Raw genomic sequence first — 71,788 nt, forward strand, 5'->3', positions numbered from 1 at the left:
GGGTAAATGTCATTATTGTGGCTGGTGGATTCCTCCAGGGAATCAGCAGCTACCCGTTTAATTTCTCTAACAGCCCAGGAAATATTTGTTGCATCACCAAGCCGCTTCGTGGCAAACATCTATCGCCGCTATGCAATTAACGACATAGATCATTTACATAGTCACAGAGCTAATTTTCATAATGTTCCTTTTATTATCAGAGGAAGAAATTAACCCAGGAATTTATTTACACACCCACTGCAAATGGTAACAGTGTGCTAATTGGCTGTTAGATGATTAATAAGCTTATAGCACATGCTAATGAATGGTGCACTCACTGTTTCAGAGGTGCTCCAGCACTGTGCTTGTGTTTTGGCAGCTTAATTAGACAGATAATTATGTACTTGTTGCTTTCGCTTTCACGCAAACACCATCGCACATTAAAAAAGATTAAACTGGCTTACAGTGTTTGGAGTTTGCTTTGGCTGTGTGAGTTGTGTGTTGTTGTCAGTAGGCTGGTTGTATCAAGGCTCTGGTTTGTTAACACTGTCTGTCATCATCTTCTTCTTCTTAGAGGCGTTGCTTTGTCTAAATGTCTGTGTGGGAATTGGAAGCGGCAAAAAACTGAAGCAGATGGCGATCAATACAATCAAGCAAATAATACAGAGCTGCAGCAGTAAAGTCAATGAGCTGAACAGATTGTTGTTGCAGGATTCGGTGCTTGTTCATGTTAAAGCACAGAGTCTAAGTCTCTAGTTTACAGAAAGGATCAGAAGTTTTCCTTCTTTGTAGTCGTACAGTGATGATATATTATTAATCGCTGTGGCTCTTTAAAAGGCCGTGTCCACTCTTAAGTAAAGCTTCCGTTCTGAGGAGGGAAGCATAAAGCAAAGGCCAAACACTTTCTGATGACAAGGCAGCGGCTCCGTCTGCTCCCGGGAGATTTCTCTCATTGACTGTTGGAACATTGCAGTGTGTTGTGTAACCATGTTTAACATGTTGTTGGCAGGCAGTCTTAACACTGGTGGCACTGCTTTCCAAAACAGCAGGCAGAAATGTTCAGCAGTTTGCGACCGGCCTTACATAAGATCCAGCATGGCTCAGCTGTGTCTTTAAAGAGAATTCGCTCGGTTTTGTTTTCACGCTCCTCTGTACAGGCGGCGGCGGCGGCGGCGCCTGTATATGGCTGCAGATCCTCCTGAGAGAGAGCCGGCTATGAATATTTGATGCAAATCCTGCTTTTTATCACTGACACGGCTCAGAGCAGGGATTGCCATTGATCTGGTGTTATAATCACAGATTAAAAGAACTCTCCCCAAACAATTCCCTGATTAAAGCTCTGTTTATACGCTTGTTCGTGACCGACTCAGACCCACGCGGGGCCTTGAAGAGAGAGAGAGAGCCCCCGTAGGGCGAGCAGGGCTGCAAATGCACACTCTTTAATGTGACTCCCACCGGCTATTGTGAGCACCGACTCTGAATCTATTTCAACTCAGTCGTTCCCAAACATGGCCTGAATCTAACACGGCATGCTTATGAATTTAATCCTCCGAGAGCAGAGGAGCAATGAACATTTCCAGGATACGGAACTGATTTATTTCCTGTGGATGCTTGTGCCTTAAATTTCCAATTTTGTTTTCACACTGTTCAACAAAACAATCCAAGATATATCCTGTATTAGCTTCTTTAAGAGACAATACTTTATTTAAAACAGAAGATGGAGTATTGGGTACAGCTGCATACATAATTCAGATCTGCTCGTGTGTCTGCAGTCAAATGAAGTTCCAGCCTACATGTTGAGTTTTTTCTGATATATTAGCGTTTGATCTGCACCTTAGAGGTTTACACCACTCCTAATCCTGAATGCTGATTAAGGAAACGTAGATATTGGCGCCTCAGGTCAGCCCAGGCAGATAAATACCTAAACTGCAAGCCGATGTTATTTCAATGGGCTTTTGGCCTTTTGTCAAACCTCCATTTGTGAGTTTAAATGATTGGCGAATTTCATCTTAATTACACCAAAGGCGAGCCAAGCTTGAGAGTTCATTCTCCTCTTGTTCCGTCTGCCAATTATGGATGTGGCTGGCAGCGCCGTGGCTTCCACCTCTCATTTCTCAAACCCATATAGTCCCTGAAGCAGAGAAGATTGGTACGTGCCCGCCGTCCCACCGCTGTGCTCAAAATGAAGCAGATGAGATCGCTGTGTGCATGAGAATGATTCCACCTTAATATCAGCTGTGAGCTTATGCATACTAATAGCGGGGATATGTTCTCTCGTTCAAACTAGCTCTCACCTTCATTAGTCTCCAAAATGAAACCTACTTCTTATACAATTGATATTCCAGAGAAGTTTACCAAGTGACTGTGCCCATCCTGATCCTGGTGATAACGCCGGTCTGCTGGTAGATTCAGTCTCTCCCCTCACAGCCTCACCATGGCATACATATACATATTCAACCTGCTATTCCTGCTGGCATTCAACGCCCTTAAAGAGTGTGAATCCACGTTTTTCCCATATCAGATTAAATTTGCTTTCTTCATGCGTGTCCTAAAGATAATTTGTTCTCTTGCTCGCTGTTATGATTATCCTGGTGGCAAGGACAGAGAGATAGAGAGGCTATCGCAGCCCCAAGTAATTAAATTAGCCCTGAATGGCTAATTGGATCAATTTAGAAGGCAGACATTGTCAAGGATAAGAGTAATCATCTATGCAGTAGCAATCTTTTATTGCTCAGACATGTCTTGTAAGAAGACAAGGTGTGATCTGAAAGGTTAATGTAATTACTGTCCAATTCTCTCACTCACTGTGCACAATGATGCTAATTAATCTAAGATCTCTGGACTATAATGAAGTGCGACAAGCCAGGTAATTCTGATTATGGTATTTGGGACATTGTTGAATATGGCCTATGTTATTTCCTCATCCTCCGAATAGCGCCGCCGCTGTAATTAACCCACTCCTTCCTCGCCGTTTTTAAGAGCGTTACTTTCGCAGCAGATGGCTTTTTTGATCTACGCTGCACACTGAGTGTATTTTGCTCTCACCTGCACAGCATTTTAGTATGATAGTCAGGCGTTTTACCCCAATAAAGCCGTGATTTACATTTTTATCCAAGGCGAGCTCCCCGGGCTCAGCGAGGTGTAAAGTAATGTAATGAGAGAGAGACTTGGCTTATGAACAGAGCATTCATATTCATTAGCAGCAGGCATTAACATATGATGCCTGTGACAGATCTGTGATGCATGTTTTATGAATGCAGTTAATGGCACGCTGACAGCACGGCGGGCCGTAAAGGACCAGAGCAATCCCCCAAATGAAAGCCACAGAGTAGTGGGACGATTATTGATTCTCCCCTGTGTCCTATTGATCTCTGACGTTTTCATCTGGCACAGAGCTGCTAATCTGCTGTGTATCAGAGAGACACCCACAGTGCAGCCCATTGACTCTGCTATCAATAGCCACAAAGCTGGATATCATTAAATCCTCATCACTTTGTTTCCCCGGGCCAGCCACCACACACGGCCGAGCGCTCAGCATGACCTCTGAATAACCACTGTCCACCGGCTTGTTTATGGCCGCGCTTTTTAGTGTCAGACATTTACTGGCTCCTTTTTAATAGGCTAGTGTTACAGCTACGCCGCACACAGAGCTGATATTGAACAGCGCCTGAGAGTGTGTGTCTGGACAAGGTTTTATCCCATCAAGTTGATCCACCGAGCACATATAGGAGGTTAGCCACCATAAATGGAAAATCCACTCAAGCTTTGTCAGCAAACAGAGGCAGTATCTCTCTCTAAGTCATCGGGGCGAAGCCTGGAAATAGAAGCCTGTTTGAGAATTAGTACACAACGTGTTGTCATGAGTAGAATTAAACAGATGAGTGACCTTTAAGATATGACAATGATGACTCAATGATTAGGAATATGGCATAGGTCAGAGAATGTTATTGTGTTCCTCATTGTTTCCAAAGGGCAGATCCCCGTCTGAGAGGACGACATGTTTCACTCCACAGCCACCCTCCCCCCCAGAGAGAGCGGGACGCCAGAGGGACAAGGACGGGTGATGCGGGGATCGATGATGCTTAAGGTGTGGGGGGTGACAAGGACAGGTGTGGGGGTGTGCTGTACTGTGCTCCATTAGAGACTGAGGCTCCCTGGTGAGAGCAGACAGCATGATAAAGAGCTTCAGCACTGATAATAGTCTGTCTGATCAATAGCCTGTCCGCCCACTGTCCCTAAGGGACAAGCAGGAGCAGCAGCCACGGCAGCTGACCCTCGGGTCGCGTGTCTGTGTGTGTCAGCTGGGGGAGGGGCGGCGGGGGGGGGGGGCGGCCGGCTGCAGTGAATGGACAAAACTATCAGTGAATCAGATGCAGCATCAGTTTGCCCTCTTGACCTTTCCTCCTAACCTTATTTTCTCAGTGTAATAGAATCAACCAAGCATATCCAATTAGTATCTGCATGTCCTTCACTTAAACTCTGATGGTTTATTCATTCTGGTGCATAGGAGACATTTTCCCATCCTCCCCTGTAATTGTAATTGTGCCTCTGCGTTCTTCCAGCTGCAGTCCGGCTCTCCTCCTCCTCCTCCTCCTCCTCCTCCTCCTCGCTGTGGCCTACGTGTCCATCTGATGACTGATTGTTCCTCCTGCTAATTACGGTGTGAGAGACACAATAGCACTCTGGGTAATATTAATGTGATCTCTGGCTATCAGGGCTGAATGCAAATGACTATATAACCTCTTTGTTTGGTAGCTTATGTGAATGTGATGGTTGTTACTCTCTGAGTGTTTGAGTCCTCAGTGTGACTGTGAAGGGATCTGACCCCCATGTGTCCTAATGTGGCCTGGTGGACCTGAGAGTGTTAAATGATAAGCTCCTCCTCTGATAGACAGGCTTATTTAACGATCATTACATGAATCAATGTGTCTTTCATTACAAAGGAATGGATTGTGTCATGTTTGTCAGCACAACATGATCAGCAACAGGGAATATTTTGCTGCCTAAGAATCTGGCAAGTGTGTCAGCTGGTGCATATCATGAGGGCTTAGATGAAAGAAATCTGCTGTTTGAAAGTGGAAAGAGAAGGAAGCAATATTGCTTCAGCAAGTGGTTGCAGCAGCGCATCAGTAGGCAAATGTGGAAAAAACAACACTCACTCACACTCACTCACACACACACACACACTCACACTCACACTCACACTCACTCACACACGCACACACTGTAGTGTTGTCACCGGCTGAGTCAAGACCACTGTCTGCTCTGAAGTTCTTTCTTCTCGACATGCCAGCGTTATCTCACCGCTACAGTTGTGGCTTCAATGGCGGAGAGACATCCTGACTTGGAAAGTGAGACTCCATATCTTGAGCAACCCCACAAGCTATAAACCACAGGCAGCAGCTTCTGCAGCCCAGCTTGCTGTGACTTCAAACACTAACAAGCTGGAATAACATTTTGCTTGGGGTGGCTTCCCTTGACAGCTCCCAGCTGCTGGCAAGCTGATTGAAGGAAGACAAGATTTATTACAGGCCTTGTTGCATTTGGATAAAACCTAACCACAGCGTATAGAAACAGAGGGATAAGAGAATGTGTGATTACAGCCTCTCTCTCTGTACATCCACAAAGCCACGCTGCAATCAATCTATTGGAAAATCAATTTGCGTGTCTCAGCTTGCACACTGCTGTCAGTGAAGAGCTGTGTGTGTGGAATCAAACTGACATTTGAGGTTGATTGTGAATTGTTTTGAAACCGACTTGATACTCTAACCGACTGGATACTCTAAAACCAGACTCAAATACTTTGGCAACTGTTTAAAGCATCGAAAGAATCACAAGAGACGGATTTGAGACCTTGAGAAGAAGATCGCACCCTGCTGAGTTTCCGTTCTCATCATTTGAGATCTGTGTTACACTGTGTGGTGTGTGTGTGTGTCTCGGGTGTGTGTGTGTGTGTGTGTGTGTGTGTGTGTGTGTGTGTGTGTGTGTGTGTGTGTGTGTGTGTGTGTGTGTGTGTGTGTGTCGGGTGTTGTGCTATTTCATAACAGGAAATGTGAGGTGATGATGAACCAACGACTTGACCCAAAAACACACTCCACAGGACTGTAGTACAGAGGGGATGACAAAGTGCAGTTATCTTTACAAAGAACCAAACACACAACACTCACTGTATGTCAATGGCTGCCTGCCCGTGGGAGTGCACGCCTGTGTGTGTGTGTGTGTGTGTGTGTGTGTGTGTGTGTGTGTGTGTGTGTGTGTGTGTGTGTGTGTGTGTGTGTGTGTGTGTGTGTGTGTGTGTGTGTGTGTGTGTGTGTTGGCCTGAGGACAGTGGTGAAATCTTGCCGCTGAATCACCCTCTTGAGAGTAAACGCAAAGTACACAAAAGGGCACTTACCTTTACTCAACAAGTCTGAACAGTTGTGCTTGTCACAGATTAGACGGCAGCTCAGAGTGTTGCTTCATACCTGCGAGACCAGGAAGTGAAAAAGCAGCGTGCAATGTAGTTACACCACAACACATAACAGGAAGCGGGCGGAAAGTATGAGGAGATTTTCAGTTACAAGTGGGGTTTGTAAGCTGTCACCGCTGCTGTTGAAAGGTCAAGTGTGTACATGGGTGTGTGTGTGTGTGTGGAGTGTGTATGTGCACCTCTGTGTATGTGCTATGTCTGCATATGGCAACACATCCGTTATCCTTGGCTGCAAGCGCTCGAGCAGAGCAGCAGAATCTCTGGCAGCAACACCTACAGGCAACCTGCTCACGGCTGGGAAATGAGATGACACTGTAACCGCATCCCCATCAGGCCATATTGTTTTTCCAGACCGTAATCCGTTTTACCTTCTCTCACCTTGAGTTCAGTGTGTAATCCAACACTGCGGCGGATCGAATTAGAGGCTGTAACTTCACATGTCTGGTTTAAATAGCAAAGAGGCTTGTTGGTTTGTATTAATTTATAATCGGGCAATTTATTGAAAACAGAACAACAAAAGCTTGATTGTTTCCGGCCCCGTGCGGTTTACCCTCGGCAGGAACCAGCCCAGACCACCCACTTTGATTAGAATGCGAGGCAGGCAGACTGTGGCCGCAGAGCAACAATCCCTCTCTAACCAGATAAATGTCTGCTTTCATGAACCACATGAGAGACGGCTACATCTGCAGAACATTTCAGACTGCGTTTGGACTCGGCGCAACTCACAATTTAAACATCAGAGAGCTGTGAAGAGGTGAAAATTAGGGATTTGGGGTTGGCGTGATGGAAAGTTGTGTGGTTAAGATAACAGGATGAGTGTGTGGAGGGAGCAGTTTCTCATCAGGCAGGGCTGGGTGGAGAAGACGTGAGGAGCACCTGTCTGCGTCAGCTCCCGCTACATCCTCTGTCTGTCTGTCTGTCTGTCTGTCTGTCTACACGTTCCCGTAGCTCCTGGCTCGCCTTTGTCATCAGTAATGATGGTAAAGCTTGCTCAACTGCCATGCACATTAAGCAGTTGCGCAGCGGCGGCGCGCGCACGCGTGTGTGTGTGGGTGTGTGTGTGTGTGTGTGTGTGTGTGTGTGTGTGTGTGTGTGTGTGTGTGCGTGTTTGGGTTGGACCCGCTGCACGTCCTTGTCCCAGACAGGCTAAATGAAGTTAAGAAATGGGAGTTAGTGTTGGAGTGTTTTTTTCCTCTCCACATTGGTTTGATTTATAACTGCAGGTCAGGCGGCTTTACACTAAAAATAACAAAGGAGCAGAAGCAGCACTCATAGTTCTGTGATTGCATTGATTTTGATAGCCGGCTCTGGTGTTTGTGAGGCTCGGGGCGTATTTTATCGAGAGCTGTAAAATAACAAAGGAGATGGGCTGGAAGTTCTCTATGTATACCAATCAGAATTTATAAATTGCTCCATTACCTTTATTTCCCTTGGTTACTCTGGGAACATTAGCAATTATTCTCTCATGGGCTCGGCTCATAAAACTAATAATCTGGTGATTTAGTGCCTTGTGGCACCGTGCACCCAGTCTAGCCTACTCTAATCCATTCATCTTGCCACCTATTAGTTTTATTTTGGAGGGACAAATTGCTTTCCAAGGAAAAAAATGGGTCAATAGGTGTCCTCTATTAGAAATTGCTAACAATGTAATGTTTTTTTCCTGTGCATATGTGTTTGCTGGAGTGGTACAGGCTGATTATCATTCTATTTGCATACCGGGAGGTTGCCTCAATTATCTTTCTTGGGCTGCATGACAAATTGCAAATAGCCAAGGTTATATATGCAATGCTTAATTTATTCTGTATTTGCTTCTGTAGGAGTGTGTGTGTGTGTGTGTGTGTGTGTGCCTGTGCATGTTTGCATAATGAATGTCGACATGCTTGTGTATGTGTGTATCTTAGTGTGAAGAATGCAGTGCCATTGTTTTGCTGTGTGATCATGGAGATGGATGTCAGGGTCTGTGATCCAAGTGGACTTCTGTGGAGGCTCCATTCCGCTGTCTTATTAGTCGCTCTCCTGGGAGAGAATCTGGGGAGACAGACCCACATTACTTCATAAATCTCTTCCCCGGGGAGCGATGCACAACGGTGACATCATCACTCTGTCCTCTGAATATGCAATCCAGCGATACTCACTTTCAGCTGATATGAGTTGGCAGCAGATTGTGAGACAAAACATTCCATTCTCCCTCCAGACGACTGCAGTCATTAACATGTTATCACCTTCGCCTCTCACTGACTTAATCTGTTTGTTTTTCATTAGAGAGCAAAGTTTATATTTTCCCATTGTGACATTTGACCCACTACACAATGACACACACACTGAAAACATTACTTGATACCATTTATTTTGATTCATATTAACAAACTTGTCGTTTACATTCTCATGCTGTTCCACTTCTTTTACTCGTTACTAATCTGGCCGTGTTAAACTGCTGCTACTCAGCGGCTGCTCTTTGCTGTGAAGTAGCTGTTTGTGAGGCCCAGTGTGTACTTGGGTCTGTAATAAGGCCTGTGGATCCCTCCTTCCCTCCCACATACACACACACTCAGAGGTCTGTGGTCACACAGCTGGCCCCGTCTGGCCAACCACTCCAACCTCACCACTTCCCCTCTCTGGGTGGGATGACAGACAGAGGGAGCAGGGATAAAGAGAGAGAGAGAGGGGGGAGGGGGGAGGGGAGGGGGGGCGGTGGCCTTCCACTGGTCACTCCCTTGCTGTGTGTTTGTCTGGATCTGAATGTCCTGTACAGTAGAGAAATACAGACAAACACAGAGAGGGTGTGTGTTTGTCCTAAAATGAACCTTTCATAGTGATTAGCCGTCTTTATGGCCCCGCACCACAGAGGATTTGTCCCATGTTGGCTGTTCACGTCACCTCACACAGCTGTAATAAAGAAGCTTGACCAAAACGAGGCATGCTGTTCACAACTACGGTTATACGGTGAAAACAAATGCTCCTGGGTCAAGGATCTGGACCACATGGAAGTTGACAGTTTGAATTCCAGTTTCTTTAGGGCCTCACTTAAAATGGCTCATCTCCTTGCGGACCCAGATTGTGGAATGCTAGTCTATAAAGGGAGGAGGACAAGTATTTGTCACTGGAGGGGAGTCATCACGGACCCCCTGGCGGCTGGCCTCTGTCCCCAGCAGGCTCGGCTGATGCAATCTGCCAGACTAAACCTTACATTTTACACAGGATCCGCAGATGAGATAAGAGGCCCCAAGGCTGGCTTATCTGCTGCTCAGAGGAGAGGAGTGGAGCCAACTTTCCTTCCCCCCCTCTCCCCATGTGTGTCCTACAGCTCTGTTGCTCTCTCAGGCTGGAGCAGCTTTGTGTAATGACATCAGAGGGAGACTGAGGCCTGGCGACAGTGGCCCGAAAGGCGCCCAAATAGTAAACCTAATTGGTGGCTGTCATAACTTAACTACATAGCACATTTCCACATTCTCCCTTTGCCGATTGACTATTTGAATGGCTGTGAGTCGGGAATACCGATCATCTGAATGCTACTATACCTTTGTTTTTGTCGGCGGTGCACTTGGTAGTCTGTGCTCAGCTTGTTGCATGGCTAATTCGGCCTTGTAGTGAGGTTTGGGAACATGACGATAGGTAACTAGGACATAATGAGGGGAATGATGTGCACGTTTATAAAGGGTCTTTGGCTTCTTTGCCTGTGGAGCCATTATAATGATCTGTAGGCTGCTTCGGTTACACAGCCACAGTCGTTGCACGCAACCTCAGTGCCTCTGCCGGAGGCACCCTTTCCTCCACCACACTTAAAAATACTGCATTCGGCCTAACCAATCAGCTGGCTCCAAAGCCCAGGGTTAAGCGGCTCGCCGACCTCAAAGCGAGGGGTCAGTGTGGAGGGAAAACATCACACAAGAGCCACAATTGCAGCCCTCAAACATGAAAAGTCTCTTTTTATTTTTGACAGCCTCCCCACTTTTAATGGCCGGGTCTGCATGCTGCATAAACAAACAGTGAGGCTTGGGTCTGTGCAGCCAGCCAGCAGCGGTGGCTGTGGTGGTGAGCTGGATTACAGGCTACGATGGAGCTGTGGTTAAGATGGCACACACTGAGCCCCACTCAGACTTTGTGACAGTCAATTGAGCTCTCTCCCACTTTCTAACAGCTCGCTGGTGACTGCAACATTTCCAGATGTCAGAGCTGTGGTTTCCAGAGGAGCCCATCCACACTGGAGGCTCAGTTAGGTGTTAAATATTTCTTACATTTACTGTGCGATAGAAAATCTGCTGACTGTATTTATTCTTACCGTTGATTTTATTTCGATATGTTTTCACCTTAGATCTCATATCGGGGTAGTAGCAGCGTATTAAACACAATGTTTTTAAAGCTGCCTCTGTTTGTGAGTCACTCAGCCTCTGGAAGATTTCAGTCTTGTGAAACTTTAATGCAAACTCAGGAATTTATATCCGATCCCCATCCTCACATATACAGTATATGTATTCAGCACCTTGAGCGGTGTGTGTGTGTGTGTGTGTGTATGTGTGTGTTCCTTCTGGATGTATCAGCATGTGTATTTGCTCCTCCCACTCCTGCTGCGGCCCCTCCTTTTCCCCAACACTGCTAATGACAGTAAGTTTAATTAGTGCCAGCAGATCCCCCCACTAACTGTAACTTCATTAACTGCTGTCAACAGGCCAAGCAACGCTGCACTAAAAACACAGCTCATTATCATTCTGCCCTATCTTTGTCTCCTCGGCTGCTCCAGACTCCACAACCATCTATCTTTATCCCTCTCTCTCTACATAATCGTATAGAAATCTCACTCCGTAACGAGGGTTCACCATTCGGAATCAATCCGAAGCCTTAAGGTCATTTTTCACTCCCGTCCACACGCGCACGCACACACACACACACACACACACACACACACACACACACACACACGAAAACAACAAAGGCCTGCAAAACACAGGCTTTTGTTTCAGTTTGAACGAAGGGAAAATTGAAATTGTGTACATTTACTGCAGAAAAGCCTGTATTTGATGGTTATGATCCAGTTACTGTTTATGTTATGGTTCTCACCAAAGGAGTCTCAATCATAAGACTTAATTGGAGTCAATCAGATGATTGCATAGACGCTGCAACCCAGGTGAAATCCATCTCCTATTGATTTATTCTCTGACCCATAAATCTAAAGCATATCGCAATTAACTTTAAAGCTCACATCACAATGTATCGATTGACCCGAGCATAATCTTTAGCAACAAGATCAATTCTCCCTAATAAGGATCTGCAATGTGTGGGTCTCCTTTTATGCACCTCCCTTAGCCAGGAAAGACAATCTGCAGTGTTCAGTGTTTTATGAGATTGCAGAAGGTAACGTTTGGTGATGATACCTGTGTGTGTGTGTGTGTGTGTGTGTGTGTGTGTGTGTGTGTGTGTGTGTGTGTGTGTGTGTGTGTGGTGAACATGTGATCATTTGCATGGTCAGTTCTCTTGCGGTCCTGCATGTATTTCGCTGACACTGTGCAGCTTCAGCACTGTTTGCTTGTTGATGCAGAGATAACTCCGGGCCTGGTGAGATTCCTGACAGGTACAGCTTGTCAGTCTGCGGCGGTGGAACCTCCCCAATCAAAATCTCTTGAGCCGGTGGTATCTGTAGGGGTGAAGCGGCGCCCCAAGCCCTTTCATGTTCCCTGAGTAACGGGCGAGGGGAAGGGGGGGGGGGGGAGCATTAGCAGGTACACTGTGCTCTTTGTTTACCCTTTCCTTTACCAATCTGCCGCACAGATGGCCAACAATTATTTCTCTGTGTGCACATTGCCGCTGGCGAGCCACCAGCTTTTCAGAGATTGCTGTAATCCTTCATTATTTATGATTGTCTGGGATTTTTTGGGGGATCAGGATTGAACACAATCTGTTGAATAACGGCGACGGAGCGCAATGCGGTGGAAGAGAATGAAATGCAAACAAGAGGGTGGAAATGGAGAAGTCAGGGCATCCGTAATGAAGACGTGATGCTGAGGAGAGCCACTCCTGAATCCAGCACACTTTAATCCCATTAACACTGACTAAATATACCATTTGTTTTAAGCTTGCCAGTGGTGATGTTTATGCTAATGGCTCGGTCGCTCCCGGCACTTTCAGAAGACTTTTGGAGGGCAACTGGCTAATAATTAGATTTAATAAGGAAGTCAATTTCTATCCTCATTTGAAATAAAAATAAGCGGCTTAGCCTCTCACAGGACGGGCATTAATTGTTGATTTGGTCTCGCCGTCTCTCTCAGGGCCTCTGTCTCTGTAATTCTTTAACCCTCTGTGTGCTAAAGTGGGAAACATGCATACTTATGAAAATAGATGGTTAGAGTATCGTCAGTGGAATTCTGCGCCTCTGTGTCCGATAACCACCTGCTGATGCTACATTATCCTGCTAATTACACGGCTACTTACCAAAGTGAGGAATAATTTATCAATACATTAATTTTAAATGAATTGTTACCATTTGTCTGTGCTATTACTAGTTTCAAGCTTTCACCGAGAAAAATAGTCCCATTGGCCAGGAAGTGGGCCAGATCTGTGTGTGTGTGTGTCTGTGTGAGACTAAACTCAGAGAGAACAGGAGTTCACTAGCTTAGCTTCAAACTTAGCACATAGAGATGGAAACTCGCTCGCGACGCCTACAATCTTGTTTGTTACCTGCAGGCAGTGGAGAAGCGGAGGTGTAGAAGTGTAGAAGTGTGATGTGGCTTCATTTTGCATCAGCGCCAAGCGTAAAGGAAGCCAAGCGCTATTTAGCAAAGGTTGCTACCGGCAACACATCAAATCTCGCTGTGCATAGCAGAAACAGCAGATGAAACAGATGTGATGCTGGTGTCATTTAGTGTTTATCGCCCTTCATGGTGTTTGTATCTCTGCTGGTTGGCTTGATGGCTGTAACAGCCGTGTTAGTTTGTCACTATGAATGCTGGGAACTCTTGGCAAAGTGATACAGAACGGCTTGATGATATGAGAGGGCGGCAGGCAGAGTTGTTACCCTCCTTTAGTGATTAACCTCAGCGGTCATTATTAATAAGAGTGCTGCAGTGGATCAGAGCTGAGCGCTGCAGTGTGTGTCAGTGTGTGTCAGTGTGTGTCAGTGGGGTGGACGTGCTGTGGACTGATGTGTGTAGGTGCTACCTGTCCTGTCCAGCAGACCTGATCATCCCGGCGGACAGCGCGGGGTTCCAGCTGGACGAGCTCTCTGATCTGCTGTCAGACTGCAGGCTCTCTCTCTCTCTCTCTCTCTCTCTCTCTCTCTCTCTCTCTCTCTCTCCCCGACCCTGATAACTTCCTCGCCTCTCTATTATTCTTTTCTACCCGGCCTCTCTTCTTCTCTTTTTTTTCTTCTTCTCCCCCCGCCGCCTCACGTCGCCTCGCTCTGTCTCTCTTTTTCAACTTAATAATGGAATCAAGAGCCCCTCCAGAGCAAGCAGGCAATGCTGGCCGCCGGTGAGGGAATCGTTTTCAGCAGGCATGTGTCAGTCAGCAGGTATAGGGGGCACTTGTGGAGTCAATTTGGCATGGAGGAGTAGAGGTATATTACTGTGTGCCAGGGAATATGAAATGCTCCTCAGTGAGGCAGAAGAGGTGAAACGCAGCATATGAGGACAGCTCACGTCGTCAGTTTATAACCAGTGAAAGCAGCGGGTTTACCATCTATAGCAGCCATAGCTACCCTGTGATGATGTCAGAGCATTGCAGAGTTATTCCATGTAGCTGTATCACATTTCTCACAGTGAGGTGTTGCCCTGTGGCTCTGTGTTTGATGTAAGTGGATGTAACGTGCTTTCTTAAGAGGCTCTTGGCCAAAGCGATGGAGGTGCACTCTTTGTATACGCTGGCTGCTACCTTGGCAACGCCTTTTTCCTCAAGACAAGTCATGTGAAGTCATTCCCATGCCATGTGAAATTAATCACAGACTATAACTACATTTAGTCCCAAAGAACTTTAATCACATTAGCCATTTAGCAAACTGGATTAGAGTAATATAATCTTTGTTGAGTAGCTCGAGGTCTTCTTAATCGACCGGTACCGCTTGATCCGCCCATCACTTCAATGTTAAATCTTTCCGACTATTTGTTTCCTGTATTTGAGAACACGTCGGTGAGGAGACTGTTGGCAAGCAATTTTCCCTAAACAGCTGGGAGCACTTTAGCCAGTGACTTTCTGTAATCTGCAGAGTTTGTTGTTATGACATAGTTGAAATGATGCAGCTACGCAATTGCTGAAGCGAGGGACTTTGGAACATGCTATTACTATGGCGATAGGGATTGTTGCTTATGTAGTGCGAGAGGGTTTGAGTAACACAACAAAGTCCTGTGGGTGTGCTGCCGTATTGTCTCTGGATAGACAGGACTGTGGCCACGGAGCAATCACACAGCCAGATAGCACGTTTGTACACCGGGATGAGGCTGTGCAGGATGAAGCCGGATGGATCAACTGCTTACAGAATGGCCACTCTCTCTCTCTCTCTCTCTCTCTCTCTCTCTCTCTCTCTCTCTCTCTCTCTCTCACTGTTTGATCACAGAGAAGAAAACCGTGAGCGTTTTTATGCTTTGTTTATCATCACATTTCTCCGTGCGTGGACTCAACATGCAGACACACACAGTGGAGCGTATCACGACCTTTGTGTTGAATTAAAACAAAGTGATGATAAATGATTCACTGAAGGATGAGTAGCTATTAGTTAATGTCAACACACAGCGCCAATAAATGCTCAAGACAGTTGTTCTGTTGCCCCGAGCCTTTTTTAATTACCGTTTGGATATGCCTGATGTTCAACCATGTACTGCTGATTTAATCAACCAGTTATTTGACAGGAGGCTAACGTGAAAACACAATTTCCCTGAAAATATTGAAACTAATGTAACACACAAAGCTCTTGGCAAATGCACTTCGATCACATTCAACCCATATTTAACAACTATAGATGATGCATCTCATTGGCACAGTGCCATGAACCCATCAGCGTATCAATGCCTGCCCAATGGAGGAGGATATATGTTCATGATAGGAGAAAAGGTTCAAATGTCTCATGGCACATCTGTTGTGAGATATGTTCCCATGCAAATGAATTAATTTGAAGTATTAAAATGGTTTAATAATACAAACCGTGGTAGTCTGATTACCTCACTTAGCCTTACTTACTGGTACAACACATTCCCTTTGGAGAGGATGTGGTGTACCAGCTAAGCAAACCCTAGCACAGTTTCTGCACTGTTATGAACGACTGTACCAATATTTATCAGAGAGAGAGTCTGTTGATAGCGGGGAATATTAATTTCAGAGCAGCGATTGGCCCTGTGTCCTCCTCCTCAGCAGAGGGATAAGTACAGCTCAGGATTCCTGCCAACGGCCTCATCTTTTTGTTTAGGGACAGTGTTCGTGTCTGCATTTTTCTCTTTTGAAAAAGGGACTTTCATCCTGTTTGTATTGATTACTGTCTGATGAGTCACCCTGATAATACAGCACAGGCAATTCATCTCACCACCACACTGGGGCCTTTGTTGCATGGAATGTGTGCGCATCCTGCCTGTGAATGACAAGCCTGCTGTAAGTGGATGTGCCGCTATGTGTGTGTGTGTGTGTGTGTGCGTGTGTGTGTGTGAGTAAGAGTGTGTGTGTGTGGCGCCACATAAACAGCATACCAATATCCTGAAGAGTAAATTATTGCATTACAAACCCAGGCTTTGCAGTAACGGGGGCCCCAATTTTCTGCTTCATGAACAGGAAACTAAGCCTGAATGTGAGCGAAAAGCAGCCAAGTCATTTATTAACTGCGAGCTACATTAATGAGCCAATACTCTGTAATCCTCAAATACATCCAATATAAGTTCATGATAAATAGTTCCGCCATATCATCGATCTTTGCCTCGTTCTCCAGTTGTTTCCCTGCATTTTAAACAGCGTGCCTCTTAGATCCATACAGTATAACAGCAGCCTGTGTGTGGACTCTGGCAGCTTCAGCTAGCTTTGGAGAGATGTTCACACAGGAGAACACAACAGGTTCTCAGGAATAAACATAATATTTGCTCACTAGCTGAACGATGTTAAAAAGAGGACAATACCTGCTCTGTCAAGAATTACAGGCACCTCTGCAAATAGGCCTGTGTGTGTGTGTGTGTGTGTGTGTGATGCCTTGGGGTGGGAGTTCCACTGAGGCTGGGGTTTCCGAGTAAATAAACAGTGTGGGGGTCTCAGTGGGCGGAGGGCCCCGCTCCTTGGGGTTTGGCCCGGCCTTTTGTTGCCTTTAATCCAAGCACTCTCTATTGAAAAGCATGAGGGGGTGTCTGGCTGAGATTAGGCCGCCAGCTCTTGTGTGTGCTTGAGTTTCTCACAGACGGCCTCCATACTTTTGGAAATAACACAGTTATCCCACATCCTCAAGGTGGCTGACAAGAATGACAAGTGAGACGACCGCTGGGCAGTCTCACATCTTAAAGGGACACGCTGGTGATTTTACAAAATTTCTCGATTTTCAGGTCGACCCTGACAAGGTCGCTGACATTGTGTTTTTGTATTTAGCCTTCACCTAGCAGGTCTGTAGGCCTGAGTGGACCCTGATGGGTGCCTGTGCTCGTACTCTTAGGTAGACGTTACACACACACACCACAGTGAATGCTAAACATCTACACAATCTTTTTTGATTCCCAAATAGAACTGATTTGTGATAATGATGTTAACATCTTGTCAAATCACATTTCATTTGTTCCTATTTCTCCTTCAAACACCCCGTGTGTGTGTCTCTGCTTCATTCTGTCTGCGTTATGTAAAAAGGCACAGATGTTTCAGTATACAAAGGCATAATGAAAACTGAAGCAACTATGAATAGATTTGGATCCAACTAAACTTTTAAATACGTGTAGAATCACGTCTAAAGGAGTTTCAATGTGTTTAATTCAGGGTTCTCTAAAGGTCCCTTCAAAGTAAATGCATTATATCTCAAGAATGCTCCAACTTCAGCATGGCAAAATGAACGTATGGGTCCTATAAAGCAACACTCTCCAGTCAAACAGGGCTGCTTGTTCTTGTGCTGTGCCTGGGAGAGAATCAGCAGACTATTGGCACCATGTGATATAGATCCACAAATCCATATTTCCTTTGCCAATTCAGAGGCTGTAAACGTGTATAACTGAACATAACAAGCCTGTTCTTCTATGCCGTTTGCTATCAGACACTTAATCACAGCAAGTAGCTTCACTTTTATACCCATCACATCACAACAAACACATGTGGACAGGCATCTTGTCTTCTTTGTTCTTTCCTGTTTAACACCACCGCCAGTACCCCAGCAGCACAGCGTCCATGTTTGTTTTTCAACCGTGTTTACAGTCAGAATATGTGGATGGACGTTTGTAATAAACAAGCTTCCTTTGTCTGCATCGTACGCAGGTCCCTCATGTAAAGGAAAACTACAGGTTGTAATGTAACAACTGTTTGCATGCTTCCTTTCTTCCTTTGTTTAATGTAGGCTCTCATTACCACGTGGTGGTAACAGATTGTTTGAACTGGAGAGAAAAGCCATTCGAAGCTAATTAAGCAGCCATTCCAGGCTCTATTCACAGGCAGAGGACCGAGGAGCGCAGGCATTTGTCAGCGCTTGACCCCTCGTGGTATTGACTGACAACAGAGCTCCGTGAATGACAGGCTCGGCGCGCAGCAGCCAATGGGAAGCGGGCGAGTAAGTGCGCCGCGCTCCTATTGGTCGAGAGGCCTTAAAGCCGCAGCAGGAGCCCACGTGGGGTGGAGTTGAGCCTTCAAAACAAGGCGGAGAGGCAGAGCTCAGACATGGCTGATGTTCATATCAGACAAAAGCAATCATCTCTCTCTCCCCGCAGTGCCACTGGCGCACAAATGCTGATAGGTAGACGAGAGGAATCACGACAAACCTACGCCGAGCTACTTTACGTCCAGCACGGCTCGTACAAGCTGCTGGATGGCGTCGATCGATTCGGGGGGGGGGATCATTGTTGCCCTTCACGGTGTGTTGGGGGAGTTTAACACAGGAATATTCCTCCTGTCGCGCGTTATTTAGGATAATCAACCGTAACTTTGCTTTCGCGTTTCATAGACGCGCCACACAAACTAGCTCTCCCCCCGTCTCCATGTATGGTGATGGGCATTCAAGAACGCCACTCTCTCTCTCCCTCTCTCTCTCTCTCTTCTCGCCCTGATGGTGGTCTCACCCAAAACATGATCAACTTTATTCAAGGGGTAACGGGAGCAAACACCCGAATGAATGGGCGGATGTGTAGATTTGTGCTCCCGTTTGTCAAAATGCGGGATACATCACGGGCGGCACATCAATGTCTGTTGTTGTTGTTGTACACGGTGGGACGGACGATGATTCCTTGTGGATCCGGGGATGATGTCATGTATCGCTGCACCCCACGTGGGGCCGTCGCTCTCCGATAGGCAGATGTGGCCCGATCCCTTCCCCGTAATCCGATTGGACAGATAGGCGCTTTCACGGCAGTTCAGCCCTGCTGCCTGTGTGTGGCAACCGGGGTAAAGCTGGACAACGGGGGGAAATGCGAGATTGTGGAGAGGACCATGTTACGCTTTTAAAGAATCTTCACCCTCTTCGAGTCGGAAGGAAGACTTGGGGGAAACGTATATGGTTTTTTTTTCTTTGAGGATTAAGCAGCCACAAAAGACGCGCATTCCTCGGAGGTTCGCGGCGGAGAATAAAGTAGTTTAATCGAGCCCGACCGCACCAAATTTTCTCCCAACTGCTCTCCGGTCTGAGGCTGGCTGGGTTGAGCTCCGGAGCGGGAGAGAGGATGCGTGTTGAGATCCGCGTCCGCCGCACCGTAACGTTACATTAGGGAGGATTATCAACTCTACTACTGCACGCTACTGATTTTTCTTTTATTTTTGACATTTTTTTTGCTCCAGGGGAAACTAAAAGTCGAGTCGACGCTCCGGACGCACTGGTACGTATTTAGCAGCGCTGTTTGGTTTCTTGTCGGGGCGTAAGAGCGGCAGCAGCAGCGGCGCCGCTTCCATCGCGGTGTGTGTGAGTCCAACAGTAGGTGAGGAAGAGCAGCTGCTTGTCTGTTCTGCTCTGGCCGGCCCTGCAGACGTCCTACAGCGGCTTTGGGCCATTTAGCGAACATCAGTCAAGATTAGACTCCTCAACAAAAAAACCCAATGTACCGCATGTGATCGTCCATGAATGAGCCGGGAGAGGAGCGGATCGCGTGTTTTCCCCCGTATTGTACATTAGCATCAGTTTAACTGTTGTTTTGTATCGACTTTCGCTCTGACCACTGACCGAATAAGGTCATTAAAGACGGAACCTCTGAACCGGCGGCGCTTTGGGACATTTTCTCTGACAGACTACAACATTACGCGCAGTTTCATTGCCTTAAACGTATTATTACCAAACCATGACAAACTGTATTTTATTCCCTGTATGTTTTGCTTCTCTCTAGGTTAAACCGCGTCGTTTTTCATCAGTGGATTATCGCGAGCCCCCCTCCCCTCGCCCGGCGAGCCTGGCGTGCTTGTGAAACACATTCATCCCGTTTCGCTAAAGGACCTGAACACTGGAGATATAAACAAAGGATACGTGTCAAGATGTATCCACAAGGCCGACATCCGGTAAGACGCGCCTGATCTGTACTATATCTGGCGTGTTTTCTGACACTCATCCTGACATTGTTACTCTCCCCCTCTGAACCTGCTCTGCTCTGCTCTGCATCGCGCCTCTCTGCTCCCTTTAATGCAACTCGTCAGATTTGTACGCTGTAATATCCACGATGCGTTTATGGTACACCAGAATATGCACTTAGTGGTAAATGGATGCAGATGGTTTAGTGCCTGGAGATGTTTACTCAGCCATACAACAACATATGACTGTGCTGAAGAGAACACAGACATGTGGGGCTTTCATTTATTTTTAGAATTGGATTTCATTTTTCAGTATGAAAGTATGAATTCCTGGTGTGGTGTTAGCTCATGTAGAGCCGCCTCTTTCCCTCGCTGTTCTCCCCCACTACAGAGGAGACAAGTAGACTGATATGTGACCCGCTGGGCTCCCCCTCCACAGCAGGAAACACAATGCAGAAAGTGAAAATTAAACCTTGTCACTGTAGCTGGACTGATGTGCCTGTCTAACCTTCTTCCAGGCTCCCCATCAGCCCGGCCAGCCTGGCTTCAAATTCACTGTAGCAGAGTCTTGTGACAGGATTAAAGACGAATTTCAGTTCCTGCAAGCCCAGTATCACAGGTAAGGATTCCGCCCTGTGTCTCTCTGTGAAGGCGGGACAGAGTCCTCGTTTGCACCTGAATGGCATAAGTTAAGGCTTGTATTTGGCTGTTTGACCTTTGCAGAAGTGAAACAAAGCCTGCTGTTTTTATCCCCGCCACACTGTTGTCAAGGGGTTAAGAGTGAGTGAGTTATTGAAGCGATCGAGATGCCTGACACCTTGTTTTCTATTTTAGTCTTAAGGTGGAGTACGACAAGCTGGCCAATGAGAAGACGGAGATGCAGCGCCACTATGTCATGGTAAGATTATGTTACAATAGGGAGCAATTATGGTTCCAAATTGCAAGGCTTGTGGAAGATCCAGTTGGGGTGGAGCGAGACGGGCTATTGTGATTACCTGCGTGCTGGTTAGGACAGGTTGAGTGTCAGGTACAGGCCTGTGAAAGCCCCCGGGGGGGTTGGCGTTGCTGGTTGTTACGGAGGAACCCTTCCTGACAGGCAAGCAGGCAAGCAGGCAAGCAGGCAGGCAGGCAGGCAGGCAGGCAGCAGTGGGCTGAGGCTCCATTATAGTGCTACCCTGATCTCCAAGGGTCAATGACTGCAGTGTTGCCCTCTGTGTGTGCTGATCTGATTATTCTCCTAGGAGACTCCACGCTCAGACATATGCATGGCCATAAATTAGGTGTGAGCCCATGTTGGAGGGCCGGAGCAGTGTGTGGGAAAATGCACCGCCGGCAAACAAAATGGAGGACGAGAAACACACACTGCAGTTCAGCTTGTTTTAAAACTGACCTTAGTGTTTGTGTAAACCTAAATTATTAGCTTGTATTTTGGCAGCTACTTAGAAAAACATAGGTGTGCCTATGACACAGGAATTCAGCTCAGACATGATGCAATCAGTAGGTTCCTCTGTAGTCAGTGTGCTCGTGTTGTCCCAGGTAAACACACCGGGGATGACTTAAACCAATAGATGAGGCTTAAGTTAAACATTCTTTTCTCCGGAAAACAACATGTCGGCCTGGCAGGGAGGAGGTTAGGTAAACATGTAGGGAAGTATCCCACAGCCAGCACCGGGTGTCAGGTTGCTCTACGGCTCTGGGGCTCTGATCTCAGACAGAATGGCTCTCTTGTTTGAGAGTAATTTTCGAAGAAGCTAATGGACTGAATAATGCATTGGCCTCATCAAATAGACGCTGACTGGAAAGCCATTTCTGCCCTGGCTGCCACTTGTGGGCTCCACGGATTACATTTCAGCCAGACAGAATGACCTGACTCCAAATATCAAGAGTGTTGAGCAATCACGTTACGCTAAGTAAATAGACATCCTGGAGATCTCAGGGTTTAAGATATTGATCAATAAATCTAACCCTTTCCTCTCTGAGCCTACACCAGACAACAAGCTATTGACTTAGAGTGTATATTCTCTGTCAGCTGCTCTCTCCTCTCCTCCTCGTGTCTGATCTTCATCCTATCACCGCTGCCTTACAGAGGCTCCGCCGCTTTTACCCGTCAGTCATGTTGCACCAAACCATGTGATGTACTGTCAGCTCAGTTATGAATGTGTAACCATCACCAGCATCATAATTCATTTATAATGATCATAGAAATGTGTTTTCTTGTGATTACATGGATGCATATTAAAGATAACCACTTTGCTTTGGTTGCAGTATTACGAGATGTCCTACGGGCTGAACATCGAAATGCACAAACAGGTAGGCACCGTCATTATCTTCATTTATTCACTTCAGTGCTTTTCCACCGTGTCAGGGGTGATGTCAGACCTGGGACGGCTCATTCGCATGCTGTGAACTGAACAGAACATTGATAACAAGCTGTAAACACACGGATCCACTGCACAGGCAGAACGCAACGCCGCAACCCCTATCGCCTCATATGCAATCCTTGTTCACCTCTCTTTGGAATGTGCCGGTGATTTGAAGACAGGAGTATTCACAACACGTTGATAAGATTAAAGGTAGACTTTGGCAGGCTTACTTTGCCTTAATGATTACAGGTAGAGGACTGCTGATCAGGCACTATTCTCCTTTACAAATAAGCAGTAATTACACCGGGGGTCAAAAGTCCTTTCTTGGCTCGTTGTGTTCTAATCATTATTAAATGGTCAAGTTTAAAATACCAATCGCATCGCCGCTTGAGGAGATACAGATTGAGACTGAGCGGGTGATCCTCACATTTCCCAGCATGGCGCTCTTAAACCTGTGTGGCGTTCCCTTCTCCTGCCACCGCCTGGCCTGGTTCATGACAGCATCAGCGGCGTGGCGGATTGGAGTGGTGGGGGTGATCCATCAGCGTCTCGGCTGTGTGTCACACTGCCGCATGTCTGTCAGGGCTCGGGCTCCTCTGATCGCTTCTGTCAGGCACTTATCGCCAACCAGAGGCAAGAGGACAAGAGGGGGGATGGGAGCCTGGAGGGAGGAGATGAGCTGAGGAATAGGGCGGGCAGGGGGGGGCCGGGGGGAGGGGCAACAGCCCTGCTCTGTGTAAACAGGTTAATCGACTGATCCATTTTAGCGCCTGACTTTTATCAGGAACCTCAACAGAGCTGATGGAAGCGCTTGAATAATTCATCAGTGGGGCCCTAACCTGCTGAACGGCGTGTTTGTGAGCAAACAGTGTGGGCCCCATCCGTGCTGCTCCCCCAGCTTAAGGCTCAGTCGGGGGAGGGGGGCGGGGGGACGGGGAGGAGCAGGCGGGGAGGGGTTAACAGCCAGGGCCGGGCCGGATTATTGGATGCACGCAGGCATATTATTTTCCTGCCAGGAGATTTATTCTGTAGTGAGGAGATCCACTCCTCTAACAGAGCCTGTTTCATCACCGTGCGGGGCCGTGATGCAGATGTTAGAATGCACACCAGCGAGGCTCAGATGGGCCAACGTGACATCTCGTCGAAGCGAACAGCTAATAACTGTAATTGCTGTCCTCTGGTGCTCGATTCCAACAGGCCCCTGTGGGTCAGGTGTTGGTGAAGTGCACTTCTGGCTGTTACTTGTAGTTGTAACATAAACATGGACCCCATGGTGCGGGGAATCATTTGCTAAGTAAAGTATTGGCCGTACGCGGGGCCAAAGCAAACCCGGTCAGCCAGCAGACTGTCTGCAGGGTTCAAAAGACACATGTAGTGAAAAGTGGTCGGAGACATTCTGGCCCTCGCGGCGATCGTTGCTCACATATCTCTTATCAGTCCTGTGGGACTTGTTACTGCAGTGTAATAATTCCAGGGTGTGTTGAGTGTCTGCCTGACCCATGCAGCTTATAATAGCAGGAATAGTTTTCTGCTATTCTTATGTCACTTTTTTAATCAATCTAAGGTTTCACTCTTGATTTGTTGTGAGGATTGCCAGATGCTGAGGTTTATTCATAGTCCAGGCCTTCATTCCACACAGGCTTCTGACCTCGGTCGGGACAGAATATCTGTGATTTCAGCTGCCAGTTATCAGTTTAGTCTGGACTCTGCTTCTCCTCGGCTCAATGCGTCCTGGTGTAGGTGAGACTCCAGTGGGCTTCCCTTTCTTCTTTCTGAGAAGATCAGAAAACATACCTGGCTGTCATTTTGGACAATTGGAGGCCCTCTAGATCTGCCTGGTCAAGTATTATTAATAGATATGCGTCATGTGAGCAGAGCCTCCCGTTGCCTTTCCTCTGTATTTACTACTCATCAACGTCTCACTCCATTTTCCCCACTGCTGATAACAACAGACAAATGCCTTTCTGCACGCCATTGACAGGCTGGCCTGAGAGTGCTCTTAAAGTGGTGCTACACAGGTACGAGTACCTGTAATTGTGCAGCAGCAGCGCGAAGCTGGCCTCTCAAGGGCCCGGCTGTCATCTACTTAAAGTGACAACAGCTCCATTTTTATCTGCCGGCAGAACAAAAAAAACAAAAAGAACTCTCTCTCTCTCTCTCCCGGCTCTGCACCGTGTCTGTTTTGACAGCGGTGATCCGAGTTGATTCCTTTCCCATGTATTTGTTATTATTGTTGTGTAGTGACAGTGTAGAGGCGGCCAGTTGTTTGGGGGATCAGCCACCTCCTGACCCCTCCCAGCCAGCTGTCACCATGACATTAAGCTATGGAGGAATAAACCCAGCGCTCAAGGCCTTCTCACAAATTCTGTCAAATGTCCGACTGCTATTGACACGGCTTATCTCAACAAACATGGATTATATAAGCTCTGCAGCTTTCCAGCCATTTCTGAGGGCTTCTTGAGCTCTTACTAGAGCACTTACTACTTTGCATTAATACTAATGCCCATAAACCTTTTATCTACCCTTTCATAGGGTTTCATACTTTATTGGTTGTAAGTCACATTTATTGTGCATCAGAGGAGTCTGGAGTTCAGCGTCTCTCTGATCTGCCCCGAAAATGAGCCGTTATCTCCCAGACTGTGGCAGCCATATGCGTCGCACACATTCCCTCTGGTCCCAGGGTTTATTTCTTTCATATGATAGTTCTACTTCAGCACGTTGTTTGTCCCGCTGGCCGGCTGGACTAAGTGGCGATCCGTGTCGCAGCTCGGGTCAGCGGCTCTGGTTCGCCTGGACATTACTCTCCAATCTCAGCGGCTGTGTTCAGAGGTAATATGTCTGGCTGCCAAAACGGCCTGGCATTTCTGCCATGTGTAATAAATAAGCTGGCGGTCTGCAAAGTACATTGTGTGTACTGGTCCAAATGAAAAATCGGAGAAAATCCCTGTGATGTGTTTGTGTTCTGCAGTGGCCCTGGGTTGAACTGCAGCTCATAAATTCCACAGATGATGTAGCTTTGGCACTGTTATTCCTCTGCTCCCAGTGCAGAGCTTGAACCTGGGAGACTTTCTGTTGTCTCATCTCAGGCGGGTCAAAGTAGCTGTACAGTATTTTTATTGGGCAGAGGGCGGCTCTCTCTCCTCCCTCCCGCTGCCCCTCGCTGCTCTTTTTTATCCACCATTCACTCGCTGTGTTCATCTGATCGACAGGCTGAAAATTCAATTTAATGACCTGCCTCCAAGCACGTAATATGATTTTAAAGCCTGTTACGGTCAAGCAGAGGTGCCATTTGCATAATGATCCCAGCAAGATAGGGCTGCAGCCGTTGCCATGGCAGTTGGTAGACAGGCAAAATAATGGAGGCTGTGCTGTATGGATGGATGAGAGGCTGAGAGAGCGCTGGGACGGCCAATTTTATAGCAATGGAGCACGGGCTAGGAAAGAGAAGGACTCTTTACGCGTTTACAGGCGGCTAGCTGCCTTCTAATGGTATTGATCACAGATTTGAGGTGAGTTACCCTAGAGGTCATTATGGTTTGTTAACATTGTTCAAGCCTCAGCTTTCCGCTTAATGGCTCCGGTGTCACATGTAAATAAACAGTGAAGTCTGGTTACTTCCTGGGTGTGGCCTGTGCGGTTTGAGCGCTGAGGTTAACTGCAGGACAGCAGATTTTCAGCTGAGGGAAAGGAGAGCGGAGTGGGAGAGGATCCTCTCAGCACAGCAGCACTCTGCCTGCTCATATCCGTTTAGCATGGAGTGCACTCTCAGCACAGCTGTGCTCTATCCCCCTGGGCTCTCCTAATGTTTTAAATATTTCAAATGTCAATATCACGCTGTTTAGAGGATGTTGAGTCAAGCAGTTCTGATTGCCGCAGTAATTGACTTAATCGGTGTAAACATTAAAGGCGGGGTTATGTGAACTCACTGTTTCATACTTCACCGTCTCATTTTGCTCCTCTTTTGTTTTCCAGACGGAGATTGCCAAACGGCTCAACGCAATTTTAGCTCAAATCATGCCTTTCCTGTCACAAGAGGTGAGTGTTCACAGTTGCACTTCCATCACTTCAGACTCGGCCACTTGTTGTTGTGTTCTCCTGCTTATTTTTGCCTTTTGTGTTTTAGATTTTCACGCTTAAGCCATTTTGAGTAATTGTGCGTGCGTTGTACTTGTGAAAGTGCGGCGGTGCTATGAATATTAAATGTGTGATGGATGTCGGCGTGTCTTACTAAGCATATTCCCTCTCTGTCTGTCTCCCCCTCAGCACCAGCAGCAGGTCGCTCAGGCAGTTGAGCGGGCTAAGCAGGTGACTATGACCGAGCTGAATGCCATCATCGGGGTACGTGGACTTCCCAATCTGCCTCTCACCGTGTGTATACCCCCTTTTATACCTTTATCTGACCTTGGCTATAGGCAAACCTGCACATGACATGATCACTAGCTGCATGTAGTACCTCTCTGTTTTCCAAGTGCTAATAGAGCTGAACTGTTAAGTGAATAGAATGTTTCTATCTGCTAAGGTTAAAAGTGCAGGTTTGCCTCTCTATTATTTTTACTGAATCTAATAATTTATGTTATGGCTGCGACTTCAAAATGTACACACACACAAACACACACACACACACACACAGCACGAGTGGCGTAGCCGGTGTGCGGGTCCAGTTTTGGGTCTCTGCGGTATCCTGGCTGCCTTGTTGTGTGTTTATAAATGCAAGCCTGAGAGCTCTCCAGGTCCCCCTGCGCAGCCTGCATGGCTTTAATTGGCTATGGTTCTAACGAGGAGCCTCATCCCTCACTGCTGACCTGGATAGCTGTGGGAATTAAAAGGCAGAGGGCGAGCGGAACACAGCCAGCGCTGCGAGAGAGCGAGCGAGCTAGCGAGCCCAGACCGTAGACGCAGCAGTCGGGCCGCCGCTGCTCTGGTGTGCATGCAGGTTGACTTGTGCACACCGCAGCACTGAGCAGTGAAGTATGGTGTTCATCACAGCTGCAGCTCACCATCTGTTCCTCATTGATCAGCTGCATCCAGCCCCCCCCCCCCCCCTTTACTACTGAACTGATTGGTTTCAACCTCACGCTGTCAGTGATCTTATTACTCCAGTTTACTCTTGCGGACTGTTTTGCATTTACAAGAGTCTGGTCAAAATAGCTGACTTGATGACTAGAGGCACATATTGAAATTCAATTAATGCCCCCTTGTTGACCTTTCATTTCATTATAATTGCTCCCTAGTATTTTTCTGAATGGGTGTCTGGAGATGGTGGTGATGGTGAGGAAGCTCGTTTCCAACTGCTGGACTGAAGCAGATGCTTTATTACATTTTATTACACAAAGCAGACGTGCAGTTGTTTATGAGAAAAGTTAATTTGAATTCCTCTGTGCGTGATTTGCTATTTTTGGAACGGCGTAAAGCCATAATATCACCGCACTTGTTGGCGATTCATTATTTGCAAATAATGATCTAATTTGCGAAGCAGCCAGACCTCCACCAGAGGAGCCGGGCCGGTTGCTCGTGTCGGAGGAGGAGGAGGTGGAAACGTAGCTATGTTTTACCAATACCTTCCCATTAGTTATTCATCGAGGAGGAGCTGCAGGCATGCCAAAGCCCTCATGCATATTGTAAAGCAAGGTGGGGTGAAAGAGCGTGCCAGGCAGACGGGCAGCATCCAGGAGTCGGCTGCATGCCTTATTGATGCGGCTTAGGTCCCATTAATAGGATGCAAGTAGGGCAGCTGCGTGCATTCAGATGAATCTGACTGCTGATGGTTCCTGTTGATATAGAAGACGCCTAATGCTTTAAGTCGGCCAAGAAGTAGTTCAGACACACTGTTCACCCGTTAGTGGCGACCTGGATCAGTTCATAACATTCTGACTTTGTTTCATTCAAGTGAAGTTTGATTTTCATTAGAACATGATGAATTGTATTTTATCAGAGAAGAAGAAGCTCTGACAACTCTTGTGTCCTCCTTCTTTAGCAACAACAAGCCGGCTTCCCAGCTCTCATGGTCAGTGGCATAATGGAACGGTGTGTGTGAACTGAAGGGGCATGTGCATGTCGTACGGCACTTATCCAACCTCAAGTGCTACACACAGCACTTACTTTAACCTGTTACACCAGAGAAAATAGCAGATTTCCTCCGTGTGTGTGTGTGTGTGTGTGTGTGTGTGTGTGTGTGTGTGTGTGTGTGTGTGTGTGTGTGTGTGTGTGTGTGTGTGTGTGTGTGTGTGTGTGTGTGTGTGTGTGTGTGTGTGTGTGTGTGTGTGTGTGTGTGTGTGTGTGTGTGTGTGTGTGTGTGTGTGTGTGTCCGCCGCACTCGCACAGAGATTTAGAAGAAGAGGCGAGAGAGTAGGTCTTTATCTGAGAATATTAAATTAGAGGGAAAAGGCCGCTCTCCTTTCTTTATTTATTATTGTCTTCATTTACGGCCCTCTAATGAGAGCTCTTGCTGATCAGCCATGCATATTACCCATCAGTGCCTCATTACACACAATGAGCAAGGATGGCTCTCCCTCGCCAATGAACTGGCTCCTTAATTTCCCTCATGGACATATTATCTCTCCCTCTCTCTCTCTCTTTCTGTCTTCTTTCTTTCTTTCTTTCTTTCTTTCTTTCTTTCTTCCCTTCTTTCTTTCTTTCTTCCCTTCTTGCATTGTTGTCTACCTTAACTAAATTGACTGAATATGTCCTTGAGGAGTTTAACATGAGGTTGCGTAAAGTTCAAACACACACACACACACACTACCTATTCTCCGATCTATCCCACCCCACCTACTGGGACGGTGACGCTGATACATAATGAAGAAAGGAGGTCATTAAATTTAACCCCCAGACTGTAAATGTACGGGCATAGTGCAGCCGTGTGTGTTTGTGTGTGTGTGCATGTCAGCATCCTCCGTCTTATTGTTTCATACTGAGTTAATGTATTTCAACCAGATTCACCACATTGTGTTGTGTGTGTGTGTGTGTGTGTGTGTGTGTTTCCCCATTATAAAGCACCTAATTTCCTGGATATGGCCGTAAATAGTCGCTCATTGAAGTCGGGTCTTGTAAAAGAAAGGAGGCGCATGTTGTTACAGCAGCTGAATTATTCAGCTGGCTTGTAGACGGGTAATAAATTGCAGATGTTTTTATTGGTGTCTCAGCTAAGTATTATTTAACCTTGCTTTAAACTGCCTGCTTCCATGCTGAGTGGCTTTTAACTCCCATCCATTTCCTCCTGCCTTTCAAATATTGATGGCGAATATTGGAGGCTTGACTGAGTGCCAGCATGGGACCCCTGTTTCTGGCTCCTAGAGCAGCCTTCCGGACAGACACACACACACACACACACACACACACACACACACACACACACACACACACACACACACACTCGTGCGTGTGTGTGTGTGTGTGTGTGTGTGTGTGTCAGCTTCTGGCACATACTTCACTCAGTGTCTTAACGTTTCAGCGTACAAATGATTCATGTTCTGCTAATGAAGGAATGCGTGTGTAAGGGGAGTAAACGCAGGCAGTTGTTTAGTTTGATTGCTACAGCAGGTTTGGGATTGTGCTCGGTGCTGCTGCTGCGGGGGAAACCTGCTTGTTTTCTCTGTGTGACTCATCTGGATTAGACGCCGTGGTTGGATTCAACTTTGCTGTTTAACATTAATGAAGTGTGACAGGTATTCCAATTGTTCATAGTTCTAACGAGTGTGTTCTACTAATTTTGTGTGATTGGCTGTCATGCGTGCGTGTGTGTGTGTGTGTGTGTGTCGTGCCTTCCATGTGTTGAGCGGTTGAGTCATTAGTCATAACTTCTCCTCTCCTCAGCACAGCTTGTAGGGCTTATGCCGCCCTCCTCTGCTATGGAAATAGCAGCGAGGGGATCGGCTCTGTGATCCTGACAGTTCCGCACGTGTAAATGTGCTAATATCATCTTGGGTTTAACTGATGAGCCTCGTGTTAAGTCTGCAGTGTCTCCTTCGCTATTCCCTTCAACCCACTCGGTGTCTTGTCTGTCTTTCTCCTTCTGCACCCACAGCAGCAGCAGCTCCAGGCCCAGCACCTCTCCCACGCCGCCCACGGGCCGCCCGTGCAGTTACCCCCCCACCCCTCAGGCCTGCAGCCGCCCGGGATCCCTCCTGTGACGGGCGCCGGATCAGGGCTTCTGGCTCTGGGTGCCCTGGGAAGCCAGGCCCATCTCCCCGTAAAGGATGAGAAGAACCACCATGATCTGGAACACAGAGGTGAGGATCTCAGTGACCAATCAGATACGACCTGCTGCTCCAGCGTATTTAGAAGAACAGGAGGTCAATGTGATTCCATTTGACACTCGAATAGATGAGAAATAAAGAGCGAGTTCAGTGCTGAGTGCTTCAGACTGTGCGGTGCAGAATCCTCAGGCGCTTAGGTGAGGAGCGCGTCCTGTCTGTTCACATTCTGTCTGGGTAATGAGCTGGGACATTCCCAGTCCATGACTGCATAAGCTATTCAGCCGCTCCAGCACAGTGATAAGAGGGCCTTGTGCCCTGCATCTGTTATGATATGCTAACTGTCTTGTTTTTCTCTTTGCTCCACTTGGTTTATCATCATCACCTCGGCCGGCGTTGTGATTCCTGCCTCACAGAGAACGCGGTGAGTGCTGTTTCATAATCCCTCACATTTTCATCTCTGCATCAAATGTAAGAACTCTTCCTCTCTGACAGCATGCTGGAGATGAATTCCTAAACAGTTGTTATCTGCTTTAAGTAAAACCATGAATTGGAAATGATGTTTGGAATATAAAACCTGTGCGTTTTAATCCGGAGGGGGAAAGGAGTGCTATCACTGCTGGAGAGATTAGAAGCTTTGTAGTTTCACCACAATTAAAGAAAGACTTGGACTTCCCCTTCTTAAAGGATTGATCTGATCCCCTCCACCGTCTCTCTTGTTTACCAGCTCATGCTTCTTCTTCTCTCCTGGCTCACCATGAATATTTATGAACACAAATGGGGGAATTTTGTTTTTGTTTCCTTTTGTCTCCGCCCGCCTGGCGGGAGCTGCTAAAGCGTTTAATTTGAATGGCTGCGATCTCTGATGGCTTGTGATGGGCCTGTGAGATTGTGTTTCTGTGGGCCCGGCCGGCTGAATGGGTGCAGCCATGTCTGAAGAAAAGGAACTCCTGGGGCGATTAGTTGGCCTGTTTTGTTTCTGTACTCTTGTCTCAGGTCATCTGATAGCAGAGTGGTGACTTTGGTTAATGAGTCACGCTAAGCATCTCCTTAAAGGTCAGCCATTATGCAGACTGTGGCCCTTTGCCCAGACTGCTAGTCCATTGGCCCATTGTTAACTCCTCTGGGCTGTTGTCGCTGACTCGGTCCATGTTGTCGCTTTGGTTCTCAGAAGAAGGGACGGAGCGAAACCGGGCAAAAACTTGGCAGTTTGTGGGCAAACGGCAAACTGGTGTGAAAGCCTGCTGGACACCTGCCTGGTTCCTCCATTCTGCTGGCGTTTGGAGTGAGCTGTCCCAGCTTGTGTGGGCAGGCGGGCTCCGTGAAGAAGCACCAGTCAGTCCCACACTGCCGTGCCCACTGGCAGGATATAGATTCCTCTTTCTTTATCACCGCTCAAAGCCTGTGCTGACATAGTGCCCAAGCACGCTGCGGCAATCAGTGCCCACAAAACACTGTCCCCCTCTCTCCCTCTCTATCTCTCTCTCGCTCTCTCTTTCCTTTTCTCTGTCCTTCTTGCCTCCCTCCCTCTCTCTCTCACGCTTAGCTTGACTGACTCTGGAGAAAAGGCCCTCTGTTCAGCCACAACACACTGCTCATGTCCCTGTGAGGCTGTTTGTTGTCCGGTTACGAGGAGGAGGGAGCCCGGCTCGGAAAACAAGCCCTCCCCCCCTCTTTCAGTTCAGATAACGGCCCATTCTGTTGTGTGGCCAGGGACAGGCTTGTGTGTGAGACGGGCCTTGGCTTGTGTCAGGGTACTGTTTGGCTCTGGCCTGCAGCTGCATTTAAAGAGTCTGTGGCATCCATAGTTGTGTGAATGAGGCGTTTTTAGTGTTTGGATTGGCACAGTGCGTCCTCTGTGAACATGCGACGGATGAATGACTCACTGCTCCCCTTTACCACGGATAGAGAAACGGTAATAAAGCCCGTGTTTGGTTTTCACTTTGCAGAATAACTCGATATCCCCATCGGAAAGCTTACGCACCGCCAGCGAGAAGCACCGCAGCTCCTCTGACTACAGCCTGGACTCCAAGAAACGCAAAGTGGAGGAGAAGGACAGCATGAGCAGATATGTAAGTGGCCCTGCTTGTGGTCATTAGCCTCCGATGATGTAATGATTCATTGGTAAGAGGTCCATTAAACGTATTAAACTCTTTCCCGCTCGCTCTTTAACTTTACAGGACAGCGATGGCGAGAAAAGCGACGATCTGGTGGTGGACGTGTCTAATGAGGTGAGCGCCGTCGCCGTGAGATCTTAAAGGCCGCATTGTTGTGTGCAGCGGTGACGCTATGCTACATAAACCACAATGTCACAATCTGCTGCTTGTGTGTGTCCCCTCCCCTCCCCCCCCTCCCAGGACCCCGCCACGCCACGGGCAAGCCCCGCCCATTCGCCACCGGAAAACGGCATCGACAAGCCCCGCCCCCCGAAGAAAGACACGCCCAACAGCCCGGCTTCGGTGGCGTCGTCGGGAAGCACCCCGTCCTCTAAGGCCAAGGAGCTCAGTCACGTAAGAGAAGCAAACAGAACGGGGTTTAGATCAGAGTGTGAGGCAGAGCAGAGGGATGTGTGTGTGTGTGTGTGTGTGTGTGTGTGTGTGTGTGCAAATACAATCTGTGATGTTTCTGCACTGGATTATCAGGCTGTCAGCGCTCTGAGTGCAGGACTAAAATGTCAGGGATAATATGGTCCCGCCTCAGGATCAGTCAGGTCTCGTCTGTTAATAGCTGGACGTATTTAACTATTCCAGGGTTTTTTTCCTCTTCGCTCTGCTAAAAGATTTAAGCCAAAGCAGTAAGGGGATAAAAAAAAAAAGGCCCAAAAATCTCCATTGTGGCCGTAATAGGTTTTATAATAAATAGCAGTTCATAGCTGTGCAGGACTGTGCGGGCTGTCAGGAGTCCCGTTGGATCAAACCGGGTCGGCTCTCAGATTCTCAGTCTGGGTTCTGGGTTTGTGATTGTGCTGGTTGTGTTGTTTCCCCCCCTCCCTCGACAGAATGACAAATCCTCCACGCCTGGCCTCAAGTCCAACACCCCCACCCCCCGCAACGACGCCCCCACCCCTGGCACCAGCTCCACGCCCGGGCTCAGGCCCATCCTGGGCAAGCCACCAGGCATGGAGGCTCTCGGTTAGTGCCGTTCTTTGTTCTTGGTCTAGAAACCCGGCGAGTCTTTAGCGACCCCCCGCCCTCCCCTCTTTCTATCCTTCTGTCCTTCGCCGTGTCACGTCTCACATTCTCTGCCGTCTTGTCCCGTAGCAGCCCCAGCACTGCGGACCCCTCTGTCCATCGCGGGCTCCTACCCCACCCCCTTCGCCATGATGGGCCATCATGAAATGAACGGCGGCCTGACGAGTCCCGGTGTGTACGCAGGCCTGCACATCTCCCCTCAGATGAGCGCCGCAGCAGCCGCAGCGTACGGACGCGCCCCTATGGTAACGCCCCTCCCTCCATTTGAATTCAGACACATTTGTGATCAGACTGAACTCATTCTTTACGCTTTGACTGTGAACCATCGACTCCACCTGGATTGTCGACTACAAAAATGTTACAATCCATGACCTGAATGTTGCCGATTGTATTTATTAGTGTCACCGCTCAAGTGATTGACAGCTAATTATGCATTGCCTAGCAACTGCTAAAGGCCTCCCACAGAAACGTACACAAACATATCATCGGGATCGAAGCCGCGAGGGGGGAAAAGCTTTCAGGTGTCTGTGCTTCTTAACGTGTCTGTCTGATCTCAGCCTTTAGCGTCTGACGGCTCGCAGCTCAAAACATGATGCCTGGTTTTCTGGAGATCTTGACATTTTGTTGTTTTTCAGGGGTTTGATCCTCACACCCATATGAGAGCTCCGGGCCTTCCAGCCAGCCTCACATCCCTCTCTGGTGGCAAACCGTAAGTGTCTCACAAATTTCAAGAAGCGCAGAGCGTAGCGGTGGAGTCTGTAACCCCGCTGACATCAAACACTAACACCTCCCCGTGTTTGGCCGCAGGGCTTACTCCTTCCATGTCAGCGCCGACGGCCAGATGCAGCCCGTGCCCTTCCCGCCCGACGCCCTGATCGGCCCCGGTATTCCGCGCCACGCTCGTCAGATCAACACGTTGAGCCACGGCGAGGTGGTGTGTGCGGTTACCATTAGTAACCCCACGCGCCACGTCTACACCGGTGGCAAAGGCTGTGTCAAAATCTGGGATATCAGCCAACCTGGCAGCAAGAGCCCCGTGTCCCAGCTGGACTGTCTGGTGAGGAGCACCGCTGATTTACCTGCACTACATTCTCACACTGACCTCTGAGTCTGTCTGATCGTCTCCACGGACAGTTTGACAGCTAATAGCACACACAGTTTATACAGATGATGCTTTAACCTTTACTGTCTGAGGCAAGAAGGAAATGTGGTTATGTAACTAACGCTTGTATATGGAAACTAAGCTGCATCATCCTCTAAATGTCATTTAAATTCAGATTTATTTTATTTGTGCAAGTGCAATTTACTGAAATCTGAGGCTCCAAACATGGTCTCCTTTAAACGCCACATGAATGTGTGGCTGCTGAAAGCTACAAAGAGTCCAGAGCACAACAGGAATCTGGGTTTTGAGGCCCATTGGTTGTTTTATTAGGATGTCAGTTTTTCCTCCTCTCCTCCTCTGAGCCGTTCCTAAAACGCTCTGCAGCTCCACTGCCCTGAACATGTGAGTATTGATCTGCTGTGTCCACTGTGCAACAGAACAGGGATAACTACATCCGCTCCTGTAAGCTGCTTCCTGACGGCCGCACATTGATCGTGGGAGGGGAGGCGAGCACGCTCACCATCTGGGATTTGGCCTCTCAGACTCCCCGGATCAAGGCTGAGCTCACCTCCTCGGCCCCGGCGTGCTACGCCCTCGCCATCAGCCCCGACGCCAAGGTCTGCTTCTCCTGCTGCAGCGACGGGAACATTGCCGTGTGGGACCTCCACAACCAGACTCTAGTCAGGTGAGAGAAACACGTCTTTACACCGTGTGGCCTGTGGCCCCGTAGCATTCATGTTGTTGTGGAAGTAATTAGAGAAGGGAACAGCCGATAACTGTTGTCTCCTTTCTCTAACTGTCATTGCAGGCAGTTCCAGGGTCACACAGACGGAGCCAGCTGCATTGACATTTCCCATGATGGCACTAAATTGTGGACAGGCGGTCTTGACAACACCGTCCGCTCCTGGGATCTGAGAGAAGGTCGACAGCTCCAGCAGCACGACTTCACATCACAGGTACGACCCTGTGAGCGAGGACTGGATGAAAGGATGAAGGCGAAGATAACAGACGCATACGTGCTTCATGCCAGTTTCCTCCGTTCTGTTTCCCCAGATCTTCTCCTTGGGCTACTGTCCCACTGGTGAATGGCTGGCTGTGGGCATGGAGAGCAGCAACGTGGAAGTGCTCCACCACACAAAGCCCGACAAGTATCAGCTCCACCTCCACGAGAGCTGCGTCCTCTCCTTGAAGTTCGCCTACTGTGGTATGAACACACACACAGACACACACACAGACAGAATGCTGACTGCACTTCAGAGCGGAGGGACCGTAGCATATTCAAGCTGATGTAGCGGTGAAACGGCGGCGTCCTTGTTAAATTCAGAAAGCCTTTTATGTGTTCTTCTCAAGGTTACAGGTCTGATAACTTCTTGATTGCACTGTTGTGCTGTTTCCTTTGTAGGTAAATGGTTTGTAAGCACTGGGAAGGACAATCTGTTGAACGCTTGGAGGACTCCTTACGGCGCCAGCATATTCCAGGTATGCAAATCAATACACTCTGTCTGCAGCCAGTCAAAAGTATGCACAGTCGTCTGTGAGAGGAAGGGCACAGCGACCGCTGTCTGACAGGACTCTCCTATCAGTGAAAACTGAAACTGAATTATTGACCTCACAAAAAAAGTCTTCTGAGGGGCATCAGGCCAGAACTTGATGTCATTGCAATCTAATCTTCCCCTGTAGTCAGCTCATCTTCTTCACTTAACTTCACATTTACTCCAGCTGGATAGCTCATCCAAGACAGAAATGTTTTTTGGTCTTTTTATCAAATCTGAAACCTGAAATCTTCCTTTTTCCTTAAACAGTCCAAGGAATCCTCGTCTGTCCTGAGCTGTGACATATCAACAGACGACAAGTACATCGTGACAGGCTCTGGTGACAAGAAGGCCACTGTGTATGAAGTCATCTACTAGAGCGGCAGAGTGCAGAGGTCAGATCGTGCTGCTGCTCAGGAACAGTAGACTCTTCCTCCATCTACCCTTCCTCACACAGACAGCACGGATGTTGCCCGCGGCCCCGGGGGGCCGGACGGGCACGAGGCCTCGCAGTGCCGGACTGAAGGGCACTTTGGCGCTGTGGTGCCTCTGGATGTCGGCTCATACGACTAACACTTGTACAGCGAGTGCAACTCCCGAGGCGCTACAGAAGAAAATAATGTCTTGCTGTTTTTCTGTTTGTTGGATATTTCTTTTTTTATTCTGCTTTTTTAATGTGGAGATAAAGTTCCGTGACACAACTGGAAGCGGCGCTTCGCTGTGGAGCTTCTCCTTGGAGGTCCTGTGAAAAGTGTACATAATGGAGTAATAAAAGGCCTTTTATAGATTTATATTTTGGTGTCCAGTTACGCTTGTGATGGTTCTTTCTTGTTCTCTCCTTGATTTTCTATCCCCTCTGGGAATGGAAATTAGATTAGGACTTTGTAAGAGGATATTCTATTTCAGTTTTTTTCCCTCCTCTGCTTTTTTCATGTTCATTGTCCAGGATGACCTTTTCGGAAATCTAATTTGGATTTTTTTTTTTTTTCCCCTCCCTGCCTTTTTTTTTTCTTTGCAATTTGCTGTAACCCAGAACACAGATGTTTGTCCCATGGAATTAAGCAGAATGGAGAATTCTGGGAATGCCCTTTTCAGACTGGGAGAGGGAGAGAATCATGATTTCCAGTTACTTTGAGCCTTTGGACCTGGTCAGCAAACATTAAACTCTGAAACCAAGACTTGCCAGAGAACACTGGCGGCTTTTAATGACATTTAAATGGAACAACTAACAACTGGAGGAGGACTGATGGATTTTTACGGCGCAGCAGAGTGACTTGAGTTCAGCCGGTTGACTTGAGTATTATGTGAATCTCTGTTGCTCCACTCCAGGCGCTTTCAGCCGTAGTCATCAGAATGAACACCTGCCCTTCTGTTTGACTGTGTGACTGATATGCCAGGCGTCACTCATAGAGGTGACAAAGCCATGATTTGACTTTTTTTGGTATGCTGTTTACTTTCTTCAGTATTTCATAATATTCCACTAACGTCTTCTCATAAACAGGAATGGTCTCTGCGTAAACACACTTTAGACTGTAGCATACACGTGTCCTCATCCCTAAGGATTGTACAGTTGACAGTTGTTGATAAATCAATAAACTGTTTTTATATAAAAAATCATTGCGAATATTGTGTGTTTTAAATAAGGTCGTTTGAGCTCGAGGGGCGGGGGGGGGGGGGAGTGTGAGCAGAGTGGATCGTTTAGTGGTGCAGGACCTGAACACGCTGAGCTTACACACAGCTCTGACCTGAAAGGTTTCACTGCCCTCTGCGCTTACAGTACATGGAGAGAGAGAGTGCCTCTGCCTCTGCCTCTGCCTCTGCCTTGCTCTTCATGTCCGCCGTGTACCGACTCGCTCACCCAGCCTCCCTGGCAGTAAACGGAGGTGCATCAGTAAATGGCTGTAAATGCATCCAGACAGGAGTTGACGGCCGTCTCGGGAGAAGTGCAGACTGTTAGAGACGCTGCCAGGGGCGTCCGGCGAGGGCTTTACCTCACAACTTACTGAGCTGGCATTCGTTTTTGAATGGTTGGTTCAGCTTTCAAAGTCAAAGGGCATCGGGGGCTGATTGTAGTCGCTGTCGGTTACCACCGCGTTCCTGCTGCATCCGTCATCACGGCGGTGCAGAAATCACTTCTGGAAGTGACACAATAAGGGGCGAGTTTTTATGCAGCGCCACTTCAGAAATATGACGCAAACACTCCTCTTGAGATCTCTTAAGTGGTCTTTTGGTAGCCGAGTACTTTTGGCCAGGATGAGTTGAATGGCCCAGTCCTTCCACTCCACAGCAAGGCTCTTTTAGAACTCTATGCATGAAGCTGTGAGCCCTTCATATAGCTGCCTCTTCAGAGATGTTGTTGTTAGATTATAAAAGCCGAGCCGGATGCTTTCAGCATGGAGCCAGCCGCCGTTCTCGGCTCTCACGGGCTCATTTGTTAAAGGCTGGTCTTTCTCTTCCCACATCTCTGAAGTGTGTACTTCCTGTGTGCATTTGTAGTTCAAGCTCCCTGCTCAAGCGGTTTTCTTCCTCACTTAATCAAACGAGGGTGTGTGTGGGGGGGGGGGGGTCGTACCTCCGAGTCCCTATTTATGGACATGGATGGGGGGTCATTGTGTCGCCTTTTGCTGATCTACCTTTCAATGGAGGGCTTGCAGCAGGTTCTCATGTGAAAGCCCATGATGCCTTGCTCTTTGTTGGGTTACAGTGTAATGTATGAAACGATGGTGGCTTGACAGCAGCTCTGAACGTTAAAAACACACCCCTAAAGAAACTCAGCAGGGTCTGCAATACCAACACCATGCCAATATGTGCATGCAAACACCAGCGTGAATGTTTTTGTCTTTGTTTTTCCCCCGCCAGGCATTGATCAGTATTCTGGCGGATGCTTTTGGCAGACGCACGTTTCTCGTCCTCCCCCATCCATCAAGCAGGGAATCAGGGACTTTTCTGTTTTTTTTTTCAACAGCAAGGGACTGGAACCACAGTGAAATGCAGAATAATAATCCCCTAATCACCTGAGTATTGCCAGTTTTAGGTTTTTATCTGCAGTGGATGTGAAAGCCCCCAGTGCCTGGTGATTACAGCATTTGATCTGGGTAATAATGTCTTCACTGTTGCCCTGCCTACGGCCTGAAGGCAGTGCAGCTCTAATCCACAGTGCATTCTAGTGGAATCGCATTACACAAAGACCACCAGGGTTCTCCTCTAGAGGGGTGTGTTGGGGGGGCTTTACAGGAGGAGGTTGCCATGGAAACAAGCTTCTTTCTCTGTGTATGTATGTGTGTGTGTGTGTGTCTCTTTCTCTTTTTCTCTCTCTCTCTCTCTCTCTCTCTCTCTCTCTCTCTCTCTCTCTCTTTCTCTCTCTCTGACACACACACGTACACACACACACACACGCGCATGCACACACTCTCCCGGGATAGATAAGCAGAGGACAGGTTCAATGTTTACTTTCCACGGGCGCTCCAATCCCCGAGCAGGCTGAGCCCCTGATAACACAGCGCCCGTACAGCCACCGACCACCGGCAGCAGATAAGCGCCGCGGCAGAGCAGGGCAGCCGTCGCCCTCCAACCAGGATGAACAAACCTCCGAGACCGGGATTCATTTGGATTAGGCCGGATTGCTGCTGCTGCTGCTGCTGCTGCCGCTGCTGCGTTTGCTGCCATTGTTGCTGTGTTCAGACTACAGATGTTCCCACGGACTTTTACACCGGCGCTTGATGTTGCACTTTGGCCCCCCATAGATGTCAGAGTCACCGAGGCCGTCTGCTAGTTTAGACAGCGAGCGAGCGAGGTGCAGGTGTCGTGTCATCCTGAGTGAAAGGTCACGAAGGGGTCGCCGCATTCCTCTGGATGTGAGCTGGAGAACGCAAATCAGCGCTCTTATCTCACCGTATTCCTGCGTTTGCCCTTTTGGTCCCGGCTGCGTTCCTCCTTTCAGGACATTCCTTTGTGTTTCTTCCAAGTCTCCAGTAAAATGCAGTAACTCAATACGCGGCGTAATTAGATACGTGTGATAGTGGAGCGAGATGGGCCCAACATGCTCTTTGATGTTAAGATCAAGACAACTACAAGTGCTCCTTTAATATGTGAATTATGCTAACATGTAATTATATTTTAACACACATTCTTTGATCAGGGCACAGCTGGAGGTGTATAAGCTACATGACTAATTACAGAAGAAAATTGTGGTGTTGGGTTAAAGTGGTTGGAGCTGAATTTCCCTTTGGCACTCTGCAATGTTTACTTCTAACATTTACTTAAATCTTATGAAGGCTGATGAATGGCTGAGGCTCTGTATTCCAAAACAAACTGAGGGGCCTCATGCATGTTATTCATATACAGCTGGTAATGATTTATTCCAGTTTGTGTTAGTAAGTGTAAGCTGAGCTGACTGATCACGACGCGGCTCATCCTCACTTCCTGGTTGTGATTCTGTCGCTACTTCACACGGAGAAATAATCAAGATATGTTTTACGGAAAAGAGCTTAGAATCATCATCCGGCCTTTGACCCTTTGACCTGCGGCTGCTTCCAAATGGCGAAAGCGCTGCGAGTGAGAACATTATGGTGCACACTGTGTTTGAACAGCGCAGCAGATGGACACCAGGCTGAGGATGTGGAAGCCTTCTCGTTTCCCTTGTGTAATCTGATGAAGCTCCCCTGTCTCACTGTGCTGTGTGAGGAAACACTGGAGCCTTCGCTTGCCCCCTCGTATCGCCGCGGTGCAAAGTTGTCATCAGTGGAGAGGCGCTGATGATAGCAGCCTGCTCTCCAAACAGGGGATAGGTTTTGATCACAGGATTGCTCGCCCCCACTTTTTTTTTGGAAAGCTCTCACACATAAAGGTAGTGGAGTGGCTGCATGATCTCTTTGCTGGAGAGCTGCGAACTGTCCAAACACTCTGTTGTGAAGCTGGAGTGTTATTCTCAGCCACACAGTGATATCTTTGAGTGGAGTGGATGCACTTTTTTGGGGCCACGGCAGAGAGATAGGTGAAGGATGTGAAATGCAGAGTCGTTTATTGACGTGTTGTTACCAACTAAACGGCTCCAGGTGTCGGACAAAGCTTTGATTTGTTCAGATCAGAGTTGTGAACGCTGGTTGTCAAAAGCTGAAAGGGGATTTTCTTCTCTTTACTTCCGTTTTTTTGACGTTTTTCCCCCAGTAAAGCACTTTATTTCTATTCCTGTTTGGTTCATTGAAGCATCTGTCATCCCGAGTGCTCCCACTGTGCCTGACAAAAGCAGAGCCATGTTAGATTGAAAAGACAGAGGGGCAATCTTTCAAATGGATCTCTTTTCGAAAATATATTATGACATAATCATGTTTTCTCCCTAAAAGCCCAGGGGAGGCCCGTCTGTCAGATTGCAGGCCTCTCTCGGCTGCCTGGCCTGAACAGAAACAGCAGTTGTGTGTTAATAGAACCCAGAGGCACTCTGAAACCTTACCCATTCTGCTTTACGCTCTCAGCCAGGAGATTAAAGCCAGGGAAACATTACGGGAGGCTGGATAATTGCCCCTGTGTCTCCAGCAGACAAAAGGCAACGCTCGAGCAAGTCCCTTGGTAAATCGTCAAGAGAGGCTCAAGGATCCTTCAAGGCTGCAGCAAATTGTACGGTGCTGTCTAACAAACTACCAATCTCTGGATATTATGAGACTTCCATATATCCTTGGCCATAATGACAGCTTGCTCTGCTATAATGGAGTGCAGGCACAGGATAGCTTTTGTGAGCATACTTCCAATAGAAAAATTACTACCTTGGTTCCCAGCCTGCACTTTTCATCTTTTCTTTTATTCCCTTTTGTATTTTGATTTATTCTGCTATCATATTTATTTTTCATTTTTTATTCAGCGTTGAGTGCTGGCTGCTGCCACGAACAGATGATTGCAACCTTTACTCCTGAGGGCCACTTGATCCCCCAGCTCGAAAAAAAAAAAATCTGCAAGCAGTTAATGAGTTGCCATCCATGCCCGAGTGTTAAGGGTGTCTACAAATTAACAGAGGCTTTTGTCAGGCCTCTCCTTCTGTCCCTCCCTCTTTCACCATCTTGCCACCACTTTCTCTCTCTCTCTCTCTCTCTCTCTCTCTCTCTCTCTCTCTCTCTCTCTCTCTCTCTCTCTCTTTCTCCTGCCATCCCCCATCCATCCCTCCCTCCCTCCTCCCCCCGCTCTTCAATTTTCTCCCTCTACCTGCCTGCTTCACGCTCCAGCGGCTCGGTGGCGGTAGCAGAGCTGTCTGGCTTTGGCTCAGAGCAGCACTCATTGTCAACGCGGTTCATGTTTAGAATTAGCCATTTAATGAGAACAAAAGAAATTAATTGCTGGTTTAAGCCTAATGAGACGTCTGTGAAATTAACGGGCCTTGTCAATAGAAACAAATAAAATCCTTCAGCGTGTTGCTGAGGAGCATTATTCTGACAAAGCTTTTGACACAATGATGAATAGCAGGTCAGGAGAGACCATCTGTGCTTTTTTAAACCCCTGCAGGAGGGGGATGGAATGTGGGCTGGCGAGGAGAGAGGGTGATAAAAGAGGGAGCGAGGGAAGGAGAGGAGGAGGAGGGGAGGAGGACGGGGAGACAAGAGAGGAGAGTAAAACGCTGAGAAAAAAACAAATTCGCCCGCTTTATTCATCACCCTTTAGCATGATACTGCTGTCTAACCATGGTTACAAAGGAAATAAAAAACACAGGCATTAGCATCTGAAAGGCGCCGGTTCTCTGACTATGCGTCCAGAAAGCCAAAGAGCTCTGATTTCGAGGGATATTTAACCTCTATTCAGAAGGCAACAAAGGCCTGGCTGTCGCGCTGAGAGCAGTGGTTCAGCCTGATTGGGGCTGGGAGGCAGGGGGGGGCCGGGCTGCGAGGGGGGGGGGGGGGGGGGGGCAGGATCACAGACCTCATTTGTTCCCCCTCTTTACTTTAGCCTGTCTCTATTCCCAGTGAAGAGCAGCATTTCCTCTCTGTACCCCCTCCCTCTCCCCCCTCCCCCTTCCCTCCCTCCCCTCCCTCCTCTCTCAAAGTTGTAAATGTACGACCTGAGGAATAAATTGGATGGGAAGGAGGTGAGGGAGGAAGCGGCCGTGAGGAGTAATACGTCTCTATCGTGTGCGGTGACCTTTATTTATGCTTCGCCCCCTCCTCCCCTCTTTTTAATGCAGCCCGGGTGGAAGTTGCAGACGTGATGGAGGCGGTTATCTGCCGGTCCCAGTCGATAACCCCGGCCCTCCCCTCGCCCCGCTCGCCGGCCACCCAGCAGGCCAGGCCCGGCCCCGGCCCAGCCCGTTTGTGTATCATGGAGCAACTGTTTGCTTTCCTGCACTCATCAAATAAACAGGCCGTGTCTTAAGGGGGGGAGAGAGAGAGAGAGAGAGGGAGAAAGAGAGAGAGGGCGAGAGGCTGGAGGAGTGGTGACTGTGTGTTGTTTAGCTCTCTGGCTGCAGATAAGGAATTGTTTGATGGGGTAGAGAGAAACGAGCGCGATTTAGGTCAGCTAATCTGATTTACACAGAGATGGTCTGGCCATGGCAGGGAGCAGTAATTACATAGAGGGATTAGAAGACATCCCCCTCCCTCCCTCCCTCCCTCCCTCCCTCCCCCACCTCCCTAAAGCCCCCCGAACCTACAGGGAGGAAAGAGGCGTGGAGGTGGAGGCTTATACGGCCTGGGAACCGCTCGGCGATGGCGTTTGCGACCACGACAGCTTGAGCGGCTCTGGGTGCAGATTAAAACGGGCTCAGATGGCCCCGAGAAGCAAAGTGGGCATTTGGCTTGAAGTAATACGACTTAGGTTGTTTACACGAGTTTACATCTGCAGCTTTGATCCAAACTATCATCAGAATTTCCTCTCGGTGGCCAAATATCACACCGCCGCGGCTCGGCGGCATCAGCTGGTCTGCCAGAGGATCCGAACGGCTCCAGCTGATGTCATCAGTTTAGCGAGGTTTGGTTCAGTGGAGCATCTTTCTCTTGGAAGCCATTTGCCGAGTACACACACACACACACACGCGTAGCATCTCCCTTTATGCTCCCTCTCTCCTCTCCTCTCCTCTCCTCTCCTCTCCTCTCCTCTGCCTCTGCTGCTGCTTTGTGTAATACAAACGTGCAGACTGATCACTTTGTTTGACAATCTGTTCACACGCAGCTATTTGTCAGTGTTTTTTTGGGGGAGCTGCACATATTCAACAATAACCCTCCTCGCCATTTGTCTGCGAATTTAAAATGCACAGCTGAATAATTGCGCTGCCACCGCCATCACTTCATCCGCAGGAACGACTCGCACGCTTGGCTGCCGTCTCTAAAGTGTGCTGGGCTAATCCACTCGTTGCTTTGTGCATTCAGCGCTGCGGACCATAGGGCACCCGCTTGGATGCCCGTGCATAAATTACTGCCACGGAACATAAAGTGCTGGGAGGATTTTCCTTAACGATCGCCGACGCTTTAAACGCTTCTGCTTCAACGGTCGATACTGCTCAGCCCATTCAATTATTCAGCGGCCCGTCCCTCATTAACAGAATCCTGACCTTGACATGCCTGCCCTGTTTCTCTTCCCCCTGACAGCCTCGCCTTCTCGCCCCACGACTCTGTTTGCTCTGATATTGGCTGTGAAATCCATGCATATTGATAAGTTGTTTGCAGTGTAATTGAAAATGTCAGTTATGAGGCCCCACGCAGACAAAGGTCGGCTGCGAGACTAAAAGCTGACGGGCCGTACGTGTGGGGAGAAGCGTATAGGAGAGCCGGGAAGAGGAGTGGGATAGGCGGCAGGATAAATGATCTTTATATGGACTTAGATTCACTCTGGGGCCTCAAGGGTTTGTGTCCAACATCTTTAAACTGGAGGCAATTACGTGGCACAGCTTTCCATTCTCTCACTGTTTTATGGATCGGTCTGTGGTCACTTGATTGAATTTCTAATCTGTCTCCAAAGGTCATTATTCATCATTCATATCTGTGTGTATGTGTGTGTGTGGGTGGGTGGCTGTGTGTAAACCTCCACGGCTCAAGTATTGCATGAGACTTATGAATATGTTCATGGCATTGGGAAGGCGCCACCTCGTGTGAGAGGGGAGAGGGGGGAGAGGTGGGGAGAGGTGGGGAGGGGAGTGGGAGTGGGCTGTACCAAGTAGCAGGTGTCCTGTGGGTGCTGTGTTGTGCATAAGTGATGTGATGTGTCAATCAACAGCTCCTTTTCTCTTCTCGCATCTCCGAACACTACCCACTCACCAGCTGACCGTCTTAATCTGCTCCACAGGGGAGGGGGGAAGGGGGAGAGATCCAAGGTTAACATGCTCACTGCCATTTGTAAATAAACAAAGATTTGAACCTCAAACCCCAGGAGCCTCAGCTGGCCCCCGAGCCGGCCTCCGCCAGGCTCTTCCTCCCCCGCCGGCGGAGTGGTGACTGCCTGCTGGTTCTTTAATCGATTGCTAATGGGTTCAATTCCGTGGTGGAGGAGCTGCTTGGAACCCGGCCCTGAGACTGAATGAAGTGGAAATACCATTTGCGACTTTATGAGCCGTTATACTGCAGCGAGAGCCCTCTATTCGCCATGCTTCACGGCACTGCAGACAGTTTGTGCACCACTGCTTGATGGTTTTTCTTATACTGGGTCCTGCTGCTTTCGTCTCAGTGCTTTCCATTTACACTGTGCCCTAAAGCATTTACATCCATTCAGTCTACAACAAAATAGCTTTGCTTTGCTGCATATTTCACAGGGCTCCACATGTGCGGCTGATAACCATAGTATATCTGCCTGGTACACATCAGGACACAACAGATTCATTCCATCTCTACGCTCCGAAATGATTCATCTGTTTTGATCAGTGGCGTGTCGCCGTGGCCCTGAGTAACTCGCTGGCTTCAGGCCTCACCGCCTCTTATTACCCACACAGTTCTGAGTTTACAAATGATCCTCGCCGTGAAGAACGGCTCAGAAATTGCGCCTGTATATCGCAGAAACATCTCTCTACCTATTGGGCTCGATAAATGTTTCTGTTTCATGTGAAGGTTGTGCGTCACACACTCTCTCCGTCTCTCTCGCTTTACAGATTTCTGCCCAGATTTCTGCGGCGCTCTTATGAGCTTACTCTGGCTGAAATGCAAAGCTAAGCAGCTAACACTGCTCTACATTTCACAGCCAGTCCCAGCAGACATGTGCTCTTTGAAGCATTTCTGGGCCAGGGATACAAGTCTTGTTTGTTCAGTGCTTCTGGAGAGAGAGGGAGAGAGAGAGAGAGAGGGAGGGAGGGAGAGAGAGAGGGAGGGAGGGAAAAAAAGAGAGAAATGCAAGCTATTTTTTTTCTTTCACTACAGCAGAGAGTAACATTCTTTGACGTCTCAACAGAGAGCCTTGTATTACAGCACTTGCTGCCAGATGCCTTGATAGAATCACCCGTGTCAAACAGGAAGAGAAATAAATGCTTCATTGAACTAGAGCTTAGCGTAGTGATGGTGGGAAGAAGGAGCGAGGGAGGGAGGGAGGAGGGGGTAAGCAGGCTGCCATGTGGGTGTCTGTGGGTGTCAGCTCACTAGTGGGTTATTCTCAACCCTCCGTAGAAGCGCTTTCTTAGATATGGTGTGAATAATTGTCTCATCAATGGTCGTGTAATCTGCCAAAGAATAGGACAAAGAAAGCCTGAATTAAGGGACCCGGCAGTTTCGCTAGCCAACCCTGTACCAACAGTTGCCGGCGAGCACAAAGCGCGTGTTTGTGTTTGTTCTTTCAGGCTCATCTTCCGCCGCCAAGTAGAGTATGACAGGATTTACATGCCGGCTCCTAATCTCTGTAAGCGAACCTGTTTCGGGATGTAATTCACATGGTATGTCTTTTGATTCGGATTAGTCCCGGCAATCCTCTTACCCCGTGGCTCAGTGTAACTTATCACTGACAGGGCCGTCTCGTCGAGCGCTGCAAATCCTCATATCCACCCCTCCCAGACTTCCAACTCTTAATTCTAATCTGTCCAAATCTGATCTGAGACTTTAACTTCCAAATACCTCTTGAAAGCCAAAGCTCAAGATGAAGTTCATGCGAGGGTTTTGGATTACATAAATTGAGGTTAGGGATTTTCAATATAGCCTTATGTATGCGGAGAGGACAGGACCGGGATTAGGGCTGCGCGGTGGATTGTGGGTACGGCGCAATCCTACACATTTCAGCGCCGTAGCACTTTAATATTAAATCTTACACTCTTCTACTTGATAAGTGTGCCTATTGTACCACTATATAGAAAATTAGCAGTGTCAAATTCCTTTCCCAGAGTCAGAGAGGTGTTGGTTGAACTCCTTCCTCTATTATTAGAGGCTGTGATCAGTGGCAGACATTGCAGAATAGTAGGAACGCCACAGCAACGTTATCGCCGCTAACCTGTCCGGAATGTATTATTACACTCTTATGTATTACTCTAACGCAGCTGAGTTAAATGTTGAAAATGAAATGATTAGAGAGGAGTTTTATGAATGCCACACGCCGGCTGCTGTGCCTCCACACACACACACACCAATATACCGGAAAATCTTATCTATGAGTCAATTTCCCTGATCCTCTAAGGTTCTTTATAATTCAATAAACAGGATTTAAAGTGCACGCTCCGCTTTTCCTGCCTCAGTCAGAAAGGCCAAAACGGGGCTCTTATTAAATGTAAGATTATGCTTTAATCTGACTGAACACATGTCGGGTGGAATAAAAGCAATGTTATTTCTGAATCAGTCCTCCACACACAGAGCTCCTTTCTATAATCTCATCCTAGCTTTTGCATCATAAATGAAAAGTCCTGTTAGGATGCCAACGCCGGTGTGGGTGTTTGTGTGTGTGTGTGTGTGTGTGTGTGTGTGTTTGTGTGTCGAGCAGGGAGAGAGATCAGAGTTCTAAGTGAGAGTTGTAACCCAGAGCCTCCATTAACATACCTGCTCCCAGTTTGGACGTCATCAACAGCCGAAGGACAAACCCGCTTCTTAAGTCTGAGCGGATTTGGGGGCAGCGTTCTCTGCTCTAGGTGAGACAGTGGTGTGAAGATGACGATAAGCCAAAGCTCTAAATCCCAGCCTGGGCTCTCTTATCTGGGACTGCTGGGCCATGTGGCATGCTTTAATGGAGGCGGCTCACTGTCTGGGCTCCGGCTACAATCGCATTAAGATTCCCCTTCACCTCGGCTGGACTTGTTTGTTGTCAGTTTTTGATTGAATCTCGTGAACCGAAGTTTCATCATGGATCCAAGTCATGGCAGTTTAATCATTGTGAGCGTTCTCTGCTGGAACAGTCTGCTTTAATCTCCAAACCATAGAGAGGATGAGAAGAACACTGATATTATAACAGCAACACAGTCAAACACGTTTGGTATTTACCGCCCATAAGGAGACGCAAACCTTTATTTCAGTGTAAAACAATATGATCGCACCTTCACCTCTACTTTAGGAATTACAAAGCAGCAAGTATAAATCAGATTTTATCCTATATGTAAGAAGTGCAGGTTGGATATGCAAATCATCGACCTTCTCATGCATATTTCCCTTCATTTACTTCAGTAAAAAGGAGTCGGTCAGCAGGAGAAGCTTTTGAAAAAGACACGATTCATTCGCTTCCTTGAAAAGGAAATTTGGTTTTCCAATCGTATTCTTGTGTTATCTTTAAGTGGGACTTTTTATTCTCAACCATGGAACTTAAAGTCTGTCTGATCCATTGTTGTAACATGGAGAGCAAGCATGTCCCATAAGTGCGTCTTTGTTTAGTTTTTGTCCCCTGGTATACTTACCATCCTCTATTTATTAACAATGATGTGCAAAATCAACTGTATAAAGGCTTCTGTGGATGTAGAGTGCACCTGGGAAGCTGACCTCTATGACATCACAGGGGTCACCCGTACCTAGAATCCTTTAAAAGGCTCTGAAAGAGGCAGAGCTTTTCACTTCACACTTAAAGCAGCAAACAGGTAGCAGCCGCAACGGCCAATAAACTGAATTCGATGTGAAAAATAGATGGAGTGCCCCTTTAAAATGGATGAGTTCAGCCTGCAGCTCCCTAAAGCCGTAAAGTTGTGGTGGCAGGTTGATTGACCTTGTTGCAGAGTGATAGCCTCGGTCGGCCTGAGCCTCTGACATTGTAGGCTAGCTATTATCTCCCTCGTGTTTATCGCCCCTACTCCACCCACAAACACACACACGCACACACGCGCGCACACACGCGCGCACGCTCATACCCCCAGTGAGTCTCAGTCTGTTTACTCAGGTGCCTGCTCGCTCGCTGTAGTGATGAACTCCTGTGCAGACTTTAACACTCCGCTGCCTCTCAGGCAAATGCCAAAACAAATCTTGTCATAATTAGCAGTAATCCTGCTCATTACCGTCTGCTTAATTATCCTATTAATAGCACTTCCTGGGAGAGCTTGTTTGCTACGCAGGCAAATGTTTGTTCCTAAATTAGCAGACAAGAAGACAGCTCCATTGTTCAAACAGCAGCTTTGACAAAGCAGAACAGGCAGGATTAACAGCAGACAGAACGGTCCACAAGCTCATCTCTGCTTGGCGCTGACAGGCAGGGAGGAGGCAGCCTGGCCCAACAACAGCACTTTTATCCTGCAAGCTGCTGTATAATCTACACAGTCAAGCACACACACACACACACACACACACACAGTCAGCACAGGGAGCATGTCAGAGCAGAGCTGCAGTGTATTATGAGGGAAGGATAAGACGCAGGCGCATCAGGATTCATGTAACGTACTGCACATGGACTGGGTTACACTCTTTACAGCCTGTCTGACTTTCAAATGACACTCCATTTTACAGCATTCCCTCGTTTTCAGCTAATTTCCACTAAGCTCCTCTACATGAAAGTTATAAATTCAGTTAGATATAAATATTCTCAGTTTTGCCTCATGTGTTTCTGTCGTTATTGCATGAATATTTGCACTGTCGACGTAATAACACAGGGACCGGTTCAAAGGGCTACAGAAAAACAATGTCAAGTGACCTAGTTTGGATGTAAACAAACTGAAAATCACGACAAGAACCCTCCTGCAGTGTTCCTCTCATTCTTAGCTTCTTGTGTAATGCCCATGGACGCTGCGGTCACAATGAGATCCAGTCAGAGCCGCAGCCAGCAGACAAGCAACCTCATTACGCTGCAGGTAACGAGACACTAATGTGGATTTACAAGGCTGTGTGACTTTCAAAGAGGTAGTTGTGCCTTGGAGGAGTCTTGTTAGTTGATAGGCTCCCAATTGGAGGTATTGGTTTGGATTGGATCTGTTTTACTCACCCGGCCTCCAAGTTTCCAAACAAGGCTCCAGAGGGAAGCTTTTAAAGTAAATAAGACAAGTGCTGAGAGTGAGGTGAGGAGCAGCCACACAGAGCTAGACACACACACACACACACACACACACACAGGGCCCAAGCACGCCCAACACCTCACGCTTCAGCAGGCCCATATATTATAAATGACTCTCTCTCTCTCTCTCTCTCTCTCTCTCTCCCCCCCCACCCCACCCCCCCTCTCTCCCTGCACCAGGCCCTATGCATACACACTGTGCCATAGCTGTAGTAAGCAGCGCCCCGGCCTGTGGAGCCTGCAGCACTGTCAGCCCATTGATGTACAACACTCTGCCCTTTGTTCCTTGTACACAAACACACTTTCCACATTAATATTTCACTGGAAATGTACTCCAAGCTTGTGATTTACAGACTTTTCTTGTTAACAATGCTGTTTTCTCTATTCTGTTGCACTGAATTATGAAGGCGGCTTGTCAGAAAGAAGACATGGCCGTTAGATTACGATGCGACTGGAGATAAATGATTAGTGGCAGGCGCATGTGACTAAAACACACCGCGCTCTGATTCGCCCATTTCCCCCAGGTTGCATCGGCTGCTGTGACTTAAGAGCACGTACTCCATGTTTAATGCGGTGTGCCTTCAGTACGTGTGAGTGAGTATCTGTAACCTGTGTACGCATTATTCGCATATGCATATCATACTTTACCTTATTGTTGATGCATTCAGGAGTTCTGTGTTCGCCTGCGTGCGCGTGTGTGTGTGTGGAAACGTGCGGCCGTGTGATGTTGCTTGTTTCTTCTCGTTGTCAGAGAAATGGCAAGGATCAATGGATTCTCCCTGCAAGAGTGAAACATGACAGACATAACTAAAGCCTTTCATGAGAAGTGAATGAATAATTCATAGGCGCTCTCTGGCTGTGCTTTGTTGTGTCTCATACAGATGGGATTACAGAAGGCTAGATCTTGGAAACATATGAAAGATTAATTTGTGATCTGGGACACTGCTTGCTTACAAAAGGACTAAATAATGATTTTACTGACAGTGGCAGGGATCTGGGGACGGGTGTGACACGCACACGCCGGCTGGCCACAGAGGAGGCCATCGCACAGCGCTTAAAGCAATTTGATTTGACAGATACTCAAAAATCTTACAGAGGAAAACAAACTCGCTCCCATGCGTCTCCTAATTTTGGACGGCCCAGCTTCCTGTGCACCTGCGCTCCTCGTCACCACACACACACCCCTCAACCTTTTTTTTTGTTGTTGCTGTATGAATGATGTGTGTGTACCCCGCTTAGACACACGTCCAGCTACAAATACACACCTCAGAGCTGATGAGGCTTCGCTGTGTTGACACTTTAAAGCGATGGATGCTATATATGTTATCGGGGCGCTGCCTGAAAATAACTATCTCACTGGCACATCTTGCAAATAAGAGCTCTCCAGTAATTCACCAGGGGAAGCTGTTGTCTGGTCTCCCCCAGATGGCAGCGACTGTAGGGTGGCACCGCTTGTTGTTTTTGATGAGCTGTGCATATACAAAAGCGAAACATCTGGAGCCGCCATGTGGCCTCTCCATTTGGCCGACCCCGTACCTCCCCGAGCCAGATGCACCCAAACAACTGTGAGCTAAACAGCATGAAACATTCATCGAGAATGGAGAGGCGCAGCTCACCAGAGACCTGCCAGCCACTTTGATTGGAAATCTGAAAAGGCTATGAATATGCACAAGACATTAGGCTTTGCTTTGGGGGTGATTTGTCAAACGGTCTGTGTTTCACCAGAACGGAGAAACCTCCTGTGGCTTCTCTGATTAGAAGAGAAAGGAAATGAATGTCTAGTTGCCATAATCATTAAATTATTAGTAAATGTAAATGGCCGGGCGAAGAGAAATGGAAATGTGATTTGCTGTCAAAGAAGCACGTGGAGGCGGAGGAGCATTCATACCTGCCACATGACTCAGTTAGCACCAGCTTCATTACAGGCTGAATTATAAACAGTTTACAGCTAATATTAAACATTCATGCAGAGAGTTCTGTGAGAATGACGTAGTTCATATAGTTTATGTAGCTGTAAAATGTGTCATCCTGACTTCCCTGCACATTAAATACATAAATAGCATTTCTGTTTCTGTCCATTTATGGTGTATTTTCAAAGCCAGGAACTTTGATTTGCACTTATATAGTTGGAAATCTACACATTTTATTGAGTGTGTTAGTAATTCATTGTTGAGCCCAGGTACCAGAGAGAAGATGAGATATGAAGTCCTGTATAAATGCTTATTCAATGACAGAGCGCAGGCACAGGTTTATACTCTAGTTGTCACCCTGGCAATAATGTCCTCCACCATCTTAATGCAGACCATAATAATAGTGCAAGGCTACGTGTTCAACTCTATTCCAGGCTCATCTCTGTATCTGTAGCCAGAGATGTTGTGCTGCACCGTCTGCCCAGGCCTTGGCTGGAGTGGCGTGTGTGTCAGCCCCCCTGCTGTGCAGAGGCAGTATTCTCCTTGAAATGAATGAGGGAGTCTCACTTTTTTTCGCCCCCAGTGCAGGAGTGTGTGTGTGGAAGCGTCCGTATGGAGTTCCTCTGGCATCCAAGAGCGATGAAACAGAATTATCGTTACAGATATAACAAGTGGAGCGATGAAGTGTGAATCCTGGATGTCTGCCTGAGGCTCCAGTCTCTGACAACATGTGAGTGTTATGTGCTGTACGTATATGCTAACATACATCCAGCATGAGTATGTTTCCATATTGATTTGAACAGCTTCCTGTGAGCTCTGGACGTGTGTGTGTGTGTGTGTGTTTACGAGTCCAACTGAGCGTCTGTGGTGAAAACATTAACATTGGATGATTCCACAGGTGACTATTTACAGTCGGAGATGATGGACGATGCCCCAAACAGGAAGTGCTGCGAACATTCTTGTAGCAGAGAGACTCTTGGTTTTCCTTCATATTTAATCATCACAATGTTTTCCATCGGCGTATCCAGTTAGCTTTACTTCCCTCAATTGTAGGAATAAATAATGGCAATGAACATATTTCAACTTTAGCTTTGTGTTTGTTGAGTGAGCTATGATGTCAGTGGTGAGACACTGATGCTTCGTCCTGATTGATTGAGCTGCAGTTTTATCTACTTGGCTTGTGAGGGCCAGAGAGTGACTGATGGGTTTTTGGGGGAAGATATGCAGTTAGTGTTGATGTTTATAAGTTATGTGTGATATTGCAGTGAGTTGTTGCTGTCATTAACATTGGAGAACAGTTGTACAGGATACTGGAGCGTTTTGGCCACGCAGCAGCGCTTCATGGTTGGAAGATATCCTTGGTGCTTCCTGTTGGCTTCAAATAGGTCCAATGAATATCTTTAACCCAAATCATCACAGAGCAGCTCAGGGGAACAGCAGGATAATCATGTGTTATGGATTATAATAACGTAGTGGGGTTTGATTTCCTTCTTTCCGTGCGATCATTCAGCAGCATGAACTCTGTCATGTTTGGTGAATGAAGCGGTTGCCATGTTGGTTTAAACTAAGTAGCTTGCATCCTTCCTGGTGTAGGCAGAGAAATGACACACTCTTCTGTTTAAATGGCCTTTTGTCTTACTTGTGGCTTTTTGGAGGCTGATAACTTTGGAGTTACTCGTGACATTTTTGTGTGTCAATAAAATTAAAGACTAAAGATTAAAATTGCATTTCATTGATTAAATTTGGCAAATGAAATTCATCTCTATTGTCGCCATCTAGTTTAATAAATTGGAATTATTCATAGACGTTCTTCATAACCAGCATAGATTTTTGTTTCTTTATCTTTCCCTTTCTCTTGTTTCCTGCTGCAAGAAATGGTATTTATGTATTCTGATTATTCTCTGGTCTGTGGTACATCCCTGCAATAAAAGGAGATGAAAAATCCATTAGATTTCTCCTGGAAGTGTAACTTGGAAACGGCTGTGCAAGAAGTGCCGTGATGAAATGAATCCCTGGAGGAATACCAGAATGTACGCAAAGTCACAAAGTTAAACATCAAGTCATTACATAAACTGAGAGGAAGAGTGAGCGAGCGGGTGAGAGAGAGAGAGAGAGAGAGAGGGAGAGAGTGAGAGAGTGTCTACTGTTGTCGTAGTGATATATGCAGCATCTATAAACAGAGCCATAAAGATGGAGTGCTGCTGCAGCAGGTCTGTGGAGGAATGTATCATCAGAGCTTGACAGCATGTTGTAGACTCAGCACCGATGCCGTTCACTGTCTAATGAGATGAGCTGCCACTGCTAATTAACCCATCCATAACTCCCAGCACTCCATCATCACATAAAGCTAAGTGAGGAGAGATAAGGAAAACAAAATGTTTCCGATGCTTGATGTCTTCTTTGCAGACACACACTGTTTGTATGTCCATCAAATCAGCTGCAACCAGTAACAAGGCGGGGCTGCATTCATGCTGTCCAGCTCATTAAGTGGGAGCCATTACGCTTTCAAAGGTTCACACTTGGCATCAAAATGCATCTTTTTTTAATCTTCACAGCACCAAGTCTGTAATTAATAATAGAATAGCTTCTGTGAACAATCATTGGTCCAGGAATGTTCTTAAACTCAACCTGGCTAACCTGTACTAACTGCCAGATTTGGATTTTAAATGGATTAATTGTGCACCACTAAGTTAAGCAGCATATCATTTAAAGCATTCCTCATATCAGGGGAAATTGCAGCCACACGCTAGAGAATTAGATTAGAAATCAAGTCATGGTTGCAGCTATAATGACCTTAATGGAAGTATAAGATCATCTGGTTAAGGTTTCCACATGACAGCGGCAACAAACTGTGTATTGTATTACTGTCATAATAATAGAATCATGAGAGTGGATGTAAACACACAGACAGACAGACAGCAGTTAATGATGCCACACTGACAGCTGGAGGAGAAGTGAACCGGAGGAAAGTAAAAGAGCATTGACACTGAGTTGTTTGATGGCTCTGATGCATCTGTGAGATTCTGACATTATTCAGATTTTCTACAGGATTTATCGCCCTAATCCAAAGTCCCTGGAATGTTTTCCTTGGCTTTTGTAGAAGAATATATGGCTGAGCTGTGAGGGACACAGATGAAGAGCGTCAGCGCCCCAGACTGCGGCCTCCGGCGTCTACTTGATTCTGCTTTATTGCATTAATGGCAGCTTTCTATTTCCCCGTGTTCTCTTTGTTTTCAGAAGAAAGACGCATAAAAAAGGATTAAGATTATTCATTGAGTCGTCACCGTAAACTACAGATGGAGTTTACAGTTCAAAGGGGATTATAAATATTAAAGAGGACATTTTTTCCCCCCTTTTCGGCTGATTGGGTTTTTCTCTGGTGCATTGCTGAATCGCGACGTATTCGCAAATTCAAAGGTTTAAACAAACATAAATCTTCAAGGTCTCTCTCATGACTAGAACTGAATTTGCTTTGGAATAATATCCAATTAAATAAAGCGTTGTTGCTGAGATAAAGGGGTTTGTCACAGAGGCTTGGGGGAGGCGTGGAGCTGCAGGTCCACATATACTCTGTTTGATTTGCTTTGTTAAGGTATTCGCCGGAACAAACAGAGCGTTTAGCTGAGCGTGTACTGCCTTCCCCCTACACACGCTCTTTCTGATCAACCGTCAGCGCAGTGTGAGAGAGGTCAGTTATTTTATTAAGTACTCATTAGGAGGATAACATCTCTGAAAGTCGTTTTGAAGCGAGAATGAAGCAGATAGGAAGCAAAAGTGTCAGCTGAGCATTAGGAAACATTTGGAAATGACACTGATTACATGCAGGATCATGACCTCGGACGTTTAACTGTGTATGCGTGTGTGTGTGTGTGTGCGTGCAAGAACCTCAGCTCTGGAAAAAAAAATAGTAAGTGAGTCACATGGCATGGAGGAATAGAAACCTCATATCTCAGATCTGTTTGGGAGCAAATTACTGGCCGGGTCGATGACCAGTAAGCACATGAAGGGATCAATATCTTCACTCTGAGGGAACAATCCTCACTTATAATGACAATGTATCGACTTTTTAATAACCGCTCATGTTTCAGCAGCGCTAATCATTTTGCTTCCCTCTGAAAATGGATCCTTAACTGTGTGTGCCTGAGTGTGGCTGGCTAGATGTGTGGGAGGGTTGTTCTATGTGTGTGTGTGTGTGTGTGTGTGCGTGCGTGCCTGCGTGCGTGCGTGCGTGCCTGCGTGTGTGTGTGTGTACATGAGAGTATGTGTATCTACAGTAGGAAAGGTCATGCATGCATGCATAGCGGTCTGCATTTAGCATGTGTGCAGGGTGTTTTCACATGCTGCGTGTGTGTGTGTGTGTGTGTGTGGCTCTCAGCTATGGAATTGAGTCAAAGCCAAAGCAAGTGAGGGCCCTGAAACCTGTCATGGCAGAAATGAAGGATTTTGCGGCTGTGAGCTGAACTTGACTGACGTGTGACTCTGACTGTTTGGGGATATGAACCTTTAAGCATTCAGGCCCCGGCTGCAGGTCCTGAGCTGCAGGCTTGGAGGTCCAGTGGCCAACATGAGCCTCCCTGTTCTGACTGACTGCCCTCTATGAATAAATGATGGAGTGTGTGTGCAGTGGTCAATGAGTGGAATAGGAGCACTGCTAACCAACTACTGCATTCATCTCCTCCTGTTCCAGGTGGAGGGAGGTGCAGCTGCTCACACAACGTTCCCTTTGACTAGATAATCTCTTCAATGTTTGCACAACAAACTATACAAACAGTTTGTGCTTAGTGGGAAGCAGTTTGTGATGAAACCACAGCTACCAGAGTGCTTAATCACCAACCCACTGTGCTTATGCAGTCCGAGCCAACGTTAAAGACTGAGTCATGTTGTTCATGATCTGAAGCTACTTAGAAATCTAAAATTATCTTAAATGCAACAGGTGTAAACATCGCTTAATTAGCACTAAGAATATACTTTATAAGCTCCTGACTGAACACAAACAAGCTGTTGTTCTATCATCATGTTGGTTTATATACATATACAAATATAAATAGTCAGCGGAGAGAAGCTAATTATGTTTAATACACAAGAAAGAAAATATGTAGGGTGTGTTAACGTGTTTCTGCTTTAGTTTGAGTCTTTTAGATTTGATGTTTCTTTGTTTCATATATTTTATAGTAAAACACAACTTATCTGAGCAAGAATTCTATATGGACTGAGGATCTTATAGACTGTGGATTGTTTTTATGCATTATAAGATACGGGCTGCTACAAGTGTTTCATATTCTGCAATTTTATGCAGAATTTGAAAAAGGTTAAAGTTCATTCGAAATCTTACAGTATAGGCAAACAACAGAGAGGTCTTGATGTTTCTTTGATTCCATTAACTCCATGTTGCTGTCAATCCCTGCATGGAATTAAAAAATACACCACCTAATCTCCATCGGGCCCAGGGTCTCCCAGCGAGTGTATATTCCCTGTTATCTCCAAAGCGCAAGGCACTCGACGCATAATCTTCTAAATGTGATCTGAATGACAGACGGATTTGTACACAGGTGAAAAGCAAATATAACCTCGACTGCAATTTTCCTGCAGCTACTTGTGTCTCTATCTCATCTCAGCATTCAGAGAGAGGAGAGGAGCGAGAGGCCCTGTGTTAAGTGTCTTATTAGTGGGAAATGAGTGCAGTGTCAGACGAGCCCAAGCTGTCACAGTGCAGCATCATTAGAATAAGCATGAGGAGCTCTTGTCGTGGATGGAATCACATTTTAATCCCCACCACATTATTACCGTGGTGAGGAAGGTCAGCACTCAGGCACATTTAAGCAGGAATAAACCCCCTCGAGAGCTTATGATAATGTCTCGCTTCAATGGGAAATATTGGTCATATTTTAGTTTCAAGCATTTTGTAGAATACGGCAGGGCTAATGAAGAGCCTAATGTAATGCAGCTGTGCGAGCCGCCATGGTAACCATGAATAATTCAGCCTACTTGTTCTTTGGTTTCCTGGTCTCAGGAGGGTTCTGCCTATATTGTCCATTATGACAGGCCATTATCCAGCCTTCAGCCTGCTCGCTCTCAGATGGTGCGCAGAGCCCATTTGTTACCCCTCTTGCCCTCGGTAACCTTCAACCAGCCGGAGAGAATGATTGAGACTATACTGTTATATAAACATGAGAGCAAAAGGTGCAAGAGGCAAGAAAACGAAGAGACCCTTCCACACCGGGGAATTCAAGGAGGCCCTTCCATTTCATTACAAGTGCATATTACATCTGCCTCCAAAGCCATCAGTCACTCTTTGAATACAAATTGCACAAACAGACGCTGGTGTGGATTGTGTTTGTCATGTTGTTGTTGTTTTTTTTTAGCTCTTTTGTAGCAATCTCAGCTAAATTTTATTCATGGTGATCTTGTAACTCCTAATGATGGAGTCGTGTGGTGTGGAGAGACACGGCGTGGCCACGGGCACCAGGAATACATTTCGGAGTCTAAAAGGGAATTAGATCTATGATTGTATTTGGTCTGGAATGTAGTCGGTATTGGAGCGGCCGGTTGAGGAGGTGTGATGCATTTGATCTAGTCATTAGGACAGGCGGGGCGCTCCGTGCCGGGTGCCTCGGCTATTTCAAATCAATGCCTGTGGCGAGTCTTAAATCAATGAGCGAGTTGCATCTCAGAGACTCATCAGCGCACCGTCCCCAGAGAGAGCCCGGGTAGAGGGGAAGACGGAGAGGAGAGAGACGGGAAAAGAAGGGTGAGACAGAGAGGGGAGGAGGTTTCGCTCTCTGGACCTCCGTAATTACGCCGTGCCACTGCCTGAATCCAAATGTGGCCCGATTGAGATAATTGTCAACATCGGCGAACCTTCCTGCCGTCGCCGTGAACAAAGCTCAACCTGTGCGGCGCCGCGGCCTCGCTGCTCCCCGGCTCAGCTCAGATGCTTAGCGAGGAAGTCAATCCAGACCGATGTTTGTGTTCTTGTGATTCCTGCCCAGCCGTTGTCCCAAGGGCAGGGCAGAGTAATCAGGAGCGTGATAGCATCTCCTGGGGAGGGGGGGGGGCTGTGGGCTGATCCAGCGGGCAGATATATTTATCTAGGTAATGAGAGCCCAAACACTGCGGCTCTGTGGGGAGGGCGCGGGGACATGGCCTGGTGCGCCCAGAGACCCGGCGGTGCCATGGCAGCGAGGTCCCCACGCTGCTCATTAAACTTCCATCAGCGTGTGGTCACCGTGTTCCTGCCAGGCCTCCAAAGTGCCCGTTATTAATTCATGAAAGCACACCGCACATGTGATTGAGTCTGGTGAGCAGTGAAGCATCGAGGCACGAGAGATGAGGGGGGGGGGGGGGGGGGGGGAAATATTGTCTGTGTGTCTGAACACCCAACGCTCCACCAAGCCCCGCCCACGCTCTCCCTCTGGCACTGTGCCCTTGAAAAAAGCGAGACAGAGACACAGATACACTATGTTGTGAAACATTAATAGCCACTGCTGCAGTTTGCCTACAGCCAGAGAGAGAGAGGGAGGAATGCAGGTCACGCGAGTGTGTGTGCGTGCGTGCGTGCGTGTGTGTGTGTGTGTGTGTGTGTGTGTGTGGGTGTGTGTGTGGGTGTACAAGCACATTTATGAAAATATATGCATCGTGATGTGCATGTTTGGGCTCGTTTGCCTGATTTTTTTTTCTAAATGTGGAGGAGGCAGTTTGTATTGTTAAGATATTCTGTGTGAATATATTAGGTATAACTGGAGTGTTGTTTTTGGACGGGAGGCTTGTGTATAAGGTGAGCCAGCTGCTTTTATCTTTGCTCCACAGACGCTGGCTCTAAAGCTTGTGTTGGGAGGGCCTCCTTTAAAGAGGAGACAGTAAATTGGCCTGGATATGGATTGTTGCAATTGAATTTAAAACATTAGCTCCAGGATAATAAGGGTTGCTATAGAGAAAATCTAGGAAATGCATTTGGTCGTTAGAGCATGCAGGGATGGGGCTAATGGCATACGGGGGTGGGCTGGGGGTGGAGGCACAAAATTATGATACCATTTTTAGGATGAATGGGTTATTTCCGAGAGAGAGAGAGAGAGAGGGAGAGAGAGAGGGTGGCAGATGGAGAGAAGAAGTGGAATAGAGGAGGAGTAGGGAAACAGTAAGAGGAGAGGGGTGCTACATGATTTCAAATTAACCATTATTGTAGGCTGTGACATGTATTATGTCTCCTGGGGCTCAGAATCTTGAGCTCATTTTCACGCCGAAGAGGGGAATAAGAGTCCACTGTCACAGTTTGAACGCGTACAGCTGGCTTGAGCTCCTCATCTTATGGCCAATTATAACTCCTCTCCTTCCAAATCCTTCGCCAACTCTCCGAGGCAAATCTCACCATGCATGGCTTATTGTTGCCCTTGCTCGGTGTCCAATTAACAGAAGGTTCCTGCGACGTCTTCCTCCCCCCCCTCTTCAGCAGGAAATAAGACACGGACACAAACTCTGTGAGGCTGAAACACTCCATTTATTTTATGGTAATGTGCTAGCAAGGAGAATATTTAATTATGATATCATTACAAGGAAGATTACAGTGTTTTATTTGTATAATAACTCCCAGATGGAGGAGCATTCTATCAGGAACATCATCTGAGACAGTAACCGTGTCGTCTCTGCTCTATTTGTGTCATAATCAAAGCAATTAGTGGTTACACATAATACAAGCAAACGACATTTCTATCTGAGACATTGTTGTGTCAGTCACGTAGACAGACGGCAGTTGAAGTATTCTCAATTGTATGACCTCCTGGTTGTATACATACTTGAGCTTATCTGGTAATTGCCACTGTGAGCGAACGCAGATTAGACTGAAGAATGCAACTGACCTCGTTCCACCTCTCCAGGAAGACAAAACCGTCTATGTCAGCGTTCATCACGGCGCAGGAAGTCGTGCAAACAGACACAATGGCAGCTGAGGGAACCCGACGACTCTATAAAAGCTTGTGTTTATTCTCGTAAAATGTGAAAGATAGTAATAATATGCAAACTGTAAGCCCGGGATCATCGCTGTCACATTCCGTCAGTGTGTAATTAATATGACAGGCTGAAAACGCTCCTCTTATATTAATAGCACAGTAAAGTGCAGTGTTTATGATATCATTAGACCAGTATGTGGTGTCATTATCAGACGGGTGGGAAATGTAGCAGTAAATTAATACAGAAACATTTCCGTCCGGTGTGAAACAAGTCATAATTATTATATGAATTTCATTACAGACTCCGTCGGCTTTTCTTAGCTGCTTTTTATTTGAAATGTTAAGTCGGGATGTGATGAAGTATGTCAGCGCCAAGGGGTCCGGTTGGACAGATGATACGGGAGACGACCACAGCGCCGGAGCCAAGACAGCCTGAGTGGTGTGATTGGATGACTGGATACTTTATGGCTCAACTGCCTTACAAGCTGTGGCAGAACTGACAGAACAAGGGTCAAGACTCTGTGAAATGATTAGCTGGATTTATGGGGTCAGACGGGTTAGTTAAACATTATGACGCTACTAAAGACTCAAGATCCGCCTCTCTGACCTTGTGTTGGACTTGTTCACCTGCATTTTAAACACAGATCTGGAAAATGGAAGCACTTATTTCTCAATAACTAACTGCAGGTCTGAACTTCACTCAAGCATTCAGGGTGTTTGCATGCAGATACAAACAAATATGCATGAACGCACACATAGAGACGTGCAGATCTAGCGCTGTGTCCCCTCTTTGTCTTTAAGCGGCTCCTCCATCAGGGTCAGAGCCCGGCAGAAACCACGAGTAGACGACTCTGCCACTGACTCAGCACTCAAATGCAACTCAGGTGGGATACATTGGGCTCCGGCGATGTTATATATAATTTCATTTGATTAAATCGATTCATTTATTGCAGCATTGATCAAGAATTTGATGATTCAACACAATTAGCTGCCAGTGAGGCTCCGTGTTAAGCTTTCAAAAACCGCCTGCTAATGCATGGGTGAACCTGGACTTCCTGCCCCAGAAGGACATCTGTGTTATGTGTTTTAGAAATGTGTTGCGTGGTCACAAGGGGCGCTGTGTAGGAGCAGGTCCCACTGGGAGACAGATGGCAGTGGCCACAGAAGTATGAGGCCCGTGCTGGCTCTGCACATTCACTGTAGGGCCAGATCTCAACACCTCACCTCTTCCGATTAATCAAGCCCGCCTCGGTTATTTAAGGCCCCTGATTAATCACGCAGGATAACTGAGGTGATAGATTAAGGTTAAAGGAAAGTTTGGGGGATTTTAAGATAAAAGGGTTTTCTTCAGGAGTGCTGCTGCAGTCGATTGTCAGCTGAGCAGGATCAGGACCAGGATCAGGATCAGGAGGGGTTTTTACGGGTCGGTACATAAGTGCTGCAGTCGTTCAGCTGCACTGCAATTAATCATTACAGAAGAAAGAACCTGCCTCCATTAGCGCCGTGAGACTTTGACTTCTGGAGCCGCATCCGTGTCAAGGATGTCTCAGAGTTCAGAGATCACACAGACGCTCTGTAATAATAACAGGATAATATGCTAATGACAAAAACTGCGACTCCATTTGCATGAAACTCTCCGCGGCGAGGCCTTTTAGAATTCATCACGGACAAATGATGATGAATCTTACTTAAATGATTCTTTTTTAATCGGAGGTGACGTGTGAGTGCCGGTTCATTCTGAAGGTGAAGTGGTGGAGCCGGAGACTGAGAGAGACTCTCCAGGGCTCTTCACTGCTAATTTAGCTGCTGTATGTGAGAGATGTGAGAGGATACGCATACACCAACACTCAACACCTCAACACTCGCAAACGCCACGGATTTGGTGTGTGTGTACGTGTATATATATATATATCTGTGTGTGTGTTTCTGCAGCTGTGCAAAAACACTGATATTAAATCTACACAAGAAGCCGTGAAAGTAATATTTCAGTCCCCGTATGTGAGTCATGGCTAATGGCAAGAGAGAGGAGAGATATCAAGATTGCAATTACTTGTGTTTACAAAAATGTCTTCCCTGCTTCAGTGTCTGTCAATCAGAGCCTCCTTCAAGTGTAATCAAAGCATTAGGATGTAGTGAATAAAGTACATGTTGTTGAACAGCAGGCATTCCCTCTGTACTGTAACAACAAGTCCTTGGTTTGCTAATGAGCGTCTATAGTGAGCCCGTCTGGTGTGCTGTTAAATGGCATTGAGAGCCGTGAGGATCTTATTATAACACTTAAAGCTGACTTGAGCTCCTGTCTTTACTTCTGCCAGCTGCTCTTTGCTCTGACAGACGCGAGCACATTGCCTGGAAAGAAGATTCTGGTTGAGCCATTTACCTGCCAGTCAAAGCCGAGGGGGTCAGGGCCCTGGCTGTAACGCGCTCTCACCGCATGCGGCGGCGGCGGTTGGCGGCGACTCCACATGAACCCCGTGTGTTGACAGAGGATGGTTTGAGCGTGTCAGCGTATAAGCCGGCGCACACAGATACTATACAGGTTCTATAAGGGGCCACAGTTAAGTTTACACTAATTAATGGGTCTGAACTTTTCAAGCCAACGCATAGCTTTCTGAGCCGCGGAACCCAATTCTATATTTAAGCCTTAGATGCTGCGGGGTTATTTACAGCTGGGAACACTATCCAACACCTCATTTTGCTGAATCCAAACGAAAACTGCCACCTGAGTGCAGAGGATGGGACTCCCAACTATGGCTGGATTAAATCTCCTCTCTCCTCCTCCGTGTGCGTGTGTGTATGAATATTAGGATCCACGCAGGAGCTTTTTAAAGGGATACTGTGACATTTGACAGAGGCCGTCTAATCTGGGCTAACGCTCTTAAACAATGTAGCACCTGATTGTTGGCTTATCCAGAGTCCTGCGGTTGCTGAGCGCCATCGTCCAGGGCCCGACGCTCTTACAGCCGAGGGGAGGAGGACGGGGCGAGGGGAGCGAGGAGAGGAGGGGAGAGGAGGGGAGAGGAGGGGAGTGGAGGGGAGAGGAGGGGAGAGGAGGGGAGAGGAGGGGAGAGGAGGGGAGCGAGGAGAGGAGGGGAGAGGAGGGGAGAGGAGGGGAGTGGGGGGGCACAGCAATGCCGGGGTGCTGAAATTGTGACTCTCACAGGACTTTCTCCTTCCCCCCTTCTCAGCAGGGCCCTGTTGCCACCTCCCCTCAGCCTCCTCTCCCCCCCCCCCTCACCCCCCCTGCTGCTCCTCTCTCATGACAGAGGAGCCGACAGAGCAGCTGGGGTTAGTGATACTTGTCAGCAGGGCGATTGTGTGTCCTCTGAGTCTGTCCCCTGTCTGTCCCATTGCCACATCGACTGACAGCCAGCATCAGCTGATTATCGCCACTGTGGCAGTAAAAGGAACCCACTTTGGCAGTGACAGGCTTATGACCTGCAAGACATGCTCATATTGAGTAACCAACACTTCATCCAGCGGCTGGGGCTGCGTTACTCTAGCCTCGAGAACACACCACTGAGCAGATAGTCTGACACATTAGCAATCTGTTTAAGGTTAAAGTATCAAATCATAGTGCCGGTCGTAAATTGCATCTGTTACTTGCACGACGTGTGTGTTTAATTTAAGTTTATTACGTCTTTGATACAATAAACACAGCGGAGGTGTGGCTGTGCTCCTCTTTGTGTGGATTCAGTCGTATCAGCGGGAAACAAATCAATTAAAAGGATCGCGGAACCAAAAGCCTGAGTCATCGTTTCAGCTCCTTTGCTATGTTTAAATAAGTTATATTGCTGACTGAAGGCAAGTGTGGAAACGGCGGTATATGAGCATGGCACTCATAAAAGTTATTTTAATCCCCGCTGGCCGGTCATGCTTGGTGTTTGTGTATTTTGAGAATCTCTGAGAGGTTAACACCCCCTGTGCTCAGAGGCTCAGACAGACTACTGGTGTCTGGTATCAAGCTGAATTAAAGCTATGTCAACACATTCAGTCAGCCAGGCTTACATTACAGGGGCCCCCAGTCTCTCTTATCTGTGGAACAGTCAGCTACGTTAAACACACACACAAACACACATCAGATTTCACCGGCCCCTATGTTTGTGCTCTAAACATATTTTTTGGTTCCGACTGAAATGAGTTAGTGAAGTGGAGTCTGCTGCCACAACATGTTCTCCTTGTTTACAATACACAGAGATGAGACGGCACTAAGAGTTATTATTTATTGACGGAATCAAATTAAAACTTCTTTTGCCCAAAAGCATCAACATCCAGTTCAATTATTAAAGAATAACTTGTGTTGGTGTTGTGTCCTGGCTTTAGCATCGCTCCAGATAGGCAGAAAGTGTATCTCTCCTGAGCGAGCGAGCGTGTGTGTGCGTGCCTGTGTGTGCCTGTGTGTGCGTGCCTGTGTGTGTGTGATGACACCAGCCCGGGGCCCATGTTGATTCGCTACAGACTAACACTACAATGTACCTGACAAGCTGTGGCTTATGGTGTTATGTAAAGAATCCCTGTGCAGTGGGAGAGGCAGACGGCTGCCTGCCCGCCTGGTTAAGTCAGCATGAATGAGGCCACGTCCAGGTTTCTTCTCACACTCCTGTTGTGCTGATGATTTGCCCGTGTGTGTGCCTGCTTGTTCGGCTGCTGAAGGCATTGTGTTTAGCCTGGGAGATGTTGGCTTGAAGGTGACATCTGTCTGGGCGGCAGCAGGGAGAGCAGAGTGTTGCGCTATGCTGCTATAAATACGCAGCAGCCGTGACAGCTCACAGAGGAAGCAGCTGAGAAGAGGAGCTTTGCTATGCTGCATACCTCCTGGTGACCCTGTCACTTCCACAGAGGTCTTAATTATTCTGCGCTGGCAGCTCCCCTCTGCTCGCTGCTTCGAGCTGTGACACACAGGGGCCTGTCGGAGGAAAGGGCCACCGTGTGCTCTGTCACGTTCTGCACTAACAGCACATGTAAACAGCACTTACACTACATGAGCGTATATGTACTGGATGTATATGCAGCGCCCGTACACATATGTCAATTAAATGTTAGTATGCGAGAGCCTCATTTGTAATGTCGTTAGCAGCATTATGGACCCAGAAGCGGTTGTAAACAAGCTCCTGAATCAAAGACTTTGTCATTTTCACCTCACATTCATTTCCTTACGTCTTGCTTCATTATTTGCTTTAAGACGGAGCTTAACCCGTTCGGTCTTCAACCTCTCAACAGCCGTCAAAAGCTTCAGCAGGGTGTGTGTGATGTCTAATCTAGCGGAGGGTGCACTGGCTCCATAAACCAGGCCATGTTTTAACATTGTGTGAATGACCTCTGCCACCTCTGCCACCCTGTGAGTGACGCTGGTGGCTTCAGTGGCTGGGACTGGCATGGAGCTTCATCTTTATCACCTTTGCAAGCTTAATGGCAACTTATAAATGGGGCAGGCGTTTGCACACTCAGGTTTCAGTTATTGTCAAGGTCATGGTACTTGTAACCACACACACACACACACACGCACAGGCACACTGGCACCCAGACATAAAGCATATACACATACATTTAATTTTTGAGTATTTCCAGGAGAAGGCACTTACATTTTATTTGTTTGTAATCTGATTTGAGGCAGCTTCCTCTTACAGAGTATATATCCTTTTATATCACATTATAACAGATGGCATTTTTGCTGCATTTTCAATTTTACTCCTCATACCAGCGAGATAAGTGCCCACTACTCACCCAGAAATAATTCCTCATGTTGTTCCTGCAGAGCCATAAGCAGCGTTGGGCCCTGACAGAGACTGATGCTACTGTGTTGCCTTTATCTGGGCCCAATTGTGTCCTTCTGTGTGTGTGTGTGTGTGTGAGTGTGTGTGTGTAACACTAACTGGCACCAGTGGATAGATTACCTAATACAGTCCAAGCACGTTATTAGACCCCAGGGCGCTGGCTAAGTCACTGTGAGTTCTGTTTCTGGCCTTTTAATTATTCATCAAGGTATTGCCTGGGATGTAACCTCAATTACTGTGGGCTGCGGGGCCAGGTCACGTGTTGTTAACACTGTGCTGTGATCAGAGCCACCACAGGGAATGCTGCCAAGGGGAAGAAGTGCTCTGTGGCTTGGCACTCCACCCACCACCACTGATTGGCTCGCATTTAGCAGGATGCTGGCTGCACTGAGGGCAGGGTGGGGAGGGGAGGGGCATTCCTCACATTCCCTGTAGCCACAATGGGAACAGGAGGATGGTGTAAATACTGTAAATCAAAGCTTGATTGGTGTGATCCGTGTGGTGTGAGCAGCCATATGAGGCTGAAGGAGGAGGGGGAGGGAGGGAGGGAGTAGGAGAGGGGGAGAGGGGGAGAGGGAGAGGAACAGCTGAAGGTTTTAATGAGGAAAGAGGAGGGTGAGATGTGAGCTCCCTCTTGGGCCCACCTGTAGTGAGCAGACAGGCTGTGCACCTGCAGTCCTGGAGCCCTGAGCGTACTGAGCAGTGGGGAGGAAGGGAACTGGCAACCCGGCAACACTCGACAGAAGGACACCGCCATGAGAGGAGGCTCTGAATTGTACTGCTGGACTGTGTTGAACGTCGTGTCCCCTCTTTTTTAGCTCACGTTAATGTACTGTGTGACTTCTGCTCCACGACGACAAGCAAAGAGGGAAAGTACATTAAAAATAGACGTTTCTGACTCACAGTCGGAACCAAAATAAGGCGTCGGTGTTCCCGTGTGTAACATCCGGAAAAAGTCAAGGCTGAATATCTGTATGATTTGGGCGAGAGTGATCAGACATCCCATTTCCCGGCTGATTTGCAGCGATCACGCCCGGCTGTCCCCTGCGCCTGCATCGCTCCGACAACCGTGCCACGCACACACAGGTAGTGATAATGAGAGCTGCTGTCATGGTGATCTATGACTAACAGCAGTTTCACGCTGTGTTAAATCGGGGCTGTTGCCTTGTTAGAGTCAGCTCCCTCAGGCCTCACCTGCGTTTATGATCTGATACTGAGGCCTTGCAAATCCCATGTATCAGGATATATAAAGAAGGTTACCATAAGGTGACAAACGCAGGGATATTTTTACTGACGCTGCTTTTCACACGCAGCCCCGCAATAGCACAAATAATTCACTGTCCCTTCGCTAAGGCCTTTTAGTCTCTGTTTAGTCCAACACCTGCACCTTCTGCCGCCGTGAACTCTGCGCACTGGCAGAATATATTCAACGTCACATCAACATATGGAGGAGAAACTGCGCTGTCTGGGCTGAAAGTGCTCTATTGTGGGGAGGGGGGGGGGGGACGGGACTGTATTGCATTACACCCAGAGGAGAGGAGCAGATGTCCCAGAGAAGTGCTACTAGCTGCAGGCTGCGTATCCTCGGGGGCCAGCAGACAGGAAGCGGCTCCAGATGGGACATCCTGTGTCATAAATATTGTGTGAATTGTACTCGGCGTAATGGCACATGCCTATTTCTGCGATGCCCCACAGTAACCTTGACCGTGGATTTACAAGTAAGGACATAAATTGCGGTGAATGATTTAGAGGCGGCGGTGAGACACGTGGGCGATGTTTAGAGTTATGTCCCGCGTGAGTGACATATTGTTTTTGATTCCGTCCGAGCTTTGCCGCATAACTGTGTGGAAATAGATCCGGGGCAGAAAGTTCAGCTATGGTAACGTTGTGATACACCTGAGTAATGACTTTTAGCTGCGATAACATGATTTGTGATTAAATATTTGTTGAAAACGCTCGTGTTCATTTTCCCTTTTAGCGTTCATCTTCTCACCTGTCTGTTTCATCCGTTGGTTTAATTAAGCTTGTTGCTTGTTGTTTTGATAATGCAGTGGGTGCTAATTAACCGACATGTCCTCCCACATGTAACCGTGGTCATGATATTGCTTTGTTCCTGTCAATTCAACGCCTAATTTATTGTTTTCTGCCTCCGATTGCACTTAAAAGCACAGAGAGCGAGGAAGTGAAAACCTGGAGAATGAATTCCGGGGGAAGAAATGCAAAAAAGCGGCGTGCTCGGTGTGTGTGCTGAGTGGATTATCTATAGCTGCAATCCCCGCTGCTGCTGCTGCTCTGGGATGGTGTCTTTTATTATGGAGTGTTTTATTGCTGGCAGGAGTAAGGCTGACAAGGAGGAAGCAGCTATAAAATGAAGCCTCCCGTTTCTTGGTCGCCTGCCACCTCCCGCGAAAGCGACGCACTCTGTATGCGTGCGTGCTCGTCTGTGCGACGCGCGGACGGATGGATGGAAATGATCTTTATATTGCATTTGTTTGTTCTGAGGATATTTGACGAGATGTCTAAAATGAATCAAGTCAAACAGTGATAAAGCGTCTGTGGCACTAATCTGCGTGTCCCTCATACCTAATCTGTCACACAGTCTAACTGCAAAGTGCACATATTAGTTTTTGTCTCGTAAAGCGTCAAGGGAGATTTTTCATTTCGCTGTGCTGCTTCATCTCTTTTCGGCGCTGAAAGAGTTCAGGCTCAAATGAAGTGGCTCATATATTCAACAATTCACAACGAGCAGAGAGGCGTCCTCCTATATGAGCGTCTGTGTTTTTACCTCAATCGGTCCCACAATGTCACACTCTGAAGCTGTGTGTGTGTGTGTGGGTGTGGGTGTGTGTGAAAGAGAGGCATGTGGAGGAGCATGTGTGCCTGTGCGTGCCTTGCTGTGGGGCGCAGTGGGGACGAGTGGAGGCTGAGTGTGGACAGGCTGACCCACACTGAGGCTCTCTGTCACTACAGGGATCAAACTGTTCAAGGCCGCAGACTTTCACTTTTGCTCTCACACCGAAAAAAAATAAATAATAATCCCATGCCTGCACAGGATCTTCCTCTGTTATACAAGAACATGGACGTTCCACAGATTGTCCTTGTCTGTGGCAGATGTGATGTGCACGGGTTTCCTCAGCGGCTGCTTAGTAGAGCCCAGCTTGGTGCCGCACATGTTCGCACGTCGATGTGGTATCTCCTCCCTCGACATGCCTCTGTGTAAAGAACGTGTTTCCTCTGCCCGCCGCATCTTACTGTCAGTAAGTGTTACATTGTGGCGCTGACCATCCGTGCACAAAGAGGGACAGGTAAGGAACGGCGGCGTCATTGTCGGGCCGCAGCAGGACAGATTTCACATCATTGCATAAAATCTCAAATCAGCTGCTCGTGAATAACACAATAAATAATACAAGGAATGGCTTTTTGTAAGGCTGAGGCGCGAGACGTTTACATGCATGTTAAAACTTAAGATTGATGCAATAAATCGATTTTCCTCATATGTCTGGTAAACAACATAATCAGTTAAAGTTGGGCGTGAATGTGTGATTGTGTGCTGAGAGGAACAGAGCGAAATTATCCATCTGTAAATTGATTTACTCGAGCGTGTAAACGATGCATTGGCTTACAGTCAGTGAAGCAAATCTCCACCAGGATTTCCTCACCTGACCGGCCCCCTCCTCCACAAAGCCATTACGCAACGGGTCATGGATATTCAGCAAATGATGAGATCCTATGAATGGCACCCGTGTTTACATCTTTCCCCCGGCATCTTTGCATTTTAATCACAGTGCAGACAAACGTGTACGACATGGAACTTCTGCAGGAAAGTGTCGTCCTTTAATATCCAAGGAACCTGTCCTATTTTCAGCACTGACTTAAGAAGTATATTTCCACAAGTGATATGTGAGTGTATGTTTACGTTTTTTCCCGCAGAGTGAAAAAGAAGGTGTCTGTGGCGAGAAAGCATGTTTTCTCTCCCCGCTCCTTCTCTGATTACTGCTGTTTTGGCAGCTGAGGCCCAGTAATGGAGACCTGGCTGTCAGGGAAATTTGTAGCTGTCTGCTGTAGTGCAGCTCTTCATTCCAATCAGCAGCTGTCAACCCAGCCTGGGCTGTTATTAATGACGGGCACTAACTGCCTCGCAAATTCTCGGCACTATTTGAGAGCCGGCGTGAAATAAGGTTACACTCTCCCAGTGTGCTGCTGTGGGTGGACGGTGAGGTCTCAAATATCCAACAAACTCTCCAAACTACCACTAAGCATGAAGGGAAAGGCCTTGTGATTGTGAAAGCAAACAACACTGAAGTACCTGATAAAAGTTTTATCATTGACAGAGGAGTAACTCATGAAACGGATCATCTCTTCACAAACTACTTCGGCATG

At 47.4% G+C, this 71,788-nt stretch overlaps 1 protein-coding gene across 1 annotated transcript; it reads left to right on the top strand.

Moving 5' to 3' along the window:
- Nucleotides 1-18,908: 18,908 nt before the first annotated feature.
- On the top strand, nt 18,909-38,068 carry tle3a (TLE family member 3, transcriptional corepressor a). Its single transcript, XM_076137465.1, has 22 exons — nt 18,909-19,395; nt 19,897-20,065; nt 20,593-20,693; nt 20,909-20,972; nt 22,340-22,384; nt 26,410-26,472; nt 26,701-26,805; nt 28,412-28,441; nt 30,461-30,665; nt 31,046-31,053; nt 32,579-32,701; nt 32,810-32,860; nt 32,987-33,139; nt 33,628-33,760; nt 33,890-34,065; nt 34,456-34,529; nt 34,628-34,877; nt 35,360-35,607; nt 35,731-35,878; nt 35,976-36,126; nt 36,325-36,401; nt 36,725-38,068. The coding sequence occupies exons 2-22, from the start codon at nt 20,042-20,044 to the stop codon at nt 36,830-36,832; spliced, it is 2,337 nt and encodes a 778-aa protein (XP_075993580.1). The 5' UTR covers nt 18,909-19,395; nt 19,897-20,041; the 3' UTR covers nt 36,833-38,068.
- Nucleotides 38,069-71,788: the final 33,720 nt, after the last annotated feature.

The sequence above is a fragment of the Genypterus blacodes genome, unplaced genomic scaffold, assembly GCF_046128005.1.
Source record: "Genypterus blacodes isolate CSIRO-AG114 ecotype Tasmania unplaced genomic scaffold, CSIRO-AGI_Gbla_v1 ptg000015l_1, whole genome shotgun sequence".
In the NCBI taxonomy this organism is placed as follows: Eukaryota; Metazoa; Chordata; class Actinopteri; order Ophidiiformes; family Ophidiidae; genus Genypterus; species Genypterus blacodes.

What these genes read in the sequence shown, in the direction of transcription:
- tle3a (XM_076137465.1), top strand. Translation starts at nt 20,042, where the DNA reads ATGTATCCACAAGGCCGACATCCG. An exon ending in TGCCTTTCCTGTCACAAGAG is followed by an intron (nt 26,473 to 26,700) that starts GTGAGTGTTCAC and finishes TCTCCCCCTCAG; the next exon opens with CACCAGCAGCAGGTCGCTCA. An exon ending in AGCACGACTTCACATCACAG is followed by an intron (nt 35,879 to 35,975) that starts GTACGACCCTGT and finishes CTGTTTCCCCAG; the next exon opens with ATCTTCTCCTTGGGCTACTG.